The sequence below is a fragment of the Callospermophilus lateralis genome, chromosome 15, assembly GCF_048772815.1.
Source record: "Callospermophilus lateralis isolate mCalLat2 chromosome 15, mCalLat2.hap1, whole genome shotgun sequence".
Classification (NCBI taxonomy): Eukaryota; Metazoa; Chordata; class Mammalia; order Rodentia; family Sciuridae; genus Callospermophilus; species Callospermophilus lateralis.
The window spans coordinates 37,472,314-37,544,402 of NC_135319.1; the positions used below are offsets into that span (position 1 = coordinate 37,472,314).

General features: G+C 35.0%; 1 non-coding gene and 1 pseudogene across 1 annotated transcript; both read right to left on the reverse strand.

Annotated features, from left to right (window-relative positions):
* Nucleotides 1-17,528: 17,528 nt before the first annotated feature.
* On the reverse strand, nt 17,529-17,635 carry LOC143381678 (U6 spliceosomal RNA). The gene has a single exon (XR_013088851.1). It is a non-coding gene; the product is annotated as a U6 spliceosomal RNA (small nuclear RNA).
* A 14,110-nt stretch (nt 17,636-31,745) lies between these two features.
* On the reverse strand, nt 31,746-32,219 carry LOC143381427 (AP-1 complex subunit sigma-2 pseudogene; annotated as a pseudogene).
* Nucleotides 32,220-72,089: the final 39,870 nt, after the last annotated feature.

Genomic DNA, 72,089 nt, shown 5'->3' on the forward strand with positions numbered 1-72,089 from the left:
TTTCAGGCCCACTGTGAGGGCTAGGATAGGTTGTACACTGTGGAACCCTTTGAGCACCATGTATGTATAAATGATGAGCATATCACGGCCCACACCCAAATGTTCAGTCCATAGCTTACATGGCTGTAAGTAGTAACCCTGACCAGAGACTTAATAAAAGAAAAATATTTAAGCTATGAAGATAGAAAACTAGTCACTGAAATCACCTAAAGACCATGGGACATTTTAAATTCATGAAATTCTGCTTAGTTTTGATTTTTTTCTTTCCAATTTTAATTATCTTTGCTTTGTGCTCATGAGGTCAAATGGCTTTGATAGAAACAGACTGACAGAAATTCATATACCTTGGTTCCCTGGGAAACCAGGCCAAGAATAGTTTTCTTTGCACATCCTGGTTTCCTCTAATGAGGACCAGTTATAAGAATGTGAATGTCACTATGTAACCCATAAACCCCAAGAAATCATTATTTTATAAAACTTTTAATATACTTTACAGATACTCAGTAGAAAGCAGTATAGATATTTGTTTGAATTTAAAGATTTCTAAGTCCTTCCATATATATGTGTGTCTGCACGAGTCTGTGTATGGGTATTTTCACTTATTGGATTACAAAAAGAGCATTATGAAGAATGATGTATAGGCTTTGGCAGCTGCCAGTAGGGAAAAAGTTTCCCAAGACATGCACATTCCAGATTTTCCAGTTAAACATTCTTTAGAAATGCTTTCAAATACCAAGTTACTTGTTCCTATCCATCAGTGCTTATAATCAGCAATATAATGCTTACTCCTCCATTCATGCTAATGCAGTATTCACTTTCCTTCATTGCAAGTCTTTTGCTGCATAAAGCTATTTAATTTTTACAAAGGTAATTGGACAAGCACTACTTGGATGTTGAATATCTGTCTATTATTTAGTAAGAAAAGTTCTGGAAACAAAGTTTTCAAATGTAACACATAGTGAATTCATAAAATTTGGAGAATACATATTTACTAATACTTTGCTACATCCAAATCACCTGATATAACTTAAAAGATGAAAGATTTATTTCGGGCTTATGGTTTCAGAGGTTCAGTCCATGCTGGCTGGCTCCATTGTTTTGGGTCTGAGTAAGGCTGAACATCATGGTAGAAGTACATGGTGAAAGAAAGCTGCTTAACTCCTTGTAACAAGGAAAGAGAGAAAGAAGGTGGGTAGAGGAGGAAACCAGAGAAGACAAGATATAGTCTCCCCAAAGCATTCCCTCAGTGACCTACTTCCTTCAACCATGCCCCAACTGCCTACAGTTTCTACCTCCTTCCAGTAGTCTATTCAATCATTACTCCATTAAATGGATTAATCCAGTGGTCATTGTAGAGTCCTCATGATCCTATAACTTCCTAAAAGCTCCATCTCTTGACATTGCTGCATTGGGGACTAAGTCTTCAATACAAATTTTAGGGGGACATCCTGGATCTAAACCATAAAAATATGATTAAAATTGTATTTTAGTATCTGTTTTTATAAACTGTCTTAATTTAAGGGGACATATATTTTCAACACGTGTATTAGTCACTATGTTTGTTGACAGTTGAACAAAGGTTGCATAGGCAGTAGAAGGAAGTGACTTGATGACCAGGGATGGCATTTTCAGGATCTTAGCTACTGTATAATCTAAATTATTTCTCAGATATAATTCGCATTTGTGTTTGGAAACTCAAAGTTCTCTTTCAACACAAAAGACTTACAAGAAATGTAGCTCATATTATAGATATCTACAATTGAAACAATTTTAAGCATAATATCATGTATCATTTATGACTGGCTAGAAATGGACACTGAGCAATTCAGCATTATCTACTTAACTGTTCATTGAGATATTAAGATACAAATGGGCACTGTGTGTATAAATATGCATACATAAGGGTATATAGACATAATATATGTTTTTTAATATATGTATTATTGGTATATGTATATATGTGTGGATGATGCATGCATTTACATTTCTCTATATGTTCAATGAGTGTACTGCTCACATTTTGTCTTTGTTTTGTTTTTGTCCAAGACTGTTAATTAACACTATCTTGAGATAGATTAAAATGAAATAAACATGCATATTTGGAAAGTCAAGTGATGTACAAATGTGTTCATTGTGAATCCCAATTACTCTAGTAAAATTATATCTATCAACATATCCTATTGTTTCTGTCTCTGGAGAAGCCTAAAACAACATATACATATACATTTGTTTCCTGCATGTTTCAGTCAGCTTTCTTTTACTTTAACAAATACCTGAAGTAAATCAGCTTAAAAAGGAGGAAAGGTTTATCTTGGTGTGTGGTTTCAGCCCATTTTAATTCAGCTCCATTGCCTCTTGGTCTGTGGTAGCCTAGTACATCATGGCAGGAGGGCGTAGCAGAGGGAACTCATTCACTTCATGGCATTCAGGAAGCAAAGAGAGAGGGGGAAGTAGAGGGAGCTGGGTCTCAATATCACCTTCAAGGGCATGAACCCAATGACTTAACTTCCTACAGCTAGGCTCCTCCTTCTAAAGATTCTATTTATTGCCTCTTGATTGCATCAGGTCTGGGGATGAAGCTTTTCACATATGGGTCTTTCAGCTGCTTTTATTAAGTTACAAATGAGCACTGTATGTATAAATATGCATGTATAAGAATATATATATTTGAAAATATGTGTTATTGGTATATGTATACATGTGTGGATGATACATGCATTTACCTTTCTCTATCTATATACATATGCTAGCTCTATCAACTGAATGGATTGGAAAATAATAGCAACCCTGTACCAGTGAAATTGTTTGGCTCAAGACTGTGGAAGTGAAAATACAAAAATGAGTTTGGAGTATTTTATTCAACTGGAACTAATGCACTAAAAAATGATGGTTATTTGTTGAAAGGGCACAGAAGTCTATACAAAAGTCTCCCAAAAGCCAAATCTGGGACACTTTAAGAAAAATTAAATAATTATTGTAATATATTACAGAATGAAGTAAATATCCATGTGTTCATCAGAGTATAAATACAATATCAAATAAATGAATAAATGGGGGAGAAGGAATAAATTTACATGAGAATTTCAATTAAAGTACAAGGAATGATGGACAGAAAATCACCCTTTTACAATAATTGTGACAGGTAAGAAGAAGGATAGAGGGATTCTAAAATTAATAAAAAAATTATGAAGGAAAACAACATTTTCATGGTTTCAAAGTAACTTTTTCCCAAATATTTACTAATTACACAGGAAGATAGTAGCATCTTTATCAAGGAGAAATCTGTCAGACACAACCTTAATGAAGTAACAAATTTGACATTACCAGCAATAAATCATAACTACATCCTGTACTTACTGATATGATTCATTGTGATATTCTTGCCAAAAAATTTAATGTAATAAAAAATTAAAACTCAAAAGTGAGAGACATACAAAATAAAAGTATTCTTCAAATGTGAAATTCATGAAAAACAAGACACAAGCTGTCCTATATTGGTATTAACAAGATATGGCAATCTACTGTGTGGTGAAATTCTGAATCAGATTGTGGAACTCCACTTGAATTAGTGAGATAATTGATAAATATTTGAATGATGTCTCTAACTGGTAGTACTGTTTGATATTAATTTCTTACTTTTGATAATTATACTATGGCTAAATAAAGTTTTGATATTAGGGGAAAATGAGTCATAGATACAGTGAAATTATGAAGTATTTATGTAACTCTGAATTTATTTCAAAATAGAAAATTTTCAAAATGAAATATTAGAATAGCTCAATTCGTTTACAGAACTATTCCTTTGGTGGGGGGGACACAATTCTAAGTTAATGTTCTTTACTTCATCAAACAGAAAAACAAAAACCAAAAAAACACATAACTGTACTGACAATCACAGTTGGGTCTCTTAATCTATGTTTAATTAATTCTCCCTAATATTATGAGAAGAGACTTTTGTTTATTCTCAATTCCCTAAGGAGAAGAAATAATTACTTGAAAATTTCTGAAATAACATTTTGAAATGAATGAAGCATGATTAATAATTACATCTCTCTCTTTTATGTCCAAAGTAGAGGCAGCACATCCAACTGGAGAATTCATTTATGGAAAGGTATTTAGATGTCATCCTTAAGTTGTGTATAAAACAATGGCTTCCCATGGTCAGGAGGCTGTCTCTGCGTGACAAAGACCCTCACAGCACCGCTTGTGCTACAGAATTTGTCACTGGAACTGAGGCGGGCATTTTTCCTACTTGAACCAAGGAGTCATTGAGGTCTTTAGCAACAAAGGTCTCCCACAGACCCCATGGGGGAAAATCACTGTGAGTTTAAGTAGAATAAATAACTTGAAGGGAGGTGGTGGGACGTGTTTTACCCAATGATGGCTGAGACCAGAGGTTCTTCCAGATCCCAGGAAACACCTAAGTATGTGATTATGAACTCAAAGAAGTACCACTGTAGAGGACTGGAGTGGAATGTTAGAAGGATAAAGAAGAAAAAGTAATATTTCTTCAGTTGTCCCAGAATCTCATTTGCAAACTGTGGAGAAAAAGAGGTATCTCCCTCCATGTTGAGTGCCAGAATTTGTTGGGAAGAACAAATAATTTATTTTCCTTACCTATCCAAAGTTCATGGCTGAGACCACCACCCCCCAATTAAAAGATACAAAATAATAAGAGAAAAGCATACAACTTTATTTAACATAAGTTTTATGTGATGTGCAAGCCTTCAGAATGATAAAAAGAACATTGTCTTCCAGATCAGAAAGAACTGGATTTAAATCTCATCTTTAGTACTTAATGACTGTGTGACTAAGGGAAAGTTAATTAGTCTTTCTGAGCCTTAGTTTTCTGATCTGTGAAAGAAGGATAATTATGTTTCTCTTATAGGGTTAGTGTGAACATTAAATAATGGAATGTGTGTGTGGTGGGCGGAATAAATGCATTCCCCAAATGTGCATATTCTAATCCCTGGAAACTCTAAATATCTTAGATTACATAATGGAAGGAGATTAATATTGCAGACAGAATTCTTATTGCTGATCAGTTGACCTAAAAATAGAATATCCTAGATTATCTGAGTGGGCCCAAGTATAATCACAAAGGTCCTTACCTGTGGGAAAAAAAACAGACAGCTTGAGAAAGACTTGGCAGACCACTGTTGCTTTTGAAGATGGAAACCAAGCAAGCAATGTGTGCAGCCTCCAGCACTTGAAAAAACATGGAAACATATTTTTCATTTGAGTCTCCAAAAGAGAGGCAGGTGTCCAACACCTTCACTCAGACCCTTTCTGAGCTCCTGAACTTCAGAACTGTAAGAGAATACATTTTGGATGCATTAAACCACCAAGTTTGTTGTTCTTTATCACAGCAGCTAGAAGAAACCAATATAATGTGTAAAGAGCCTAGCATAGGCAAATTGTAGGGACACAGTATATTTTACTTCTATTTCCAACCTTCCTCTCCTAAGATCCTTAGTGATCTTCTACCCCCACCTCCAGAAAATATCTTTTTTTGCAATATCTGCTCTAATATTGATCTTAACCTGACTACCTGAGTTGGTATTTGGCCACTTCTATTTGCATAAAGGGAAAAAGGCATAACTTGAAAATTCTTTGACCAGGATGCACCAGATTTTTTTTCTGTAAGGGCTATTTAGTATATTTTGGGCTTGGCACTTGTCTTAACTATTCAATTCTATAGATGTAGCGGGAAACTAGCTGTAAGTGATATGCAAAGAAATAAAGTAGGGAGCTCTACATCTGCAGGACTAAAGAGCCTGGTGCACAGCTGCAGAAGATAAAGAAGCTATTTTCTATTGTCCTGTAGATTCTGATAATTACATGATGACATGACTATTGTCCACTAAAATGTTATTTACAGAAACAGGTCAAGACCCAAATTTAATATGTAGTCTGTGATTTGTTAACCCATAATTTCCCTATTTCTCTCACATCAATCACCTCACACAAGTTAATGCTTTGGAGGTTAAAGGGAGAAATGGAGGTGAATCAAATTCTTCTATCTCCACACAATGATTCAGAAAATTTTGCTTTGTTGGCTATGAATTGGAAGTCACAGTAAGACCAATGACGAGTATCGCCACAGTCATCGAGAGGTCATTGTAATCTATATGGCAACAAAGATTAGCTTCTTTGCCTTCTGAAACCATGCACAGGTAGGTCACCGGACCACAAGGATTATTTATATCTGCTAATGTAGACTCTTCCACTTTAAAATAAATTGCCATGTATATGAAATTTGATAATTCAAAATCCTGAGGGTGTAATCGTCTAAATTTTAAAACAGTGAAAGGTTCTGAATGCCCATCTGGAAGTCAAAGTGAGCATAGTTAGAAACTCCTTTACAAGGTCTTAATTCCTCTTTCTTGGATGAAGTACTCCCAGTACTTCTGCACCCCTTTGCTTTTTTGTCTACAGGCCATTTCCACATGCTGTGTCATTTGCTTTGAAATGTCACAAAATGATGTGAGCTCAGGATCCTGTTGCAGAGGGAGAGAGGGAGGCACTATTGATTTCTTGGAGAGTAGCAAAGAGACTTGCAATACTGCTGTTAAACTTGGCTGGCAGATCACAGCAGCTTGTGACATCTAATTTACTATAATGAAATCATGGGGTTCTCTGGCCCTTGGGCCTGGAGGGGAGGTGAAAGGTCATGGAATTGAGGGTGCTGAGCAGCCAGGCATGAAGGGACAGTTCATTTGTACTGTCTCTTCTCATTCTATAAAGACACTTGCTGAATTCACCTGCTCTGAGTTAACCAGATGGCTTCTCAGAAAATGAAAAAAGAAAAAAAATATATATATATGATCATCACTGTTCTGGTTATAATTTAATTGCTCGATCAGGAAACCTTGATTTTGGTTTTATTTTGAAAGCCCTGCAGATTGTTGTGATTTCACAGCTAAGAATATATTGAAGATTCTTATATATTATATATATTCTTATAAAGAGAAGATTTTCTTTGTGCTGGAGACCATTTTTAGCCATCTTTTCAATTAGCTGTTAAGTCTCTTCTTTCACTAATCTTTGTTAAGCTGTATAGCACTTTGAGAGATTTTGAAGTCTATTAAACTCAGCTCCTGCTTAACAGATATGCTTCAGTAACTGCTTTATTTTCATATTGTGCATGACTTTTACGAGGAAGAAACAAAAAAAAAAAAAAAAAAAAGGAAACAAGCTGACATTGAGATTTTCTTTTAAGTTAAGTGACTTTCAGGATTCTCTACTGTTTCTAGTACACACTGAGCTCCAAATCTGATGTCCACAGAGTTGCCGAGTGGCCTGTGACTTTTCTTTCCTCACGTAGGTAACGAGTGGGATAGATTGTGATAAAAAACGAAAATTCCTTTGCATAATGTTAAGATTCCATATCATATTCCTATACATCAGAAATTGGTGCTCTAATGGATTTTTTTCGAGGCAGAAAATGATTGCCAAACCATTTAGGACAATTTGAACAGATTCTCTATTTTTTTTTTTCGTACTAAAAGCTGTTGTTCATAAATGGAAAAAAAATAGTATGGTCCTTCAGAAGAGTACTGGAATAGATGTTAATAAAAACTGCATTTTATTTTCAGCACAGTTCTTTCCATGCCATAGCTAAGGTACATTAAAATCTCTGAATCTCTGTCTTTGAAATGGGACCATTATTGAGGGATTTTGATAGGAAGGCACTTTTACATATGCTGTCTAATTACTCTAAACAAACTGGTGAAGTAGGTATTAGCCTTAGTATACAAATAAAAACACTGAGGCCAAGATGAGTATGGTGATCCACAACTATAATCCCAGACTCTCAGGAGATAAGGCAGGAGGATTGCAAATTCCAGGTCAATCTTGGCATTTTAACGAGACCCTGTCTCAAAATAAAATAAAAAGGGTCGGGTATGTAGCTCTGCCTATTGCCTAGCATGCCTGAAGCCCTGGGTTCTATCTCTAGTACTGAAAAACAAAAAACTAAAACAAAAAATACTGAGGCAAAGAGTAGACAATTTTGTCAAAGTTTAATGGCTAAAAATGCCACAGCTGATATTTGAATCCAAGTCTTCTTTGGAACAAAGTACCAAGAATTATGGAAAGTGCTCCAATGAGTTTCCACATTTGATCCTCCTTACACGCTTACCTGATAGGTATGAGTAGCCCTCATTTTACATGTGAAGCTGAACCACGTGGCTTTGAATTCCAAATTTGAATTTACTTCTTACTAAACTTTTCATCTTTGGAAATTATTAGGTTTGTCTGAAAACTGAAAATAAAAACAAAGTCTCAGCGACTCCTTAATTGAAATTTTATTGTTTTTCCAATGTTCCACAAGTATTTGCCTCAGAATGAGAAAGAGATTGGAAAATGAGAGGGCAGAGCTGGCTCCTGCTTTACTTTTTGTTGCTAAAGAAAGAGACCTTTTATTGCAAATTGCATGGCTCCCAGTGGCTCAGTAGACATTCAGGTAAATTAGGAGACAGGACAGACTCTTCATGGCATTTGAAGATAGATAGTAGCTATGGGGCTGTTCTCTGTTGGGTGTTGTGCTTGAAGATTTTGTCTCAGTTTGGAATGGTAACGGTGGACCCTCTGCACAGAGGAGTAGACCTGCTCTTCTTCTAGTCTACACATCACATGCCTAACCCATGCTGTTACTTGCTATTCTTTTAGGTGGTTCATATATATATATATATATCTCCATATGTAGGTATGTGTGTTTATATATGTGTGCATATGTATTTCTATCAGAACATGTATGGATTTTTTGTTTAACCTAAATATGAATAACTTGTTTTAAAATCTATAATCATAAACAATAATCCACATTAGCCCTGAGCTGGAGATGGAGTCATTAGGAAGTGCATTGTGATGAAATAAAAGGGGCTCTTTCTATGGAGCACTCTCCTTTCCACAGTGAGGCTTAGGAAAGGTAAATGATCTGCCTAAACATCACAGTAAATAATGGTTCTCAAACTTCTCCCACTATGACAAACTAAGAAATTTATACCATTCTCCACTGAGCACAGCTACTATATCTGGAAATAATGTGAAAAATCTGCTAAAAGATATTGAATTGCTAATAATAGTGCAGAATAATTAGGCCAGGATCTGCAGTGGGGAGAATCCCAGGCAGATTAGCCTGAGATTCAAGACCACTCTTCTATGGAGAAGGGTGTTTGTAGATTTCTGAGTGAGCAGTGGAGAGGCTGAGATGTTAAAAGACACCTTGGATATCCTTCCCATGTTAAGGAACATGATCTGGGTCCCAGATGCTGCAATTTAGTGATGTGCCCCATGGAAGAGACTGTGCCTCAACCTAACATCATTCTAATACCTAAAAATGAATTAATGCTCTCTCTCGGTGGTAATGCCTTAAAGTACCTGGCAGAAGAAAAATTAAATCTCCTAGCTATAATAATATCATTTTTGCCTCTTTTTTTTTTTTTTGGTTAGTTATGGTAGGTAGCGCCTGACACTGAGCCACCACTCCCCGCCTTACTTTTCCTTTTTTGTAGTATCCGATAAATGTGACAATAATATTCTCAGTATAAAATATAAACAAGGAGTACAATATGAAGAAAGAAGAGCTGGACAATGACAAAGCCAATAGAAGGGACCCTGTGTATTGGAGTTAACTTACCAAAAATAATATCATATTTTTTCAAGGAAATTAAATAAGATTGGGAAAATTGATGTAGATTTCAAACTATGAAAAAACATACAAACAACTTAAAAAATTGAAAAATAAAATAAGCTTAATGTAGGGTTTGATAGCAAATAGGATATAGCTGATAAGAGAATTAGTGAAGCTGAACCTATATTAGAAAAAAATACATGAATTTAAGGACAGAGAGAAAGAAAGATTGAAAAGATTTTGTAAAAAATCTTAGAGGCTACACTAAGAATGTAATTATACATTAATTGGAGTCCCAGAATTAAAAAAAAAGGAATGGGGCAGAAGTAATATTTGAAGGGACAATAATTTAATGTTTTTCACAGCTTCAAGAAGTTCTAAGAATCATCAGGTGATGAATAAAAATAATTTTTCACTCAATCACAACAAACTTTTGCTGGTAAATGTCAGAAAAGTCATCAAACATCAGAGAACTCATTAAAAGCATGTAAAGTAAAACAAAATTTTTTTGCTATAAAAAGGAGAAACAATTATATTGGCATCTAAATTGTTAATAGAAATGAGAGAAGAAAATGATAGATCATTTTCACCCATTAACACACATGTAAAAATACTAAATGAAATATCGCCAAACTAGTCAAATAGTATTACAAAAGTATGCTATATTACAACCATATTGGATTAGTTAGAGAATGGAAGATTGTCTAGGAGTTACAAATCAATGAATTTATTACAGAGTAAAGAAAAAAGTAATTTGATTATTTAAATATCACTATAAAATATTTGAAAAATTTTAATACATTTAAGTGTGTTTGTATATGAATGCTTACTTATATATTAAATCTAGCTAAGTAGAAAAAGAAGAGGTGTTTCTTAATCTCTCCTGCCCCTCACATATAACCCCTAACCCCTCACATCTAACCTCTAACCCCTCAAATCTCTAAGTCTTCAAATTTATTCTTCAAGACACCTCTTAAATATTGGCGAAATGCTGAAACTTAAAATTCAATGATGAAAGCTATAAGATTTACATTTAACATTGCTTTGGAGAATCCCAACAGGACTGTAAACAAGGCATAAATATATATATATATATATATGTGTGTGTGTGTGTGTGTGTATATATATATATATATACATACATACATACATATACATATATATACACACATGTATTTATACATATACACACATATGTATGTATATATGTGTATATATGCAACCTCCCTCTCCTAAGATCCTTAGTGATCTTCTACCCCCACCTCCAGAAAATATCTTATGTATAAATGTGTATATATGCATATATATACACATATATACATACATGTGTATATATGTACATATATACATATATTTATGTACATATATGTGTGCATATATGTATATATATACACACACACATATGAGCAAAAATAGGCTGTCATTTTTTAGATTATATGTTTTGTATCTGGAATATCCTGAAGAATCCACAAATTAATTATTTGACTTAATGTGTAGCTTCAACAAATTTTGTAGAAACAAGATCAATATGATCACTCTGTAAAACTTTAATGTATTTCTATATGTCAAAAATAACATTCTGGCAATATGATACCACCTAAAATAGTATGAAAATGTATAAAGTTCCAAAGTATAAATAAAATAATTGTATTGGATCCTCATGCAGTAAATATAAAATATTATTGGGAGGAATTTTTAAAAAAATAATATATGAATGGAATAGTGAATAATGTTCATGCATTAAAAGATGAGATATTGTCAACCTGATAGGTTTCAGTGTAATTCCTGTCAAATCACCAAGCATTTTTAAATCTTGTTTGTGTATGTAACTTGACATGTTAATTTCATATAAAATGTTAAGTTACATAAAAATGGGAAAAAATCCAAAACTAGTTAGGATACAGTGAATAAAGAATAAATAGGAATAATTCTCCACCAGATTACAGGAATACAAAAAAAAAACCCTATAGTAATGAAGAAAGTATGGCATTTCAACAAGGATACGCTACTAGGTCAATGTACTAGAAATGATAGCTCAGGAAAAGCCCCAGGCATATATTGAAATTTTTAAATGAAAAAGTTGGTAGCACAGAGTTCTGGTATAAAATAGGCTTGTCAATAAAAGGTGTTTAAACAATAGGTAACACATAAGAAAAAATGTAATTTGATCCCTATTGCACGGCATATACAAAAATCAATCCCAGGAGGATTGTAGATGTAAATATGAAAATAAATCAATAAATCCTGAAGAAGATAATACAGTCATGACTTGGGATAGAAAAAACAAAAACTTTCAATAAAAAAGATTGATAATCTTAACTTTATAATATTAATTCTATATAGGGCAGAGAAGATGTTAACATAAGAACATAAAACCATTAAGGGGCTCCTATTCATATTATAAAGATCACTTACAAGTCAACATGAAAAAATAAAGGGAAAAATTTTTGCAAATAGTTTGAGCCAGAATTTCATAGACAATATCCAAATGGCCAGTGAACCTAGAAAAAAATTCACTATGGTAATTCATGGGTATTGCTGTAATTTGAATGTTGGACATTAAATGTCCCCTTAAGGCCCATGTGTTGAAGGTTTGATCAGTAAGCTGGCACTATTGGAAGGACTCCAGCTACTTCTTCTTTCTCTCTAGGCTCCCTGAATCAAGATCTAATCAAGTTTGCTCTGCTATATGCTCATGTCCTGATTGGTTTCTTGCCACCAGCCCAGAACTGTGAAGCCAATAGATAAGAAACTGGAAACTACAAAACTGTGAGGCAAAATAAACATTTTTTCTTTATAAGTTGACTTCTTCAGGAATTTTTTTATAATTATAACAAATTGCCTAACATAGTTATTGTAATTAAAACAATTAGATAACTTTATATACCCATAAAAATAGCTAAAAAAAGACAAGCATATCTAGCAGCCTGAGTAAGATGACGAAGATGGGGCTGAAGGAGGATTCTTGGCCCCTCTCTTGTTCAGTGTAGCCATCAGTTGGAAAAAAGAACAGAGTACAATTCAAATGAGAGAAAGAAAAAACAAACCCACTGAGTACATGCATCTAAGGGATAATGAAGATACTCAGAGAGTAATTGCTACTTTGCTTCCATCATTTCTCTCCTCCTCTAAATAGCATGCAAGTTCCCCTTTGGCTAACTCTAACCCAACATTAGACAGAAAAAAAGCGTTCTCAGAAGCATACATCCCAGCATAACAAAATTGACAATAAAAAAATGTTTAATGCTTAACCTTTTATAAGCAAGCAAAAGGATGAGAGATAAGTTCATAGAGTTTAAAACACAGGCTTTGGGTCAGGTGCTGTGGCACATGCCTGTAATCCCAGCAGTTTGGGAGGCTGAGGCAGGAGGTTTGCAATTCAAAGCCAGCCTTGACAATTTAGCAAGACTCTGTCTCAAAATTAAAAAGGGGGTGTAGGATTGCTGGGGGTGTTGCTCAGTGGTTAGGTACTCCTGGGTTTAATCCCTGGTACCAAAACAAACCAAAGAAACAATAACAACAACAAAACACAGCTTTGGAATCAAGTATTCTAGATTTGAACTTTAGTAAGGTGTTTTGTTGTTTGTTTGTTTTTTTAAATATTTATGGGCTTAGTTTTGTTGATCATAACATACTGAAAGTGATATGTGCCTACTAGACATCTTTAAAAAAGATTGAAATTCATATTATAACATATACATGTTTCTGGAAACAGTCACCAGTTCATGGAGAGTTCTAATAAATATTTCCCATTAACAATGCTACTACTGAACACTTACAAAGGACTAGGAATTAGAATTTCCCAAGAAGCTGTTATAATGTACTGAACAGACCTTGCTCAGAGAGGTTATGATTTATTTGGTTTATTTCCCTGTCAATAAGGAACCATGGAGTCAGAATTCCTTCTATTTTATGAACTGTCTCAGCCATAAACCAATTCAAACCTTGCATTAGCTTTCTCTAGACAAAGCCCTTTGGTTTTGTTCTAGTTATGTTTTCAGAGAGTATACCCTATAACAATTCACCCTGATGACCTTCAGTAAAAAATATGAGAAAGCCTTAAAAGGGACAAGGGAAACACCCGCCCCCCTCCATTTTCATGTTTAGAATTTTGGGAAACTGGTATTGCAGAATGCTACTCATTTATTTTCTGTAGACTTAGTCAGTTAGAGCTCAGTGGATGACCTTTCCATGACCTTTGGACCAAACTGGGGATGGGATAAATAAGAGAAATTCTTACTATAACCCCCAAATCACTGACTACAGAAGGAAGAAATGTCATTCCAGCCATAAATTTAAATGTGAGATATTGTGGTGAATTAATTCACGGGTACACTGAATGTGATATGAGTGAAGAGAAGTGAAAATTTGCTTCTTAGAATTCAGTGGGATGGCAGCTACTCATCTTCAAGTTGTAGATAAGTTCCTTTTCATTGGCAGGCAGTCTTTAATGCTTTAAAAGTTTAATACTGTCTGGAGAGGAGTTAAATGCATTTTTAAGTGCCGTTTGTTGTGTGTTCCAGGAAAATGAAGTAGAAATGGGAACATTAAGGTCACAGTGTGTTGTTATTGAAAATGAGTCCCATTTTACCTCTACTTCACTATATTCATATATTTTTCATAAAATGAGTTCATCCATATTTTAAGATTTAAGATCTTACCTTTCAGATCTGCCCTTCTCTAGTGTGCAGCTGATTTTAGTTTTACCTGTGGAGATTCTGTGGAAGGGTTGGCAATTCAATTGTTAAAGCTGTATTTTCTAAGGTTGCCTTGCCTCATTCAAGCCGACAGCTTCTTTAAACAAAACTGGTAGTATGAATTAGTAGAAATAAGATAAAAGTGAAAACATAGATTTTTAAAATGTTATAGTTGGGGGTAAGTGGCACAAAGTTTTGAAATAAAGCTGAAGAATGAATAGTTTGGGGGAGGGTAGTCTTAATTTTGTTCTATATTGTGGGAAAAATTCAGCTCTATCTCCAGATTTAGATAAAGTAGTTTTCATGTGGCTCTTCATTTGCAGGTATGGAGTTTGAAATGGCTTTTCTTCCCTCCACCTTATCCTTAAATTTTGGCAACAGTCAATGAATTTCATAAGTATTCATTGAGTGTCTATAATGTTCTCTAAGCAGTAGTAAAAACATAAAGTCTATGTTCTCCTGGAGATTACTCTTGGCTCATTTCTATAGTGAGGAATGTCTTCTGTTGGCCAACTTGCTATCTGCCAGGCTGTAGAAACTGCTGTCTTCCTGTCAGACACATGCCTTTTGTCCCCCAGGCCCAAATAGAGGAAAAAGGGGAATATCTTGTGTCAATTCCTCCTTCACTACACTCACAAACACTCCCCCAGCTGTTATCTGTAAACATAATAATGGAAAATTTAAGGTATTAATTATCCAAAACAACCTAGAGCAGGCAGTCTCCCGGGGATCTTCATGTGTTATCTTAATCCTGGGTTCTTGGGCTTTGGGTGGGCCCAGTTAATCTGCTTCCTCAAGGGTGACTTCTCCCCTTGGGTCCCGTTGGCATCAAAGATGTGTCTTAGATATTGTCTGATGTCAAGCAGCTTATTCTGACAGTGCTCTCATGAGATAGAGAGTGGGAACAAGCCTGTGACCTGGGTCAGACACAGTCAGGTGGTCACATGACTATCTGAGCGGGAGGGTCTCTGTCCAGAGATCATTCTGAGGTTGGAGGATTCTTCCCCCTTTCACATCCTGCATTCAGACCAGGTCGGTTGCCAGATGTTCCATACACTAAGGGAGTTTAAGATATTCTTGTCAGACAGCTTCAAGGTATGTGAGAGGTACAGCTGTGCTGAAGTGGAGGTTTCTTCTGGAAGTACCTGGGCCTGGGCTAGAAATCAGCAGGACACTGTGCATCATTCTGCTAACTGACATAGTATCTACCCTGAGAGATGTTTATGTGGGCTTTATTGCAATCATTAATCTTATAACCAAAATATGTCTTTTTCTTTTTATTAATGCATATTGTTACACATAATATTTTGGTTCATTTTAATGTAATCATACAAGTGTGGAATATAATTTGCTCCAATTCAGTTCCCACTACTTTTCTTTTCTCTCCCCTCCTTCCTCCTCTTACTTTGCTGATATTCCTTCTATTTCTTTAGAGTTATTTTAAATTTGTTTTTCATAGATAGATGTAAAGGTGAAATTCATGGTGGTGTATTTATACATGAGTTACCGCCCATGTCCTGTATGGGCCATGGAATGGGGTTCCCTTCTGGTGGAATGGGCTGGCTGAGAAATAAAAGCTAAGAAAAATAGAATGGTGAAATAACCACAGAAACAGGAAGTAGTTTCAAAGTAGGGGCAGGACGGGCAAGCTGACCAGGCATATCCAGCTTGAAACAAAGAAAGGACCCTGCATTTGCTTTATTTATATCAGACAACATCAAAGGCTTTCCATGGAAATTTCTTCACCAAAGTAGGATAAAGGTGGGGGCAGATAGGCTGCTCAGTTCCTAAGGGGTGACGCCTTTTTCTGGTGCTGTTGTGCAAGACCTTTCTAGCAGAGTGGTGGGGAAGGTCACATGCATTGGTGATCTGTTAGTGAGAGTGCCACAGGAAGTTCCCAAAGCCAGACCTATCACTTCTCTGGCTGCAATGCCGAGAAAAAGGACCTCACACATTTCATGAATGGCTTCCTGAATACATGCATATGTGACAGTTTGGTTAATTTCATCTCTTTTCTATTTTTGTGGGATAACAACCCCCACACTTTTGTTCCCTCTTATTTTGGCCTAGCTTCTACATATCCAAGAAAATTTTCCACCCTTGAAAGTCTGAATTTGACTTCTTTCATTTAGTATGAAGTTCTCCAGTTCATGTATTTACCAGAAAGTGTTATAATTTGATTCTTCTTTATGGCTAAAACCCCAGGAGCATATTCACCACATTTTATTTATCTATTTGTCTGTTGAAGGGCATCTGGGCTGGTTTCATAATTGAACTATTGAACTGCCACAAAGATTGATGTGATTATATCACTATAGTATGCTAGTGATAGTTTTTTGGGTTAAATACCAAGGAATGGGATAGCTGGGTCATTCCTAGCTATTGGAATGATGGTTCCATTCCTAGTTTTTGAGGAATCCTGATACTGTTTTCCAAAGTGGCTGTACTGATTTGTAGTCCTGCCAAAAATGTCTTTGCCAGCCTGTATCATTAATTGTGTTCTTGATAATTGCAATTCTGAGTAGAATGAGATGAAATCTTAGTGTAGTTTTGGTTAGCCTTTCTCAAAAAGTTGAATTTTTTTTCTTCTATTTGTTGATCATTTTTATTTCTTTTTTTATTGATTTTTTATAACATGACAGTGGAATGCATTAGAATTCATATTACACATATAGAGCACATTTTTTTCATATCTCTGGTTATATATAAAGTATATTAACACCAATTCGTGTCTTCATACATGTACTTTGGATAATAATGTCCATCATATTCCACCATCATTTCTAACCCCCTGCCCCCTCTCTTCCCCTCCCACTCCTCTGCCCTATCTAGAGTTCATCTAATCCTCCCATGCTCCCCATTTCTACTCCACTATGAATCAGCCTCCTTAAATCAGAGAAAACATTCAGCATTTGTTTTTTGGGGATTGGCTAACTTCATTTAGCATTGTCTTCTCCTCTAACTCCATCTATTTACCTTCAAATGCCATGATTTTATGCTCATTTATTGCTGAGTAATATTTCATTGTGTTTTTTTTTTTTTTGTGTGTGTGTGTGTATATATGCCACCTTTTTTTTACCCATTCATCTACTGAAGGGCATCTAGGTTGGTTCCACAGTTTAGCTATTGTGAATTGTGCTGCTATAAACATTGATGTGGCTGTGTCCCTGTAGTATACTGTTTTTAAGTCCTTTAAAAATATGGAACACTTCATGAATTTGTGTGTCATCCTTGCGCAGGGACCATGCTAATCTTCTCTGTATCGTTCCAATTTTAGTGTATGTGCTGCCGAAGCAAGCACAGGCCATTTGTATTTTTTATTTTGAGAAGTGTCTGGTTCCTTTGCCTTTTTATGAATCAAGTTTTTTTTTCCTGGTGTGGGGATAGATATTTTAGAGCTTTATATATACTTGATATTAATCCTGTGGCTGGGGGTCAGGTGGGAAAGAACTTCCATTCTGTAGATTCTCTCTTTATGCTCTTAACTTTTTTCTTTGCTGTGGAGAAGTGCTGTAATTTTATGCTATCCCACTTATTAATTATTGGTTTTATTTTTTATGCTTTAGGAGTCTTATTAAGGAAGTTGGTGCTTGTGCCAGGATATTGGAGTCTTGACCCTGTGTTTTTTGTTTGTTTGTTTTTCCAGCAGTTGCAAAGTTCCTAGTCTAATTCCTAAGTCTTTTATCAATCATGAGAGATGAGAAATAGGGATCTAGTTTCATTCTTCTACATATTGATATCCTGATTTTTCAGCACCATTTGTTAAAAAAGGTTATTTTTTCTCTAACATATGTTTTTGGCACCTCTATTGAGTGTCAGATGGCTCTATTTATATGGGTTTGTCTGTGTGTCTTCTGTTCTGTTCCATTGGTCTTCATGTCTCTTTTGCTGTCAATACTATACTGTTTTTGTCAGTATAGCTCAGAAGTATGATTTGAAGTCTGGTATTGTGGTGCCTCATGCATTGCTCTTCTTTTTCAAGTTTGCTTTCTTCTGTGTTCTGTAGTTCTCATTGTAATAGTCTTTCATTTCCTTGGTTAGATTTATTCCCAAGTATTTATTTTTTTAGTTTGTTGTAAATGGGGGAATAGATTTCCTGATTTCTTTCTCAGCAGATTTATTATTGGAGTATAGGAAAACAACTGATTTATGTATGCTGCTTTTGTGTCCTGCTACTATTCTAAATATTTTTTATAAGCTCTAGAAGTATTCTGGTGTTTTTTTTTTTTATTTGAGGAGGGGGGGTCTTCTAAAGATAGGGTCATGTCATCAGCAAACAGACAATTTGACTTCTTTTCCTATTTGAACCTCTTTAATTTTCTTCACTTACCTAGCTCTGGCTAGAGTTTAAAGGACTATGTTAAGTAGCAGTGGTGAGAGTGGTCATCCTTGTTTATTTAGTGTTTAGAGAAAATGCTTTCAGTCTTCTCCATTCAATATTATGTTGGCCTTAGGTGTGTTATATATAGCCTTTACAGTTTTGAGATTAGTTCCTTCTATCCCCAATTTCTCCGGCATTTTAAACATAAATGGGTGCTGGCCTATGTCAAATGCTTTTTTTTTTTTTTTTTTTTTTTTTGCATCTATTGAGATAATCACATGATTTTTATTTTCAACTCTATGTGTGTGGTGAATTACATTTATTGATTTGTGTATGTTGAATCAAACTTGCATTCCTGAATAAAACCACTTAATCATGGTGTATCTTCTTAATATGTTTTACAATGCAATTATCCAATATTTGGGAAGGATTTTTGCATCTATGTTCATCAGGAATATTGGTCTGTGGATTTCTTTCCTTAATGTGCCTTTGTCTGGTTTTGGTATCAGGGTGATACTGGCTTCATAGATTGAATTTGGGAGTGTTCCCTCCATTTCTATGTCATAGAATAATTTGAGGAAGAATGGAGTTACTTCTGCTATAAAGGTCTGGTATATTTCAACAGAGAATCCGTATGGTGCTGATCTTTTCTTTTTTGTAAGGCTTTAAAATGCTTCTTCAATCTCATTGCTTGATATTGGCCCTATGATTTTAATGTCTGGTTTGAGAAATTAGATGAAATATAGATTGGCTTACCTCTAAGTGTGACCTGCCATTTTTCTCATGCAGCTTTTAAATTTCTATATTTATTCTGTATGCTAGGCATTTTCATTACAACATGCCTTGGTAAGGATCTTTTATGATATTTCTTGTGTGAAATTCTAATGGTCTCTATTTGAATTTCTATCTCATTCTTAAGGTTTTGAAAATTTGTTGACATTATTTCATTGAGTAGGTTGTGCATTCCTTTAGTTTGCATTTTGGAGCCTTTTGTTTATACCAATAATTCTTAGGTTTGGTCTCCTAACATCATCTATATTTCTTGAATATTCTGGTCATTGTTTCTTTTTTTAGTCAAGACTATACTTTCTCTTCAAGTTCTGAGAATCTGTCTTCATTGGTGATGCTTTCCAAATGTTTTTAATTTGAGCTATGGAATCTTTCATTTTAAGGATTTCTCTTTTGTTCTTTTTCAGAATCTCTCTCTTTTTATTGAAATTATGTTCACTTCCTATATTATTTAAATGAATTACTTACATCTTGTTTTAGCTCACTGAACATTTTTAACTATGAACTTTCTAAATTGTTCCCATAACATTTTTTCCACTGTGGTTTTGATGGGACCAGTTGTTGAAGTGGTTGTAAGCTGTTTGGGGTGGTTTATTCCCTTGCTTTTTCATACTGCTTGTTTGTGCACCAATCTTCTGCAACAATTATCATTTCTATTTTCATGCAGGGGACCATTTAGTGAACTTATTTCTCTTAAGAGCCCCAGGCAGTGTGAATATCCACCTATTGATATTTTCACTCAGTGTGTGTCCTTTGCTATTTCCAGGATCAGCACCATTTTGAGAGAAGACATAAATCTTATTTAGTAAAATCACTGCAGAGCAAATCCATGTGCTAATTAACCTTAGGAAAAACAAAAAACATGTTTAAAATATAGTTCCTTTAAAATAGTCCCTTTAATCCAGGTAATGTTCTGCAATATGTTGAAAAATTAGTTATTTAAGATAGCAAAATTATGGCTACATTATCTGGGGACAGAAAATGGAAGGAAATAAAAATTGGGTGAAAGAAAATATAGAAAATAATAATACAATTCAAGATAAAAAGAAGAAAAAGATGGATGGAGGAATTTGAGACAGCAGCAGGAAATGTAAAAGGAAGAAGAGGGGGTTAGAAGAGCAAGAGTAAATCTCAGCAGGGGGAAAAATGAATTATTCCAGTTAATACTTTAAAACTTGGAAGAAATTCAATTGAATGTGTTCAAGTCACATGAATTGTGAGTATCTGCTCCACTCCACCATGATCTTTTTGGGGCAGCACTTCCAAGTTCCTTGTGCTTATCTGCAGCTATGGGTCCTGCAGATGCAGGCTCTCTGTGGATCATCTGTGGCACAGAAGCTAATTTCCTGGCTGGAGTATTTCACAGGGTTTTATCTATCACCATGATAGGGATAGATTGTCAGTTTTCCTGTCTTTGCCTGGGTTCCTGCAGAGGCTATGTTGAGTGCTGGGTCAGGCCCAGGGTTCTCCAGAAGTTATTAGCTCTTGGGTTTTTTCTACCCCACTTCTTTTTCCTAAAGTGAGGGGGAGGGTGTTTCAGTAACTTTCAATCAGCCAGTATCCCTCTACAAGTTTCTTCTAGATGGACAACCCATTTCAGAGTTATTGTCTTTGGTTTTATCTGTTGCAATTTGAAGGTGGGAAAACTGTGTTGATATAATTTCTTCTAGGGCAATTGGCTAGCCGTGAATTTACAAATGGTTGTCACACTCTGCATGGCTTTCAATCCACAATTTGGGTTAAGCTGTTTGAGCTCCTTCATGGTCTTTGCTGTTCCTGTTGCATTTTGACTTAGTCTGCTATTCTTTCCAATTGTTGTTAAGGAAGAAAGTTTTTGTGGTTTTCCTCTCCCTCTTTCTCCCTCTGCTAACTCTTTTCCTGATCCCACCCAGCTTAGTGTTAAGGGTCAAGGAATTCTGTCCTTATTTTCTGCTCTGGCAACCAAATTCCATGTCCCTCTAAGTCTCAAATTGTCCAATATTGAGTTTTAAGTGTTTCTTTTGTCACCCACATCTCTGGTTAGCTGCTTCCTTTTTGGTCTATGGAAGGATTGGGAGTTGCTACCTAGATCTGCTTTACTATCTTCTTTTTGAGAATACGTCTCTTATAGTATATTTTAGACAAAGAAGTAGAGACTATTCCATTGCCTATTTTTCTGTATTGAATAAACATAGTTTTGAAGAGCAATTTGAAGTCTTTCTCCAAGGTCACTTGGTAAATAGATAGCCCAACTGGGATCTAATCCAGGACCCAATTTAAAAAATAAATAAATCTAGGCTCTTAAGCCTCTCCACAAATAAATCATATTTCTCACAATTTTTTTACTCTCATTTTTGAAATGCATAAATTTTATGATTAATTAAATGTCAGTGCAGTTAAAGAGATTAATAACTTGAAAGTAACTTTACTTTCACTATATTTTTTCTTACAAAAGTAAAAATACCCTTCTGTGTAAGATGGCACCCCAAATTATTTTATATTTAAAAGTGATCCTTTGTCTTAGTTTATTTTCTGCTTCTATAACTGACTGCCACAGACTGGGTAATTTATAAATAAAAGAGTTCAGCTCATGGTTTTGGAAGTCTTAAGAGTATGGTGTTGGCATCTGCTTCTCATCTGGTGAAAATTTTCTGACTGGGTCATTACCTAGTGAGCATCCGTAGTGAAAGAACAAAAAAAGCAGAGACAGCTTACTTTTATTTAAAAAAGCCACTCCTGTGATAGTCTATTAATCCACAAATGCATTAATCCATGAACATATTCATCCACTCAAAGGCATAAACCTCATCATTCAATCATCTTTTAATGGTCTCATCTGATCTTATCTCTTTATACCTTTCAATAAGGATTTTGGTGGGGACATTCAACCCATAGTACCTTTATACTAAAAAACTAAAAGTGCCTTTATACTAAAAAATATATGCTGTGAACTACTCTACTATCCTCTGAGCTTCTTGAGGGCAAGGGAAATGATTTTATTCAACCTTGAATTCCCACTTCCAGGGCTTATCTGTGTCTGTCAGTTAAAAGGAAGGCAGTAAATGTTAAGTGCTTAAGTGAATAGATCAATGAATTCCATTGCTAATAAAGTAGAACAGTGGCCCAGTTAGCTACAATAAAATGGGAGTTAGCTATAATTTCAGGTATTTTTAGAATAATTACCAGAATAGAGATCAAGAGATGCCTATGCAGTTGCTAGCCCTCTAGTGAATCCAAAGGGATAAACTGGTGTGTATGCTGAATATGATGCCAAGGACAGTAGAAGAGGAAGTCCCTTAACATCTGGCTCCTGTAGTGGAAGGACTGATTCAGTACCACTGAGTCCTTTTGTGGAAACTTCTGTATTCATTTCTGTAATGTAAATATGTGCAGACAGTCTAATGGTTATGTGTTTGGAAATGCAATGTGCGAAAGCGTTGAGCTGAAATGAATAATTGAATAACAAAGTATTCGTAATCCCCCCAAATATGGGAGACAGATACCAGAACCAAATAAAAAGACCAGAACAGTTAAAAAGGGAAAATGATTTTTCACATATTCTTCCCATTTTGTTCACTTAAAATTGATGCCAAGAGGACTCAGCTTGAGAGAACAAAATGATTCAATCCATTTTTTAAAATTTAACTGTCTGTTTGACACTGGTGTGTATTTTGTTTCCCTGAATCCCATTAAGTAGATAGTTATTTAAATTTCACACATGCAACCTGAAAAAGAAAAAAAAAAACAGTAACTTCTATATTATATCTGGAGAAAGCACATTGAGTGTTGAGATTCCCAAAGAATTAATTAATTGTTTTCTACCTTGTAATTATATGAAGACTAATGAGGGGTACTGAATATTTTAAAGATATGGCATTCTTATGTTTCTTTGTTTTTATTTTTCTCTTTGTAATTTTTCTAATGATTTTAATGAAACAGTCCTCTGTTTATGAGAAACTAGAGGAAACTTAATATCCCCAAATTAGGGAAAACAAACAAAATAGAGAAAAACATTTAGCATTTAGCAAAATTTGTTCCTTGAATTGTACTTTGCAATATGATTTGAGATTTCTTTTTTATTAAGGCTGATTTGGAATAGAAAAAGTGAACCCCAGGAGAGTGCTCTAAGCTTCTATAGCTCTTGTCTGAAGTGAATGGTGTTTCATTAATTTCATGTGAATTCTTCTAATGTGACAGTATAATTATAATATTATACAGTTTAGCAAGATGGCTTTAAATGATCTGCCAGTACAACCCCAGAAATGAAGGGTCATGCAGGGTACAAGAAGTCTTCAAGATTCCATTTCGAAAACTAAGTACTCTTGGCAAGGGAAAAAGTGCTAATGTGTTTCTATATTTGAGGTGACTCCCATTACTCACAAGGTACCTTACAACTTAGTGTGATGACTCTAATTCTTTGAATCACCTCAGTTTACAATTCTTTTTACTTTGGAAAAATGTACTGATCAAGAATGTAGTCAGATCAGAAAGATAAAGCACTTCTTGCTTTGGTATGATGTGGGAGAAATATAATTCTGGATATTACAAATTCACTCAGAATAAAGTAGGGGACTTTTGGGGGATTGATGGGCAAAACTTTTGTTCTTTATAAAACAGCTTCCTATAGTTCATCACTGAGAGCACATTGACATTCAGAACATTCCATGAGAGTTTAATTGGCTATTTCAGTATTGCCCATTCAAATTTGTCCACATCTATCAATTTTCTAGCATACTGGACCTCCTATTGCTTTTAATGGAGGTTGGAGGTAAAAGAGAACTATAGTATCAGATGTAATCTCAGCTTCATGAGAAATTACATTTCTTTACTCTCTGGTGTGTTTAGGTCTCTACTCTGTAACACAGAGTTCAATTTTCACCACCTCAGTACAGCATGGGGAAAGGAGAATTCAATCAAGAAACTAGGAAAGGGAAATAAGAGCTGGACTTCACTATTTTCATCTTGGTACTTTAATCCCCTCTAGGGTGCTAAAACAACCAGAAAGTTGAGTAGAGGAAAAAAATTTCAAATCAATTATATAGCATAGTGGAGAACTAATACATATAATGCTTTGTTTTATTTTTTCAGTTAATGATATTAGGGAAATAGTCACAGGGTCCCAATGGTACATTGTAGTGAAAATAACTAGGGATTTATGTGTTGTGGGGCTGTGAATAATTGCTTTGGAGTCTTTGGACATACATTTATTCATTTATAAAATGGTTATATAAAGTAACTCTTAAGTCCTGAAATGTGTTCACTCCCAATTTTACATATCTACCACCTTGTAACTAGTGTCCTGTGCTAGGATCAATATATTGGGGTTCCATTTATAAATGTAAAAAACTAGCAATTACATTTTGTATTCATTTCCAAAGAAAGTGTAAAGTTTAAGAGCTATCAAAAAGCTTAATCTTTTGCATTGACATATTAAAAATTAATGAACTGTTTAATCATCACATGTTACTATGAATTATAAATATTTGATAGAAAAAATATCCTTACACAGTTTTTAATCCTGGAGGATCTAAATGTTTTAGAAATGCAATTTTGAAATAGTATTTATGCATTGAAACACAATCAGACACATTCTGGTACATTTTTTACAGATAATCAATCTTAAAATATGAAGTTCTTTCACAAACAATTTTCCTTGTATCCTCTGGATTGGTAAGGGGCAAATTCTAGCACAGTGCCAACATTAGTGCTTTTCAAAGCTAATACATTTTATATGCACAAAACTCAAGCCTAAAAATCAGTACTGTTAAGTAATACAAATTTCACATTATTTCTTAACCTTTAGGAGAAAGTAGTATATCTTTTGCATCATTTTTTTTCTAATTCATCATAGCTAAATAGGAGTAGCATTTAAAGAATTGTAGGAGCATAGATAGAGAATACATTTGAATTTAAAGGAAACACACATTCACTGCACTCTAAAAACATTCTTAACCAAAAACTGCAATAAATAATTAAATAAGCAAGAAGGCAGACAAGCAGGCAAGAAAACTAGTGAATGATGAACAATAAATATTGTCTTCCTTTTTTTCCTCTTTTGTCATAAAAAAGGAATGAATTTTCTGTTCACAGTCATAATAGAAAGTGATTGGATATATGCTTGTGAAAAAAGTATTAGTATTAGAGAAAAATTTATTCAATTCTAAGAGTAGTATTCTGATGAATAAAAACATGACCTATTTGATGAATTATTCAGTTATTGAAATGATAATTCTGTACCTAAAATATGTATCTACCATATAGGTTGTATATGACTGACTGAAATTCTTAAATATTTTGAATGCCATCCATAGTGTAATATAGAAACAATACTTAGGATATAAGGTAATTTGAATAAAGGTTAGTACAAATTTTGACATAAAGTTTGATTCACTTGTTTTGAAAGTCTCATTCATATTTAAAAAGGAGGTACTTAAAAATAGAGTAAAACCTTCTGACATTATTAATACAGGTATATGATCAGTTAATGGAAAATTGGTTAAAGTAGCAAATTTCAAAATGGATGCATAAAGAGATTTTTTTTTACATTTAAAGCACACAAATGTATCTTCATTTACTAATCTTTGATGATAAGGCAAGAACTTTCTATAAATTTTCATCTTAAAATTGAAGATTCAAATTTTATATATATAAATAACTAATGCATTATCTATTATTTTCCTTTAGCCATTTACCTATTAGTATGCTAGAAATAATTTGGTTAATTTTTTAGCCTTTTTTTTATGGTATTGGGGATCACACTCAGGGTTTTGTACTTGCTAGTCAAGCCCTTTACATCTGAGCATTACCTCCAGGCCCTGTTTTCCTTTTAAGAGGAGTAAGAACACTAGCCAAGATAGCTGACTGAAGAATCCTTCTGTTTTTATAATTTTTTACCCTAAATCATTTGAAGACATCTCACCATATTTAATCTAATGGCAGTTTTCAGTGACTTATTTATTCTTTCTCAATGACTCAGCTTGATTTTCTTAGAAATAATCTTTTCTATTCATATTTTATGTTTCGATAACAGCTTATTACATTACTATGTAATTAAATTCCTTCCTTTATTGACTTGCCCTATTATGTTTTATAAAGACAATCACAAGTATCATCAATGAGGAATGATTAAATAAGTTTTGAGTGTACCCTCAAACATCACTAAATAAATAAAACAGTCAATTTATCCAAATTCTATTAATTGCTGTATTAACAGTCTAAAATTCTGAAAGTCAAGAAATTGTGCACTAGCTGGAAACCATTGAAAAATTACTTTAATCTTTTTTTTTTTTTTTTTTTTTGTATGCATCCAGGGAATCCCATTGCAATAGTTACAAAACAATTGAATGGTGTTTTACAAAGCGTTAAGCAACTGTATCAGATTTGGCTTCTTGGAAGTCAGCACTTCTGAGCCATCAGGAACAGGAAGTTCTCTAAGATCTGATAACAAGGAGGCAGAGATTAAAGGGGCAATTAATGCTCTATGGTAGAATAAGCATTTTCTCACCCTCAGGATTTAAAATAATAATAAAAGCATTCTAGAAGCAGTGTTAACCAATGTAGATAATAAGCAGACATTCATGGTTTCTAGGATACTTAAGGCAGATCCCATTGCCAAACGTCTTAATGACTTTCTCTTCACATGGGAGTCAGAAAATGTTTTCTGCCATAAAGGAAAGTTTTTAATATGCTTGCATCAATTCCAACTCAACAATGTATGCATGTTCACCATCAGGACACAGGGATGGAATTGGAGAGGAAGAGATTATTGTCTCTGAAAAATAAAGCAGAAATGTCCCCAAACAAAACAAAGCAGAGCAACCCAAAACAAAACAACCAACAAACAAATTAACTAACAAACATTACCACAATGAATTGAGCGACAAATCAAACCTCTTGACTTCACATTCTACTCCAAGCCTGACCTCATTTTTTTAATGCTCTTTTTCAGTAAAGTATCTAGAAACTAGAGTTGTCAATACTTGCCACCCAATGCCTTTTCTCCTATTTCCTGTTGTCTAAACCAATGTTCTCTTCTGCTAAACTGTTCTTGTCAATTTCCTGTTGTCTAAACCAACATTCTCTTCTGCTAAACTGTTCTTGTCAATGTCAATATTGACCTCTATGTTGATAAATCCAATGATGAATTCAGTCTGCACCTTATATGACCTATTGCAGCATTTGACCCAGTTACCATAACCTGCTTTTATACATATGTTTTTACATGGTTCCTGAAGTCCTTACAACTCCTCCTAGTTTAACTTCTATTTCATTAGCCACCCTAAGTCTACTTTCTTTTTTGAAAAAAAAATATTTATTTATTTATTCTAATTAAGTGTATATGACAGCAGAATGCATTTTGATTCATTGTACACAATTACAACACAACTTTACATTGCTATGGTTGTACACATGTAGCATCGTACCATGTGTTTAGTCATACATGTACCTAGGTTAATGATCTCCATCTCATTCCACCATCTTTCCTGCCCCCATGCCTCCTTCCCTTCCCTCCCTCCCCTTTGTCCAATCAAAGTTCCTCCATTTTTCCCATGCCCCCACGCCCCATTATGGATCAGTGTCCACTTATCAGAGAGAACATTCGGCTTTTATGTTTTGGAATTGGCTTGTTTTGCTTAGCATGATATTTTCCAACTCTATCCATTTACCTGCAACTGCCAAAATTTTGTTCTTTTAGTGTTGATTAATATTCAGTTGTGCGTACATACCACAGTTTCTTTATCAATTCATCTATTGAAGGGCATCTATGTTCCTTCCACAGTTTAGCTATTGTGAATTGAGCTGCTATAAACATTGATGTGTATTCTGATTTTAAATCCTTTGGGCATAGACTAAGGAGTGGGATAGCTGGGTTAAATGGTGGTTCCATTCCAAATTTCCTAAGAAATCTCCACACTGCTTTCTAGATTGATTGCACAAATTTGCAGTCCTGTCAACAATGTATGAGTGTGCCTTTCCCCCCACATCCTCGCCAACACTTATTGTTGTTTGTATTCTTGATAACTGTCATTCTGTCTGGAGTGAGATAAAATTTTAGAGTAGTTTTGATTTGCATTTCTCCAATTACTAGAGATGTTTAACATTTTTTCACATGTTTGTTGATCGGTTGTCTATCTTCTTCTGAGAAGTATTTGTTCAGCTTCTTAGCCCATTTATTGATTGTTTTTTTTTTTTTAGGTGTTAAGTGTTTTGAGTTCTTTATATATTCTGGTGATTAGTGCATATCTGAAATGCATATGGCAGAACTTCGCTCCCAAAATGTATGCTCTCTTTTCTTCTCATAGACTGTTTCTTTTGCTGAAAAGAAGCTTTTTAGTTTGAATCCATTCGATTTATTGATTCTTTTTAGTTTGAATCCATTCGATTTTTATTTCTTGTGTTTTAGGAGTCTTCGTAAGGAAGTTGAGGCCTAATCCAACATGATGAGGATTTGTACCTACTTTTTTCTCTATTAGGCACAGGGTCTCTGGTTTAATTGCAAGGTTCTTGATCCACTTTGAGTTAAGTTTGGTGCATGGTGAGAGATAGGGGTTTAGTTTCATTTTGTTGCATTTGGCTTTCCATTTTTCCAAGCACTATTTGTTGAAAAGGCTATCTTTTCTCCAATGTATGTTTTTGGCACCTTCGTTATTATAGCTTTGTAGTATAGTTTAAGGTCTGATATTGTAATGCTTTTTGCTTCACTCTTCTTGCTAAGGATTGCTTTGACTATTCTGGGTCTCTTGGTTTTCCAAATGAATTTCATGATTGCTTTTTCTATTTCTATAAGGAATGATGTTGGTATTTTCATTGTAATCACATCGAATCTGTAGAACACTTTGGGTAGTATGGTCATTTTGGCAATATTAATTTTGCCTATTCAAGAGTATGGTAGATCTTGCCATCTTCTAAGGCCTTCTTCAATTTCTTTCTTTAGTGTTCTGTAGTTTTCATTGTAGAAGTCTTTCACCTCTTTTGTTGATTCCCAAGTTTTTATTTTTTATTTTTTGAGCCTATTGTGAATGGGGTAGTTTTCCTAGTTTATCTTTCAGAGGATTCATCAGTGATGTATAGAAATGCATTTGATTTATGGGTATTGATTTTATATCCTGGTAGTTTTCTGAATTCATTAATTAATTCTAGAAGTGTTCTGGTGGAGTTTTTTGGATCCTGTAAGTATAGAATCATGTCATCAGCAAATAATGATACTTTGAGTTCTTCTTTTCCTATTTTATCCCTTTAATTTCTTTTGTCTATCTAATTGCTCTGGCTAGAGTTTCAAGGACTATGTTGAATAGAAATGGTGAAAGAGGGCATCCCTGTCTTTTTCAGTTTTTAGAGGAAAAGCTTCCAATTTTTCTCCATTTACAATTATGTTGGCCTTGGGTTTAGTATAGATAGCTTTTATAATGTTGAGGTATATTCCTACTATCCCTAATTTTTTTAGTGTGTTGAACATGAAAAGGTGCTATATTTTGTCAAATGCTTTCTCTGCATCAATTGATATAATCATATGATCCTCATCTTTAAGTCTATTGAGATTGTGAATTATATTTATTGATTTCCATATGTTGAAAAAAACTTGCATTCCTGGAATGAATCCCACTTGATCATGGAACATTCTTTTCTTTTTTTAATTTAATTAATTAATTTTTTTTTAGAGAGAGAGAGAGGGAATTTTTTAATATTTATTTTTTAGTTTTCGGTGGACACAACATCTTTTATTTTTATGTGGTGTTGAGGATTGAACCCAGTGCCCTGTGCATGCCAGGCGAGCACTTTACCGCTTGAGCCACATCCCTAGCCCTGGAACATTCTTTTCTTAATATGTTTTTGTAGGCAATTTACCAAAATTTTTTTGAGAAATTTTGCATCTATGTTCATCAGGGATATTGGTCTGAAATTTTCTTTCCTTGATGTGTCTCTGCCTGGTTTAGTATTAGGATATTACTATCTTCATAGAATGAGTTTGGAAGGGTTCCCCTGTTTTATATTTCATGAAGTAATTTGAGGAGTAATTCTCCTTTATAGGTTTTGTAGAGCTTAGCTGTGAATCTGTCTGGTCCTAGGCTTTCCTTGGTTTGTAGACTTTTGCTGGCATCTTCTATTTCACTGCCTGAAATTGACCTGTTTAAATTGTGTATATCCTCTTGACTCAGTTTGGATTGATCATATGCCCCTAGAAATTTGTTAGTGTCTTTGAGGTTTTCTATTTTACTGGAGTATAAATTTTCAAAATAGTTTCTAATTTTCTTCTGTATTTCAATAGTGTCTGTCATGATACTTCCTTTTTCATCATGAATATTAGTAATTTAAGATTTCTCTCTAATTCTTTTTGGTAGGGTGGCTAAGGGTTTGTCACTTTTATTTATCTTTTCAAAGAACTAGCTTTTTGTTTTGTCAATATTTTGAATTATTTCTTTTGTTTCAATTTTGTTGATTTCTATCCTGATTTAATTATTTCCTGTCTTCTACTACTTTTGGTACTGGTTTGTTCTTCTTTTTCTAGGGCTTTGAGATGTAGTATCAGGTCATTTATTTGTTGACATTTTATTCTTTTAATGAACAAGTTTGATGCAATGAGCTTTCTTCTTAGCACTGCCTTTGTTGTGTCCCAGGGATTTTGATATGTTGTATCAGAGTTCTCGTTTACCTCTAAGAATTTTTTTTTAATCTCCTCACTGATGTCTTCTTCTGTTATCCATGAGTCATTCAATAGCATATTGTTTAGTCTCCAGGTATTGAAGTAGCTTATTTTTATTTTATTTCCTCCTCATGAAATATTTTGCTGAGGATTCGGAGTAGTGCAGAGTTTCTCACTGTCAATTCTTTTAACTTTTGTTTATCATGAAAGATTTTTATTTTGTCATGAAATCTGAAGCTTAATTTTGCTGGTTATAAGATTTTTTTTGTCATCCATTTTCTTTTAGAGCTTGGTATATGTTGTTTGAGGATCTCCTGGCTTTGTGGGACTAGCTTATAAAATGTGCTGAGATTTAAATTGGTCTCCCCCCTATATGTGATCTGATTCCTCTCTCTTTTGGACTTTAAGATCATAACTTTAATCTGCATGCTAGGCATTTTCATTATAATGTGCCTTGGTATAGATCTGTGGTGATTTTGTACATTTGGTGTCATATGTAGAATGAAATAATATAGGAAAGTGGAATACAAACAGGAAAAAAATACCATTGTAATGGTCCTGGTTCTGAAATGTCCTATTATTATTTTACAAGATAGTCACCAAGCTGAGGATATTTTCTTTCATGAGTATATAAGCTCTCTATTTCTTCTGTGAAATTCTGCATACTTGATGAATAGTCATTTAGTACACAGGTACATTAAAATATTCATGACGTGGCTTCTGCAGTAAAGCAGCCTGCTCAATCACTTTAAGGATGTTTTTTTCTTGGATGTTCCCTGAACTTTACCTCCCCAAAGAAACTCATCCAAAATAAAATAACCCTTCTCAAAATTAAAGACAATATCAAGTTCACACACACTGCCAAAATACTTGTCAAGTAATTCCACATAATAATGAATTATTTCCGGGTCAATTAGTTCTTTGTCCTGGTCCTCTATAGCACAGCAAATATACAGACTAGCATATCCTTTGTGAACAATTTTCAGATCTAGCCACTCAAGGAAGCTGCACGTTTTAGGTTTCCGTGCTAAAATGGTTTGCACAAGTTCTCTTATGATCTTTTTCTTCTCTTTGTCTGACAGTGGGATGTACCATTTCTTCAGTCAAAACTTTCTTCAGTGGAAACTGATGACTAAAAAGCAACATAAACTTCATGGTGACCACTGGCTGTGAACATGGTAAAGCTCAACCAGAGTGGGTGATGGTGGCTGAAGGGAGGTCCCTGCTGCTTTGCTGAGGAAAAGAAGCCCTAAGTTTACTTTCTTGATTCCCCTTCTCTTAGAACTTTGGAGTATCCAAGTGAACAATCCTTCTTGTATCAACAACTGCTTAGTAGGTCTTACCTCTTTTCAAGGTTTTTAATATCATATATTTGCTATTGGTAGCTGTGCTGAAAAAAAAAATACCTGAGGAAATCATATTAAAAGGGAAAAAGTTTTACTTTGGCTCACAGATTCAGAAGTTTTAGTCCATGATTATTTGTTTCCACTCTTTTTGGGTCTGTGGTGAGGCTGAACATCATGGTGGAGAGCATGTTGTGGAATAAAGCTGTTTGTATCATAGAAGCTAGAAAGCATAGAGAGAGAAAGAGGCCAGAGTCCCCAAATCCTAACTTTCTTCAAACATCTCCACCAAAGGTTCTACCATCTTCCTATAGTGTCACAAGCTGTCGACCAAGCCTTTGGCATTTGGGGGGCATTCAAGTTCTAAATCACAACAGTAGCGTATGCTTTCCCTTAAAAGGCAGACCAAAATACTATTTTCATATTAGATACTTTTATGTCTAGCAGAAATCTCAAAATAAAAATACCACCAACTGAACTCTTTATCTTCCCTTCAAACTTCTCATTATCCCTCATTTCCTGAGTTAATAACATCTCCTTTCCCGGTGCTCAAATAAAATTTTGACTTACCATGACTGTGGTGTATTGCACACCCTATCTGCTCACAAGTCCCATCTTCTCTATCTTCAGAATATTTCCAGAATACAAATACTTGCTTTCAAGACTTTCCTTGTAGAACCGTCTGACTTTGCCTCAATTTTTGCCAATGATCCCCTAACATGGTCTCTCTGTTCCTCTCTTTCCCTTGAACTGTATATTTCGACAGAAAGCAATAGTGGTACTTTTAAACATCATATTCAATCAAGTGGCTCTTCCTATGAAACCTCTGGTGGCTCCCCAACTCCTGTGAAGGAGATCCAGCTTGGAGACAGGGCTCAGACTGCCAGTTGGCTCCAACCATGCTGTTCTTCTCACTCTCCTCTGACCAGAGTAAACACATTTGGTTCTGAGTCTTCAGTGCTGCCTGTTCAACCTGGAACACTTTCCTTCATTTTAAGCTTTTTCACTTTTGTTCAGGTCTTGCTCAAATGAATGTTGACACCGAGGTTTTCACTGACGACTTATTTAACTAGCAGTCTCTCTATTCCCAACACTATCTATTGCCTTCCCTGATTTATGTTCCTCCATAGCACTCTTTATCATCCAGAATGTGAGCAAATCCAACGGAGTACATGTACATTCCACTATATGAGGACAGCATATATAAAATATAGTATAAAAGGCAGTCACCCTTTTGCTCTATCTATACTCAAAGGAAGCATGGTTTCTTCATTTTAAATGTTCAGTAAGCTGAGCATGGTGGCACATGCCTGTAATCCCAGCAACTTGAGAGTCGGAGGCAGGAGGATCACAAATGTGAGGCCAGCCTCAGCAATTAGCAAGGCCCTAAGCAACTTAAAAGAGACTCTGTCTCAAAATTAAAATAAACTTAAAAAGGAAAATAAATTAAATTAAAATGAAATAAAATAAAATGTTCAGTTTTTTCAGGGAGAGTAGAATGGAAGACGTTTTTCCCCAGCAACCTACAGTATTCCTGCTAAATTTGAATGATCCAAAGATTCTCATCATTGCAATTTCATCTAGTCAACTAGTGACATACATACTTTTTTCAATAGCCATTAGAATTCAGGAAAGGTAGTTCCAGGATCAATAACACATGTTAAAAAGTTTAAAACCAAGTTTCAGATACTTATTTGATGATATCTATTTTAAAAAATATTTTAAGAGACAATATTCAGTGATACTAACAGCCACCATTATTGAGAACCCTATATGAACTGGAGAATTTTGTACATGTGTTTTAAATGTATTATCCCATTTAATCTTCTCACCAACTCTTAGTGTAGCTATTACTTTGATTTCCAAGGTGAGAAGACTGGAGCTCAGTGGGTTAAGGAACTTGCTCTACAATAAGCTGTAGGTGGCAGGTCCTCCTGACAGCCAGTCACATGTTCTTCCCACTCACCAGAATTTGTGATATGAAGGATCAGTAGAGATCAATGGATTTTAAACAGAGAAAAGAAGTTCATGTTTCCAGTCTCAGAGTGACGCATATTATTGTGATACTATTCTTCTTTCCATGAGTATTTTTGCTGCCAGAAAGACATAATGTTAACTTCTCTTTCTCGGGTTCTTCTGCCATGATGTCATCTGCCATGTTTTGATGTGGTCAGGGGGGACCCTTACCAGGACACTGGTGTGATGCTCCTGAACCTCCAGAACCATGAACTAAATATATATATATATATATATATATATATATATATATATTTAATAATAAAATACCAAGCCTTGGGCATTTTATGATAGAACCAAAACCAGACTAATTGAGGGAAGAAAACTAAACATCTATGGATGTCATTTTATAGATGTCTGTACAAAGATACTGAGATAGGAAGAGCAAATTTAATCCTGGAAGAGCGCGCTGAATGTATATTTGTACTGTGCATCTTCATCAATATATGTAAAAATATGAAAAATTGGATAAAGCAGGTTTACTTGCTTGAAAATAATATGAAACTACATCCATTCCATTCTATTAAATAAGCCCAGCACAGAGAGAATCTGTAACAGGACAATTGAGTTTGCTAGCCAAGGATATAGACAATGAAAACAGCTACTCTTTAATCTGACATTCACCAATGTTGAGAGGATTAAAAGATAAACAATATGAAAAACTGCTTAATACAGTGACTCATATTTATATAATAGAACTTAAGTAAATTTAGAAATCATGTTCAATTGTTATATTTATGTTGGCTTCCCTTTCATTTCCCTTTTTTATCTTCCCCTCTTTCAGTTATGAATGATTAATTATCTTTAGTTCCAGAGACTGAGACCTGGAAGAACACAACTTGAAATATATATTTGGTCCTGTTAATGTGTGCTGGGGAGATGGTACAACTGGAGATTTCTTCAGGTAGCAGAGGCTGTGGCTCCTCATGGCCTTTGCAGTATGGAGAACTGAGATTACTGAGGAATGGTTGAAGAAATTCAGTAGAACTAGGGGACCCCCTGAGAAGAAAGGATTCTGAGCTTTTTATTTAAAATAAGACATAATATGAATATGATAAAATCCACAATTTTAAATGTTTTCTGACCCATTCGCGTTTACTGTTTAGGGCGTCTCAGGCATACTGGTACCGATTTGAATGAGACCTTCAAGAAGGAAAAGACACCACGACTACTAGAAGGGAAATTTCCCAGAAGGAGAGGTAGATGCTCATTTCCTCTTGAGGTCAATATCCATGGTAAGTATCCAGGTTTGGGATGTGTTAGGGGGAAGAATTACCCCTAGTTCTGTGTAAATGGTGAGGTTGAAAACTTTTGTTTTCAATGTTGAAGAAAAATATAAAAATATATGAATGCACATGAATCTGAGAGTCTTTCAACAATAAAAGATATAACTCTGTAAAACCCTTTTCTGTATGGAAAGAGTAATTGAATGGAACCACAGGAAATGACTTCCTTTTCTTTACATTTATAGCGATGATAGCTGCAATTGCAATGGAGAATTGAGAATCCCAAGATATTGGAAAGATTCTTATTTTAGTTCCTCCTCCAAGAGATATTTTTATCCATGACCAGTCTCTTGCATTGAGTGACTATGTGGGGAGTCATTACAGGCCTGCCTAGGTTAGGGAGGAATAAGAAACAGAAAAGGAGAAGTTTTTGTAGTATTCTGGACAATTATATTTTTATTGGATTAAATATTATGAGATGGGTTCTTCTTTTGAATCCTAAGATGGTAGAATGGAATACACGTGTGCGCACACACACACACACACACACACACACACACACTCACACACACATACATATAACATGCATATTCACATATAAAGCATTAATTTATCATTATCACTTTTAATATTGTAATTTTAGGCACAAATCTGGATGATATTGAGTATGCAAAAAATGAACTAGATGTCTCCTAACTACAAAAAGTTTGTTGCCTAATAGTGAGACAGACATGTCTGTAGTTAATGCTTCATTATGTAGGTTAAAGTTATTCATTTGGATTGGATTGTGGAAAATAACCCCAGTCATACAAACAGAAACAGTTGAAGAGGCATTCTTACTGAACAGTGAGATTATCAAAGCATTATGGTTGGAGGTCGAATGTCCCTCAAAGACCTGTATATTAAAGGTTTGGCATTACTGGAAGGTTGTGGAAACTTTAAGAAGCTGGGCCTATTGGGAGTGTCTGTGATCTTTGAGGTAATGCCCCCAAAGGGATTGTAGGACCCTGGTTTCTTTCTTCTTTTTTTCTTTCTGGTCATGAGGTGAGGTACACTGTTCTGCCCTGTGTTCTCACTATGATGTGTTGCCTGGCCACAGACCCCAAGCAACTTGAACAGTTTATCATGACCCAAACCTCCAAATTTATGAGCCAAAATAAAACATTTCTTTTTATAATTTGATTATATTAGGTATTTGGTTAAGAGGACTGAAAAATGACTAACACATAGGTAGAAGGCAAAAATCAAAAATCAATTAGGAGAAGAGTAAAGAGTTGGGGGCATCTGTTGAGTGAGCAGGTTAATGAAGATTTAAGGATAGAAAGGGAATCAATAGCCAGATTTTGGAGGTCTTTAGAAACTTGGGTTTTTAAAATTTTGTCATCTGGGAATGTATAATGTAAGCTGTGCCTTGGAATATTTATTCTGTCAGTCAATATATGAAAGCCCTGGGAAAGAGGACAAGGGGAAAAGTGAGCAACAGGAGTTTCTGTGGCCTCTAGTCTGCAATTTGCTCAGTTCTTCTGTAGCCATAGCGTTTCCAAACACCAGAACTGAAAATGCATCTCTATCAGATACAAAAGTAGCACTACAGGCTGAATTGTATTTGTGCTAGAGTTTTAAGGGTTCTGATGACCTTGTTTAAATGTTAATAGAGATGGAGAGGATGCTTCTATGGGGTGTGTGTGGCTTCCTATTTCTCAGATATATTTCAAGATTATAGATAAGACTATGGATAATTAGGTTTACTGGTCTCCCAACAAAGCAAATTACTATCCAGAAATTTAATGAATATCTAAAAGCAGCCACATAATTATCACATTTGGCAGCATAGATATGGAGTATGCCTTTTTTAATTTAAAATATTAAATTCCTTTAACATGCAGTCCATTGTGGATGGAGATATAAAATCAGAAGTCCTAGTAGAAGATTATGATTGCAAATACTATGCTAAGATCAGACATTTAACAACTCTGGTGTTTTCAGATGAAAATGGGGATTTTAAGACCATAATTAGTTTCTTGTCTTTAAATATTGTCATGGATATGGGTCACTTTTATATCCCTTTGAGTTTCCAGATCTATCACAGAGGCTAGAACTACACAGATGAGAAAGGTTAGTTTTCAGTCCTTTAGAGTAGAATCTAAATCACCTTCTCCAAATTTTCTGGAAAGATCTGAGGGAATGATTTGTCTGTATCATTCTTCAATGGCACTGATTACTCAGGGCTTCCAGGACCTCTTCCTGGTCTTCACATATTATAACAGGACAAATGAGGCAGCCACAAGGGATCCTGCTTGTGGTGGCTAAAGCCATAACCACCTATGATATTGGATCTTTTTTTTTAAATGGTATAGAATATAGTCAGAAGCCCCATTCACTGGGCCCTGTGATATGTGGTTTATGTGCGTGTGTGTGTGCATGTGCGCACATGAGACTATGCATGTGTGGCTGTATAATGTAAATCCTTCAAATACTTGGCCAACAGCTTAAACACATAAGCTTTCAAATGATCAATAATATATTAGTCAGGTACTGATAAGTAATAAATCACCCCGATATGTAGAGTTTAAAATAATAATTTATTACTGATCACAGTAATATGGTCAGCTGGTGGTTCTGCAGATCTCAGCTTAGCTTGTCAGGGCTCTGTCACATGCCTGTGACCAACTGTCAGTTTTCAAATCTGTGGCCAACTGTCAGTTTGCAAGGTGGCTTTACCAATCTTAGCTGGGCTCTCTCTCCCACGTATGGGGCTTCAAGTGAGACATCTGTGCCATTTTGGCTGTCCTGCACATGTATTTTATTCTAAGAGGCTCCACCAGTCATGTTCTTGATGACCAAGCAGGAGGAAGAAGAACAAACGTGGAAGTCCACAAGCTCTCTTGAGGTTTAGGCTTAGAACAAGCATATCATCAATTCTGTCACACTCTATTGGTCAAAGCAACTTAAAGAGCTAATTTACATTCAAGGAGTGAGAAAACAGCCTTCTTAAGGGAAGCAGTGAAAAAAAAATCACATCAAAAAGGATATAAATAGAGGGCAGTGTGGAGACTTGGGCCATTTCTGCAATTTACTGCACCATAGTGAATCTCCATATCATGTAAAACCACAAGACTGGGATCCCAAATAGAATAAGATGTATTCCATGTTTGCATAAAATATGTCAAAATATATTCTACTGTCATGTATAACTAAAAAAGAGATAAAAAAGAAAAAAAAATTACAAAATCAAAATCAACAAGTGATTATTAAATATCTACAAATCTATCCTATGTCCATGTTATTTCCAGGATAACTATCTATAATACTTTCTTTGCATTTGAAAATATCTCATGAATTAAGACATTTTCACAGAGCAAGAATTCCTAAGAATAGATGAGGCTTGTGAATCATAATGTGGGGTCCATGAGAACACATTTTGTTGACTTTCAACAACAGGAACTGTAACTGACCAGAGCCTCAAACTCCTCTGCTCTGATGGTGTTTCTGCAGTTACACTGAAGCTAGGCTTCCTATAGACTGCTCCCAACCAAAGACTACACAAGTCACACATAGCTAGGGCAGACCTGTACTTGACTGATGTGGGTCTCCTCTCATGTCTGACTTTGTCTCAAGAACTCAACAGCTTTTGTAAAGCTTCCTTAGACTGCACAGTAGTCCCAGAGGTCTCTACCAATTCTCCCTCCCTGTCTCCTTCAAAGAGTCACCTCCCAATCTAGTGATAGCTCCTGCCTCTCCTGGTGCCTGCCTCACCTCATCATTTTCTCTCACACAACCATTTTCTTCAATAAATTTCTTTTTCATTTAATCCAGTTTTTGCAATTTCCAAAATGGACTTCTCAGACAACCTACACTAAAACACGTTGATAACCACAAATTAGGAAAATTATAAGAAAGACTTTCAAGTTGCCTTCACAGATTTGCAGAGATAGATAGATAGGTAGGTAGATAGATAGAAGGAGGAAGAGAGGGAGAGACAGAGAGGGAGAGATGTAAACATATATCTGTGTGTCTATATCTCTTTATTTGTATTGGGATAGTAGGGTATGGGGTGTGTGTGTGTGTGTGTGTGTGTGTGTGTGTGTGTGTGTGTGTAATGTGATTATGTGTGTTTATATTCTTCTTGGTGTAATCTATATAAAGAAAAGGTTCTGAGCATCTTAAAGAGATCCTACTGGGTTCTTCAGGAGGAAGGAGGTGTGGTTAATCACTTCCTGAGTTTCTACTGTGTTTTTGACACACTTCTGTATACAAAATATCCAGAAATCAATGTATGCTTCTCTTTCCCCTACAATGGTTTTCCTAACTGCTTTAGAAGAGTTAGGCTCTTATTTTTCCTGTGATTTGTATATTGGGTGTTTTTGTCACTGCTATTGTCTTTCTGCCGACTATCACTCATGAACTGATGTGACAGCTGTGTAATTCACCAAACTGTTGGCAGGCCTAAACAATCCAATAAAGCGATACTGACTAATTGGTCTTGCTCATAAAACCCTTAGGGAGACTGTTGGAAAACTGGATGTGATTGACTAGAATAAAAAAGAATGTTCAACCTGTTGAATAGAGGCTCAGGCTATTTGCCATAGTAATGTGTGTGTGTATTACATAGGTGTTTGTTGAATTCAGTATATTTCAGCAACTTTTTATAAACACAGAGTCCTTTCATATATAACCATGGTCCTCTTTAGACATTACTAATGTCATTGCATGAACAAAGTGGAGATACTTTCTAGTTAAATTGTAGAAAAGGTAATTCTGAGGATCCTTTAAATTAAAAACTTTTTTTGTTAAAAATTTTATTGAGATATAATTCACATATGGTAAAATTAATCCACCTAAAAGTGTAGAGTTTTAATATATTCACATGACTTTTAATATATTCACAGAATTGTACAACCATCACCACAATCAATTATAGAATATTTTTCACTAGCTAGCCCAAAGAAAAATTTCATACTCATAAATTATTTGTCATCCCTCTCCCCCCCCCTCTATTCCCAGATTCCTAGGCAACAGCTAATCTACTATGGATGTGCCTATTCTGAACATTTCACAAAGTGAAATCCAATATTTCTTCCTATATATAGCTTCTTTCACTTAGCATTATTTTCAAAGTTCATCTTGTTATAGCTCAGTGATATTTCATAGTATGGATATATCACATTTAGCCAAATTTTAGTTGATAAACCTTTGGGTTATTTCCATTTTTAGCTATTATAAATAATGCTTCCCTGAACACTTATGTACAACTTATTTGCACTATAACTTTTCATTTTTCTTAGGTACATGCTATGAGTGGAATTGCTAGATGGTGTGTTAATTCTATGTTTAATCTTGAAAGGAACTGTCAGGCTATTTTCCAAACTGGCTGCATCATTTTATATTTCCATTTTAAGGGTAAGAATTCCAGTTTCTTTGCATTTTTACAAATGCTTTTATTTTACATTCCAGCCAGTTCTGATTTGCATTCAAATAAAATAGATAATGTGTTCATCTGTTTGTGCTACTGTAACAAAATGCCATATATGAGTAATTTATAAATAATAGAAATGTATTTTTATAGTTCTGCAGGTGGGGAATTCTAAGATCAATGCACAGGCAGATTTGATCTCTGGTGAGAGCTCATTCTCTCTTCCCAAGATGATGTCTTATTCCTGTATTTTCACATCACAGATGGCAGGAAAGGGCCAAAAAAGGCTCCCTCCAGACCTTTTTATAAGGATATGAATCCCATTCATGGGGGAACAGTATTCAGAACCTAATCACCTGTTCCAGGCCCTACCTCTTTTGGCATAGGGGATTAAAATTTAACATAAATTTTGCAGGAAAAAAGCATACCAGAGAATGTTGAAAATCTTTTCATGGGCTTTTTAGCTTTTTAGATCCTTTGCTCACTTAAAAAAATGGATCATTGGACTTGTTAAGTAATAACAGTTCTTTTTACATTATAGATATAAGTCCTTTTTAGATGTAAGATTTGCAAACATTATCTCTCAGTCTCTCTGTGTGTTTACTTTCTTGATAGCATACTTTGAATCACAAAGCTTTTAATTTTAATTTAGTCCAATTTATCTATTCTGTTGCTTGTATGTTTGTTGTAAAATGAGAACATTTTAGAAGGCCAATTCATATATTTTCCTACTGGGAATGATTTGTGTTACTCACACTTCGCAGTGCAATTACAATTGGTAGCTCTCTGGTATGCTCTATTAAGGATTCTGGAGCCAATTCTACACTTACTGGGGAATAATGTTTGTTAAGGAAACAGGAGATATGAGTACGATGTATCCTTTAATTCATGCTCTCATGACTGATAATTTGTAAAAATAATATCAGTAATTATAATAATTATAAATATATTGCAAATAATTTTGATATTTTCCTTAGTCTTTAAGAGGAAAAGTTATAGCACAGATCCATTTACTTATTTATTTATTAGTTCTAATCAGTTGTGGATGACACTAGAAAGCTCTTCGATTTTTTATACACAAATGGAGCAGAATTTTTCACTTCTCTGCTTTGAAGCAGAGTCACACCATTTGTTCAATCATACATGTACCTAGGGTAATGATGTCCATCTCATTCCACCATCTTTCCTAACCCTTTACCCCCTCTCCCCTCCCCTTTGCCCCATCCAAAGTCCATCCACTTATCCCATGAACCACCCCTCCAATATGGATTAGCATCCACTTATCAGAGAAAACATTTGTTTTATTTTTTCAATTTATTTATTTGTTCTAATCAGTTATACATGACAGTGGAAAGTTCTTCAATGGCACAGAGTTTTTACAAGGAGTAAAACAATCAGGGTGGTCTTAGTTCCTCTTTTCTTTTTTCTTTGTTAGTTCTGCCTTTGACCTAATAGCTGTCATTTCTGTACTTGAGAAATACTGGGAATGTCCTACAACTGGGGGTGTAGTAAATTATACATGAGACCTACGCACAAAGAGCATGCATGAATTGGTAATTGATTTCACTTACATTTTCAGCCCCTTGACTCCTCCTAACAGCAGTTTCCATATGAAGATCTTCAAGTCCCATGGTCAGATTCCATCCTTCTATCCAGGTTGGCAAAGTATACCATCCTGGTCAGTGTCTGACAAAGGTGAGGTGAAAGATGCATGCTAAGAGTTGGTTACACACAATGGTTTCAACACACCACAAGTTCTATTTGTCAACTATAATTTCATCAGTTCTCAAAATTACCCCAACCTTGAAACAGAGCCAACTTGACTAATTGTGAGCAAATTTTGAAATGAGTGCTCTCTAAAGCCCTTTCCAAAGGGCTTTAAATGAGTGCTCTCAAAGCCCTTTCCCTTTACCTTTTTAATGTCTGGTAACTTTTAAACTAGAATTTAAAATGGCCAAATTTTATAACAAATCCTGTTTTTCAAGATATTTCATTTTCCTAGCTCATGATCAATAACTACTAGTATTTTCAAGAATTAAAATTACTTACCCTATTGATTAATGCCATTGTGTTATAATTAAACACATCCATTTAGACCAAATCCATTTCTGAAAATGTCTTATAAGACTGAGAAGAAGGCTTAGTCTTACATGAATACTAAAATTATAATTATACATAATATATAGTATATTTATTATTATATATTATATTTAAACATTCTGTACTTAGAATATTCTATACTTTAATTCATTACTCATCAATAATCCATTTTGTTTTAACAACAGATTTTTTAGGGGTATCTATATTTGACCAAAACATTCCATGGAGTGAAAATTTGCTCAAATTCCTGGACTTTTACTTTTTTCTTATTTCAACAACCATTTCGACATGACGACAGGCAAAGATTGACCATAGATTTTTCTTTGAACGAAAACAGTTTGAGATTGTGATAATACTACTTTAGTGGCGCTCATAAAACTACACCCACATTTTTTTTTATTGTTTTTCCCTGTTTTCAATTGGAGGTAATAAAATGAAACATAGTTGAACATTACATTTTAAATTGGCTGAGTAGCCACAAACTAATAGACAGATACGTGGATACTCAATTGTGTCTCTTAAATTTACACCTTTACCCACAGTCAGGAAGCGGTACTAGAAAACCAAAGAAGGAAAAGAGGCATTTATTTATCTACTTTTATCATCAGACTAATAGAGCAATTTTTCCCTTGTAAAGTACTTTTCAGTTATCTTATCTTTCCAGAATTCCATTTGGCATGTGGAATTGGAAATAAAGTAATGACAAGTCTAGTTCCTGTGAAGATTGTTTCCTTTTTTTTTTCTATTTCATGAGCCATTGTGAATGTTTCTGATTAAGATTCAGAATTATATTTCATATGTTCATATGGGAATCTGAGCCTAACATTTCCTGAATACCCCAATTGGCAAATTTATATGCTTGTAGAGTTGTATGAGGCTCTGAGGAAATGAACTTGCTATATCAATTTTTTAAAAAGGTGATAAAACACTATTAGCATTTGTCATCCTGGCTTGGACTTTCCTTGTTATAGTTAAGGTGAAGTTCAGTCTTCATCACAGTTAAGTATAGGATGCTAAGTTTTTCTAACTTCTAATTGAAAATAAAATTATTTTTTCTTGTCATATATAGAAAATAAGTGGCACAAGAAGTTAGTCTAGGATTTCAGCATCAAAGGGAGTTTTCAAGGGTTTAGTCTCTTAATTCTAGGTAAACCATAACAATTAATTTGGTTTATTGAAAAATTCAGATTGATTTAGCTTGGCTAGATGACTGGTATATAAACTCGCAATCAACTTTTATTTAATAAGTGTTATTTGATATAATGAAAACCAGACTGTTTTACAATTCAGACACCAGGATCTTAGCCATTAATTAGTAAGCCAGGAGCATTCTATGGGCCTGTGACATCAAATCTATAAATGGCAGGGTGAGTGACAGATAGTTAAGATTAAATGATTTACCAATTCCCTCTACACAGAAATACCTACATAGTACAGAATTTTGTAATGTTGCCTTGATCATTTTATCTCTTTTGTCTGTCATTAATTAGGAAATTTCTAAGCTTACTGAGATTATTTTGAATTTCTACTTTAATATGTATTTATAACATTCATATGAAAGGAAGATTTTAAAAAGATTTAAAAATAACTACTATGGCTATTATGGTTCTAAATATGTTATTATAGTTCCAAATTGGCCTTTATGGTTCTACCTCTTTAAATTTCCTACCCTTAATATGTTTTGGGACTCCTGTATCTTCCAGGGACAGTTGACTAAGGATTAAACATTTAAAATTGACAAATGCTGATGAGAGAATGGACAAGTGACCAGAGCTACTCAGGTGGATCAAACTGCTGCAAAAAAGGATCTGCTTGGCTCTTGTCTTGTGAATTGATGCCCCTTGGGCTTTTGTAAAACTGCATTCAGAGTCAGGTGTGATGCCACTGATATACTGCCAGTGCTATCCCCACCCCCGTGCAGCAGTGGGGACAAGGCCACTGAGCAAAAGTGTATGTTGGAAATGAAGAGAGAGGCTTGGATTATTTACTAAAATGACATTTTCAGCATCTAAAACCTTGACAGCTGGGTGATTTAACTTCCCCTTTGGAATCGTTACCTTTCCTCTCAATGGCTCCCTATCACACTCCCCCAGCTATCTCTCCCTAGCACAGATGGTAGTTCTGAAGATGTGCACGTAAGGAAAAGAACCCCTGGCTCTGTAAAAATAAGCAAGACTGTTTCCCCTCTGGATTTCTCTCACTAATACAGCCATTGTTGCTGTCATGTCCTGTTTTTAAAAGGTGAAGAACAGTCAAGGGAATAGTGATCATAGAAGGAGTCAATGAATAAATAATATTGTGAATATAAAAGTTTTTATGTGCCAGAGATGAGGACTTTTCTTCTTACTTTTAAATGCAAGTTTAACTTTGCAATTTTTAGTGGTGATATTCTTCTTGGTTTAAACATACACACCCACACACCCACATAGATACTCTCTCACATATTATTCAAGACATCCTTAGGATTGAAAATCTTTTCAAGTCCACTGATACATTATTTTTCTCAAAAAAAGTTAATGATACAATGCATTTTTTTTCTCATTTTGCTTATTTGTTTTTGACTACTTATCCCCATATCACATAATCAATTATCAGCTGATCATTAAAGAATATGAATCTATAGCCCAACTATTTTGCAAAAGGTGAAAATTATTGGTAGACTTTTATGTTCCCTCACAGTGATTATAGATTTCAAAGATACTTTATAGAATACTTCAAAGATAGTGAGGTGAGTATTTAAAACAAGACAAAACAAAACAAATGCGTGTGGGATTGATGGGGTTAGTTCTGTTTTTGCTACACTTTTATTTAGGAGAAGTATGGGCAGATTTGGCATTTATGAAACAGTGAGATGGTTCTAACAGTGAAGTTATGTTCATAGGCTCATTGCTGTGTCCAAAGTTTCATGGATCCTAAATAATAAGGAGGATTTGACAGTGAGTATAGAGCAGAGGCTAAAAGTAGTTAATTTGACAAAATTTTCTAATTTGGGATTTACTACTGTCAGAAAGAACTTTATTTATTTATTTAAAATCACCACTCTACTCTTTTATGTTTGAACAGGTTTTTAAAAATCCTTTTACATATATATATTTTTTTATTTTTACCTCTTACATTGCTGTGAAATAGTGTTTAGTAGAAATAGCATGATTTTCTTGTATAATAAAAATGATTTTCTAGTTCTATCTCTATTTACAAGCTATCAGTGGGCATGCCATTTCACCTCTCTGTATCTTATTTTTTTTTTAATCTATAAAACTGGGTAATAATGATTATGCTACTTATTTCATAGAGATGATGTGCCAAAATGTATGTAAAATCTCTGGGTAGCTATAAAATTCAATGAACATGTATGATGTTATTAGTGCTGAATGGTTAGAACATCTTCATGTCTTCAGGTTATAATATTTTAAGTCTCTCAAAGGACATAAAGCAAGATTGCATTTAATCACAGCATCAATACAATTTATAATAACAAATTTTCCATAATGCATGTGTTGAGCATTGTATATGAAGCCATCAGTAACTTCACAGGGCCCTAGGGGATCTTGCATTAGTAAGAGATCATTTGATTCAAGATTCTCTGCCTCATTAGACTTACATTAAATCAGAGGATTGTTAAAAAAAAAATCTACCCTTTGATCAGGAAAATCAAATTCCAGCAACTTGCCACCTCAAAAATACTCCCAAGATTTTGGAAATGTTTACCTAATCCTCTCAGGTTTTTATTTGCCACTCAAAAACATCCTATTAAGGCAAGTAGCAAATTTTCTAAGTGAATATACTAATTTTAAAAATGTGTGCCTCCAAAAAAGAGAAATATTTTGAGATGCCATATTTCCCATTACACTATCTAAGTTATATTAACATCCAAGTCCTATTAAAGGCATTTTTGTACTTGGAGATTTTCTTTTTGAATTGAATGATTCACCACATTGGGTTTTTTTTTTTTGTTATTGTTATTGTTGTTTTGTTTTATTTGTTTTATTTTTCTTTTTATCTACTGAAAATTGAACCCAGGGGCACTCAACCACTAAGCCACAACCCCAGAACTTTTTTATATTTTGTTCTGAGACAGGGTCTCACTAAGTTGAGTAGGGCCTTGCTAAGTTGCTGAGGCTATCTTTGAACTTGTGATGTTCCTGCCTCAATCCTTCCAAGTTGCTAGGATTTCAGGCACATGCCACTATGCCCAGCTCACCACATCTTTTTGAAAGCACACCCTTATTTGATAGTTAAGATTTTCAGGGAGCAAGCCTTGCTTCCTAATTTCAGGAAGAAGGAGAAAAGGAAGCAAATAAGGGAGTAATAGACAAACCAATTTTTATTGAAATATTTCTTTGTGCCAGGGGTTTATATATGATGAGCAATTTAATCCTCTTGAAAACCATCTTAAGTAGTTTTCTGTTCACATTTTACAGATAAATAACGCTTAGAAAAATTAAACTGACAGATCCTATAGCTAGTAATCGTAGAGACAGTAATCAATTAAAAATGAAAAAAATATTAAAGTATAATATTTTTGATGTGCCTATGGGATCAGTACCAATAATAGGTGATATTTGGAGATTACCTAATATATTTAACTTGTACATAGTCCTTTCTATGAGCAAGGCACCATTTTATGTGCCCTATGTATATTAACTCATTTGATTCTCTTAACAACCCCGTGTTTAAGGTACTATTATAAATCAAGTTTACAGATTAGGAAATTAAGCAGATGCACTAGAATACTCAGAACACATTGATGCTGGAATTCAAATTCCAGTAGTCTGTCTCTAGGGTCTACATTCTAGTTACCATGCTTGTTCATTTATATATATACATATATATATAAATGAATACATACATATATATATATATAATTTTTCGCACCAGGGATTGAACTCAGGGGCACTCGATCACTGAGCCCCATCCCCAGGCCTATTTTGTATTTTATTTAGAAACAGGGTCTCACTGAGTTGCTTAGCATCTAGTGACTGCTAAAGTTGGCTTTGAACTCGTGATCCTCCTGCCTTATCCTTCTGAGCCACTGGGATTATAGGTGTGTGCCGCCATGCTCATCTACATGTATAATTTTCAATCCCCAGACCAACTTTATAAAGTGAGTCTTATTATCTTAAAAAAAAAAAGACACTGAAGGTCCAGTAGCTTTCAGAGCTAGGAGAGGATTCAGTTTTACTGTCTCCCACTTGGACATGTCCCAACAAACCTCTCAGCTTCATTGAATGGGAAGTAAGGGATAGATTACGTGCAGTCTTTGTGAGTATTTTTCTAGCCCAATTTCAAAAGAAAAGAACAGGTGAACTTTTTCATGCCTTATACCTACAAGACTTTTTATCAAATGATAGAAAATTTAGGACAATGAAGAGATGTTACTGTGCTTATTATGAATGTAAAATCCTGAAGTATATGGAACTGCTTTCCATCTGTTGGTTTTGTATCATTGAAGAGACTTAACTTTCTAAGTCTTCATTTGTTCATCAATAAAGTAGAAAATCATGATAGTACTTATGTCATAGGGATTTGATTTGGTTTAAAGAAATCAATACATATAATGCACAGTAAATTCAAACATTGAAATCATTCAACAGTTTTAATTAAATACATAAAAATCTAAACAACCCCAAAGTAGTCAAATCTGTAGGATAGTATCAGTTTAGCCATTGACACAATCATTCACACACTAATTCAGTTGTTCAAAATTTATTATGCATCACAACATTACAAAACTTATTTCTTTGAAGATGAAGAGAATACAGACTGAGCTTCAGTAATTACTTATTTCCCTCTGACCGCATTCTACAAGTATTTATTTCAGAATCCAAATCCTAGCAGATGTTCTGCAAGAAGAACACCTCCTGGTCAAATAATATTGGGGATTTTTCTATAGAGTATCTGCTTGTTGAATATTCATAGCATGCACTGATCATTAAACAGTGAGGAGATTGGCATTAGCCTATTATCTGTGTTTAAGTCAATATTGCTCCAGCTTAATTATCCAGGGAAACCTTTTTTTTCTTGATATACCAAACAATATCTCATAAAATTAAGAGCAGACCAAACATAATTTGGTAAATACAATTTCTTTCCAAGTACTCTTTTCTATTTGGTTCTGTTCTTTTTCATAATATGGACACGTGCTGTGTTCCTGGCGACTTAAACACCCAGGGGTCACTCCAGGGAAAGTGAAATAACTGGGCTGCATGAAATAACCACACAAGAGACAGAAATACCTTTTTATTTGGGGGTGCTGTGACAGCTCCTCTGACCTTAAGGGTCCGCAGAAAGAGAGAGAGCCCGCACTTTCTGACCCTTTTTATTGAGGAGAAGCCATTCAAATGAGGCAAGGGGTCAGGTTACAAGGGGCTGAGTCTAGCCTCATGATGTCTGCTCTCAGCAGGTTGACTGACATCTAGGAAGGCCACACCCAAGGGACAGTAAGAGAAGGGGACACACAAAAGGTATTTCCATGAAACATTCTATCCCAAACAGGCCAAGGGATAATATTACAAAGGAACAGGTGAGCATAGCTCCACCCATGGAGATGTAGGAAGGCATGCCCATGCATGAAGACATAGTTGCTCAACCCTAAAAATCTGCTACTGTCTGTGTTACTTAGGCAACCAGATCGCAGAGTGAGACACAATGGTACACCAATCAGAGGAGGAGACAAACTCGGTCACATGCTATGTTGACCTCCCACAGACACAAATGATTTCTTCTGTTGATTGGAGAGGAGATATATATATATCCTGGGCATTTAGTGTAAATGCTAGGTGTTTGCTAAATAAAAATCAAACTACTTCCAACAATTGGCAGAAAATTTGACTCTTTTGCACTCCAAATATCTACCAAACTATAACTGTATTTCAAATAAATAATAGCTTTTTATTCATTAATAAGATGTGAGGAAAGAAAAATGGCAGGGAATATAAGACCCTTGGGAGGGAAAAAATGGAATATCTTTCATGATATGGAACCACTACATTCTGCCAACTCTTAAATGAAGATGATTATTTATTAAATCACTTGGTTGTAAATAAGAAAACTCAATTATACTTAAAAATGGGAAATTTATTATAAGGATTTTGAATCATCACACAAAATTTAAGTAAGAATTTAACATTCAAAAACTCAGAACAGCAACAATCATAGCCTTCCATGGAACTTAGTATCAAGAGGTTACTGACATTTCTGGGTTGTTGCTGTTAACAGGACTAATCTTCTGTCAGTTTCTGTTTCTTCTCTAGTCTAAAACACAATATTCCCTTAGAAGAATCTGGCTATTCCAACTAGGTCAGAAATTTTCCCTTGGATCAATCATTTCTTGCCAGGGGACAGGGTGCACAGCTATTGAGTACTGACCAAAGGCATTGTCCTTGGAAGAGATCAACACATTGGATACTGATATGGTGAATGCATTTTTATCAATGTTTAACTGCAAAGATAATAAAATAGTTCAGTTTCAGTGCAAAGGACAGCAATGCACATTCACTACCTTGTCCAAGGACTATGTTAATTAATTCTTCTATCTTTGGTCCAAAGAGACCTTTATCACCTTTGGGCCAAGCCATCTGATATTGCTGAAGTGATATCTGTGGGTAAGAGAAATCCAGAATATTAGTCAATGATGAAGGGAGAGAGAAATATCAATTTAACTTCAAAATGGTTGTTAATTGCAGACATTTTATTGAGACTTCTTACAGATTTCAGATGACTACTTAAAGTCTCTGTGGTAGACTGGGATTGAGCACACCTGATTGAAATAATAGTGAACTTTATCAAACATATTGTATGTCCATTTTAATCCAGGAAGTACAATAACCTGTTGCATGAAGATGCAATTATGACACCTCACTTTATCTGTACCATAAATCTGCTCCTAGCTGCCCTAAGACTTTTCTGCTACAATGGGGAGTAGTGAAAGTATCCCACTCAGCCAATCTAGACCATGAATACAGGAGATTTAATACTCTTGGAATAACTGTTAGTCAGGGAATGAGAATTAGTGGATAAATATTTCTCTTTTAGGTCATGGGTACACAATTCAGAGGCATGGTTCCGAACTTTCCTTTAGAAGGACAGAACCTTCTGAATAATAATATTGTTTAGAGTGATAAACAAGAAGCAGTGCACCCTTGTATTGACTTTCCTTTTTTTTACCTGTTCCACTCTTATACTCTTAGTAACTTGGAATAATGTAATAGACTATTGGCACACATGTCCTTGGTTTAGGTGCCTTATGGGGTAACCTAAGATAAAATATAGGTTCACTTGATATAGGATAAACATGTAAATATAATACAATGAGGAAATAAATGGGGAGGGAGTAATAAAAAATGAAAGTCCATATATTGAAAATAAAAATCATTGATCCCTCAAACCATTTTACCTAGATTATATTGCTAAATATAGGTTATTCAATAATAACTATTTTAGAAAATGGGGATGTAGCTCAGTGGAAAATCACCCCTGGATTTGATACCTAAAATATATATATTTTAATTAGAATAATTGTGAAGAAGTATAGAGGGAGTTCTATAGAGTCCTCTGATGTTGACCTCCCACAGACACAAATGATTTCTTCTGTTGATTGGAGAGGATATATATATATATATATATATATATATATATATATATATATATATATATATCCCATTGGGGAGGACAATAAGAAAGCATGGGCACCTGTGTATGGTCAAATTAGGAAAATATGGAAAGTCAAAAACATAATTTCTGCTTCAAAATTTGCTAATAAGTAAACATTTACATATGTTCTTAAAGAGGGGAAAATCTTTAATTATGCTTGCTTTAGAGAGTTGGTTGAAGATGAACAGTCAGAGAGGATTTTTTAAATAGAGTATGAGTCCATTGTATATTGCTAGAATCTTTATGATTTTTCTAGATTATTTAGTCTAATTACTTTATTTCATAATTATTTAATGAGTGCATAATATAACCAGGCATTTTTCTAGGTGCTAGGGATAAAACATTAAGTAGACACATGTAGTTGTATACTTATGAAGTTTGAAGGTAGATGGGACCATCAGATAAGTAAAGACAATTGCAATATAATTTGTTGAATCCTGTTATGGGAGAAATGTAGAAGGTTCTGGGTCTTTGGACTCCTAATTGGATCTTCATCCTTTGTCGCACCTTTGGTATAAATTATTGTAGTCTTCATATTGTCTGTGTGGTTGTTGCTCCCAACTCTCCTCACCTGAGAGGCTATCTGCTTTACTTCGCTAGACATAAGACTGGCTCTAATAAAGCAAATAAAACTAGTATATAAAATTACATTGTTAAGAATGTACTTCTAGTGGCTTATGATTTGTCACATTCTGGGCCATATATCCAATCAAGAAGAAAGAGTAACTGTTTTTCTCTTTTTTTTTATGAGAGAGAAGCTGGCAGACTATTTTGTATAACTTATGAGAAAGAAGTAGAAAATTAGAAATTATGACTTAAAAAAAAAGTTTCAGAGAAGAAACCAGTATATTTTTATTATAAACATATGCTAATATGTATGCTCAGTTAAGATCAACATAGTTGTATCCTCTTAGAAAAGAACAAATCAAGGATATGAATCAGTGATCAGAATAAAAAATGAAATAGGCTCTTCATATAGCATATAATTCATTCTGGTTAAATTCAGGAAAAAATATGTTCCCACAAGTGAGATCACTGGATCATGAAGTACCTTTCAGAGAGAGAGATTGGTCTTGACACACCTTTAAAGATTTAATAGTTGGATGCATTTTAAATAGGTCGATTCATTCATGATGCCTGTGTCCTTTCCCATAGCTGTGGAGAAGATGATCTCAGGGAAATGAAGGCAATGGTGTCAACTGCAGCCCTGTGCTAGAAAACAAAGCAGAGAAAACACAGTCCTGCCTCCCAAATCTTCCTATCCCCACTCACAGCCCAGAACGTTAAAAATGATAAAGTGTTATGGCCAGGTCAAGAACCATCAAAGACACTGCCAAATATTCCACAGTTGAACTTTAGGCAAGTAGGAAATGTTTGTAACCAAAGTCTTTGGTGCATAGATCAAAGACCCTATGAAGGAAATTTTATGAAGTTAGGGAGTATGGTCAGGAAGGTTTAAGTAAAACCCTCTCCTCAAACTGAACCCCATCTTAATGAAGAAGTCTGCTGGAAAAGAAATTGCACAAACAATGGAGATCTAGTTCTCCTTTATTCCATCTTTAAATGATTAGACTTTAGGTTTTGCAACAGGTTCAGATTTGAGTGGAATATACAGATAGTTCCATATACAAATTCCCCACCCCTGCCTACTATTGACATCTAAAAGTGTGGTACAAGTGCTATATTAATGAACCAGTATCGTTATAAAATTATAAACTGAAGATTCACTTTTTGTGCTCTACAGTTCTGAATTTTGCAAAACATATATTACTGTGTATCCATCATTACATCATGCAGTAATATTGGGCAACCCCGGAAGTTTCCCCTGTACTTCACCTGTTCTGCTCTCCTGCCTCTTTCCCTATTCTCCAACCTTTTAACTCCTAGCAACCACTGACTGACTTTTTGCTATCTCCATGTTTTTTTTTCCTTTAATAGACTGCAGTATAGTTGGAATATGATAGTATATAGCTCTTGAAGGCTGGCTTCTTTCTCTTAGCAATATATTTTTAAACATTTTCTGTGTCTTTTTGTAGCTAATTTATTTTTATCTCTGAAGACTATCCCACTGTGTGGGTATATTCTGATTGTTTATGCATTTACCTAAAGAACATTTTGATTGCTGCCAGTGTTGGACTGTTGCTAGCTGGCCAGGCTGGTGAGATGAGCTGGGTTCAAAGGAGCTGGATGCAGCAATAACTGAGAAAATGGCAAAGAAACCACACAAAACATGAACATGAGTTTCTAAGGTCAAGGATGGGACTACTCAGTGACCCCAAGGGTCAGCTCCATGCTGGGCAGTGCTGGAAAAAGAGCATGCACCCAGATTATTTTTATTTTGTCAGGGGGGACACACACAAGGGATGTTCCATGGAATGTTCTTCACCAAATAATAGTTTCAAAGGTGTAGTCTTACTTTGTGATGTCTTGTGGTCAGCAGATTGATTGACATCTTGGCAAGTCACCCCCTGCTGGGTTTCTGTTAGCGATTAAATGGTTCAGGGGTCACTCCAGGTAAACTGGGCTAACTGGCCTGCACAAAATAACCACATAAGAGACACAAATTCCTTTTTCTTTGGGGTTGCTGTGAGGGCTCCTCTGATCTTAAAGGTCCACAGGAAGAGAGAGAGGGAGCACGCGCTGACCCCTTTTATTGAGGAGAAGTTATTCAAATGAGGCAAGGGGTCAGGTTTCAAGGGGCTGAGTCTATCTTCATGATGTCCACTGTCAGCAGGTTGATTGACATCTAGGTATGCCACACCCAAGGGCACAGTAAGAGAGGGGAACACACACAAGGCACTTCCATGGAACGTTTTATCCTAAACAGGGCAAGGGGTTATATTACAAAGGAACAGGTGAGCATAGCTCCACCCATGGGACTGTAGGAAGACACACCCAGGCACAAAGACATAATCAATTGAACCCTATATGAGCGGGGCAGTCTAGCAGCATGGGTGCCTGATGCTACAACATCCAGTAGGGAAGTTAACTCAGTCACATGTGAGGTTGGTCTCCCACAACCCCCATCTCAGGTGCTATGTGGGATCACAGGCAGAATGAGAGGAAAGTCATATTTATGTCTCACAGCCATTCAGCGTTCAATGCCAGACCAGTCCCCTTTGATGCTCAAATGCTCATAGCTTACACACACAGCCCATGGATGGCTCGCTACATTGGACTATCATGAATAAAATTTATAAATATCCATGCACAGTTTTTTCTGTGTACATAAGTTTTCAATTTCTTAGGTACATACCTATAAGTGTGGTTGACAGATAATATAATAAGACTATACTTAGTATTTTTAAAATTAATTCATTTATTTTAATTAGTTATATATGGCAGCAGAATGCATTTTGATTCATTGTACACAATTGCAGCACAACTTTTAATTTCTGAAATTGTATATAATATAGTGTTGCACCATGTGTGCAGTCATACACATATCTAGAGTAATAAGGTCCATCTCATTCCACTATCTTTCCTGCCCCTATACCCTCTCCTGTCGGCTCCCCAACTTTGCCCAAAATTTCTCCTTTTTTCCCATGCCCCCCCACATTATGGATCAGCATCCACTTAGCAGAGAGAGTATTTAGCTTTTTTGTTTGTTTGTTTGTTTTGGGGGGATTGGCTTACTTTGCTTAGCATGATATTCTCCAACTCCATCCATTTACCTGCAAATGCCATGATTTTATTCTCTTTTAATGATGAGTAATATTTCATTGTGTATATATCATAGTTTCTTTATCCATTTATCTATCGAAGGGCACCTAGGTTGCTTTCACAGTTTAGCTATTGTGAATTGAGCTGCTATAAACATTGATATGGCTGCATTACTAAAGTATGCTTATTTTAAGTTCTTTGGGTAGGATGGCTCTGTCAAATGGTGGCTCCAATCCAAGTTTTCTAAGGAATCTCCATACTGCTTTCCAGATTGATTGCACCAATCTGCAGTCCCACCAGCAATGTATGGTGTACCTTATCCCCCACATCCTCACCAACACTTATTGTTGTTTGCATTCTTGATAACTGCCATTCTGACTGGAGTGAGAGTAGTTTTGATTTGCATTTCTCTAATTACTAAAGATTTTGAACATTTTTTCCATATATTTGTTGATTATCTATCTTCTTCTAGAATTGTCTGTTCAGCTCCTTAGTCCATTTATTGGTAGGTTTTTTGTTTTGTTTTGTTTTGTTTTTAGTGTTAAGCTTTTTGAATTCTTTAGATATCCTGGAGGTTAGTGATCTATCTGACATGGATGTGGCAAATATTTGCTCCCAAATGTTGGCTCTCTCTTCACCTCATTGATTGCTTCTTTTGCTGAGAAGAAGCTTTTTAGTTTGAATCCATCCCTTTATTTGCAGATAATATGATTCTATACTTAGAGGATTCAAAAAACTCCACCAGAAAACTTCTAGAATTAATTAATGAATTTAGAAGACTAGAAGGATATAAAATCAATACCCACAAATAAAATGCATTTCTATACATCACTGATGAATCCTATGGAAGAGAAATTAGGAAAACTACCCTATTCACAATAGGCTCAAAAAGAAGAAAATAAAATTCTTGGGAATCAACTTAATAAAAGAGGTGAAAGATCTCTACAATGAAAACTTCAGAACACTAAATAAAGAAATTGAAGAAGACCTTAAAAGATAGAAAGATCTCCTATGCTCTCGGAAAGGCAAAATTAATATTGTCAAAATGGCCATACCACCCAAAGACTGTACAGATTCAATGTGATTCCAATTAAAATACCAACATCATTCCTTATAGAAATAGAAAAAGTAATAATGAAATTCATTTGGAAAACCAAGAGACCCAGAATAGCCAAAGCAATTCTTAGCAAGAAGAGTGAAGCAGGAGGCATCATAATATCAGACATTAAACTATACTACAAAACATAGGAACAAAAACGCCATGGTATTGGCACCAAAACAGACTTGTAGACCAATGGTAAAGAATTGAAGACACAGAGACAAACCGACATAAACACAGTTATCTCATATTAGACAAAGGAGTCACAAACATATATTGGAGAAAGATAGCCTCTTCAACAAATGGTGCTGGGAAAATTGGAAATCCATATGCAGCAAAATGAAACTAAATCCCTATTTCTCACCATGCAACAAACTCAATTCAAAGTGTATCAAGGACCTAGGAATTAGACCAGTGACCTTGAGCCTAATAGAGGAAAAAGTAGGCCCAAATCTTCATCACTTCAGATTAGGCTCCGATTTCCTTACAAGACTCCTAAGGTGCAAGAAATAAAATCAAGACTATCGGTAATTTTGAAATAAACTTTCAAACTGTCTTTCGATATGATTGTACTATTTTGAATTTGTACCAGCAATGAATCAGGATCTGGTTGCTCCACATCCTCACCAGTAAATTTTGTCATTGTTTTTGAATTTTTGACATTCTAACAGATGTGTATTAACATCTCATTTTTTTAAATTTAAAATTCTTATTGACTTATGATGTCAGCCACTTTACATACACTTTTTTAAATGTGTTGATATCTATGTGTGTGTTCAAATCTCTTGCCCATTTTTATTTATTTTATTTTATTTTATTATTTTTTTTTTTTTCAAAAAACCAAAGTGACGGTCTTGTTTTGCTACGGTTTGGAAAACCCTCGCTGGAAAAAGGAGTTCTTCCCACAGTCCCAGCCTGCTTTGTGCAAGTCCCAGAGCTCATAAAGCCACCAGTTTTGTGTAAAAGGGGCCGCTCCCTTCTTCCGGAGCTCCTTTAAGAGGGTGGTAACGACCCATTACGGTGGGGGGTGGCGGAAGGCAGGGCCCACTGAGTCCTCCGCGCAGGACGGTTCTTGTGAAAGCCGGGTGTAAGCGCACCGAGAGGGTAGGGCTGAAGCGGGGGTAGCACAGGATCTTGTTGGGTGAGGAGAGGCTGAGGGAAGATCGCCTACGTCCCAGCGCCGCGTTTCCGGCAACCCTGTGGGGGTCCGCGCCTGCGCAAGGCGCGTCCCGGGACCGTTCCGGACTCCCAGCTCCCGCGCGCGCTTCCGCCGAGCCGAAGTTCGCGGTGGGCTCGGCGCTTCCCATTTTTAAATTATGTTGCTTACTATTATTGAGTTTCAAGTGTCCTTTGTATATTTTGGATATAAGTTCTATTTGGATGTGCTTTGTAAATATCTCCTTTCAGTCTGTTTTTTGTCTTTTCATTCTGTTAGTGGTCTTTCACAGATAAGAAGTTTTAATTTTAATAAAATGCATTTCATCGTATTTTCTTTTAGGGGGTCACACATCTAGAGCTACAATTAAAATCTCAACATCATACATGAGGTCATTTATGTATTTTCCTTTTCTAGAAATGTTATAGTTTTATACCTTACACGTAGTTATATTATGCATTTTTTGTTTAATTTTGTAAAAGATATAAAATCTGTCTGTATTTATTTTTGTCCAAATATTTTCAGCTCCATAGATGGAATAGAGTGTTTTTTCTCTCCATTACATTTTTCAATCCTTTGATAGAAATAAGTTGACTATATTTATGTTACTATGTTCCTGAGTTCTCATTCTATTGAATTACTCTACTTATCTCGTCCTTCACCAATACCACACTGTCTTGATTACCCCAGAGTTATAGTGAGACCTGAAGTATTGGTCTTACAAACTTTTCCCCTTCTTTATACTTTGTCCTCCCTTTTCTTCAGTTATATATCTATTCTGGATTTTTTACCTCTTCATACAAAGTTTAGAAAAGTATTGTCAACTTGCACAAACATAAAGTGTTAGGATTTTGATTTTAGCATCTATTGAGTCTATAGATCAGTTTGGAAAGAACTTGACATCTTGACAAAATTGAGTTTTCCTATTCATGAGCATTGACTATCTCATGACATCATTAACTTATGGTTTTTATTTTTTTCTCCAGTTTTGAAGTTTTCTTCATATGATGCTGTAACTATTTTGTTAGATTTATGTCTAATAATTTCATTTTGTTTGGTGCTAATGCAAATGATGTGTTATTTTATTTTTTAATTGATTTTATTATTTTTTTAAATACACAAGAACAGTGGAATGCATTACAATTCTTATTACACATATAGAGCACAATTTTTCGTATCTTTGTATATAAAGTATGTTCACGTCAATTTGTGCCATTATTCATGTACTTTTGTTTTTGCATTACAATTCTTAATACACATATATATACACAATTTTTCATATCTCTGTATATAAGGTATGTTGACACCCAATTCAAGTCTTCATACATGTACTTTATATAATGATGACCATCACATTCCACCATCCTGGCTAATCCCCTTCCCTCTCACCCCTCTTCCTTATATAGAATTAATCTAATCCTCTCATGCTCTCCTTCTCTACCCCACTATGAGTCAATCCCCTTAAATCAGAGAAAACATTTGGCATTTGTTTTTTTGGGATTGGCTGACTTTACTTAGCATTATCTTCTCCAACACCATCCATTTACCTGCTAATGCCACGATTTTGTTCTTTTTTAATGCTGAGTAATATTCCATTGTGTATAAATACCACATATTTTTATCCATTCATCCACTGAAGGACATCTAGGTTGGCTCCACAGCTTAGCTATTGTGAATTGTGCTGCTATAAACATTGATGTGGCTGTGTCCATGGAATATGCTGATTTTAAGTCCTTTGGGTATAGTCTGAGAAGAGAACTAACTAGGTGGGTCAAATGGTGGTTCCATTTCCAGATTTCCAAGGAATCTCCATACTGCTTTTTCATATTGGCTGCACCAATTTGCAGTCCCACGAGCAATGTAGGATTGTACCTTTTTTCCCACATCCTTGACAACACTTGTTGTTTGTCTCCATAATAGCTGCCATTCTGACTGGAGTGAGATGATATCTTAGAGTAGTTTTGATTTGCATTTCTCTGAATGCTAGAGATAATGAGCATTTTTTTATATATTTGTTGATTGATTGTATATCCTCTTCTGAGAAGTGTCTGTTAGGGTCCTTGGCCCATTTATTGATTGGGTTATTTGGTTTTTTTTGGTGCTTAGCTTCTTTAGTTCTTCATATACCCTAGAGATTAGTGCTCTATCTGATGTGTAAGGGATAAAAATTTGCTCCCAGGATGTAGGCGCTCTGTCCACCTCACAGATTCTTTCTTTTGCTGAGAAAAAAACTTTTTAGTTTGAATCCATCCCATTTATTGATTCTTGGTTTAATTCTTGTGCTATAGGAATCTTATTAAGGAAGTTGGGGCCTAATCCCACATGATGAAGATTAGGGCCTACTTTTTCTTCTATTAGACACAGAGTCTCTGGTTTCATTCCTAGATCCTTGATCCATTTTGAGTTAAGTTTTGTACATGGTGAGAGATAAGGTTCAATTTCATTTTGTTGCATATGGATTTTCAGTTTTCCCAGCACCATTTGTTGAAGATGCTATCTTTTCTCCAGTACAAGTTTTTGGCACCTTTGTCTAATATAAGATAATTGTAATTTTGTGGGTTAGTCTCTGTGTCCTCTATTCTGTACCATTGGTCTACTGGTCTGTTTTGGTGCCAGTACCATGCTGTTTTTGTTACTATTGCTCTGTAGTATAGGTTAAGATCTAGTATAGCGATGCCACCTGCTTCACTCTTCCTGCTTAGAATTGCTGTAACTATTCTGAGTCTCTTATTTTTCCAGATTAATGTCATGATTGCTTTTTCTATTTTTGTAAGGAATACCATTGGGATTTTGATCGGAATTGCATTAAACCTGTATACTGCTTTTGGTAGTATGGTCATTTTGATAATATTAATTCTGCTTATCCATGAGCAAGGTAGATCTTTCCATCTTCTAAGGTCTTCTTTGATTTCTCTCTTTAGGGTTCTGTAGTTTTCATTGTATAGATCTTTAACCTCTTTGGTAAGTTGATTCCCAAATATCTTTTTTCTTTCTTTCTTTCTTTTTCTTTTTTTTGAGGATATTGTGAATGGGGTAATTTTCCTTATTTTCTTCTCAGAGGATTTGTCACTGATATACAGAAATGCCATTGATTTATGGGTGCTGATTTTATATCCTGCCACTTTGCTGAATTCATTTACTAGTTCTAGAAGTTTTCTGGTGGAGTTTTTGGGATCTTCTAGGTATAGAATCATATCATCACCAAATAGCTCTAGTTTAAGTTCTTCTTTTCCTATACTTATTCCTTTAATTTCTTTCATCTGTCTAATTGCTCTGGCCAGTGTTTCAAGAACTATGTTGAATAGAAGTGGTGAGAGAGGGCATCCCTGTCTTCTTCCAGATTTTAGAGGGAATGCCTTCAATTTTTCTCTGTTTAGAATGATGTTGGCCTGAAGCTTAGCATAGATAGCCTTTACAATGTTAAGATATGTTCCTGTTATCCCTAGTTTTTCTAGTGTTTTGAACATAAAGGGGTGCTGTATTTTGTCAAATGCTTTTTCTAGGTCTATTAAGATGATCATTTGATTCTTATCTTTAAGTCTATTGATGTGATAAATTACATTTATTGATTTCTGTATGTTGAACCAACCTTGCATCACTGGGATGAATCCCACTTGATCAAGGTGCACAATCTTTTTGATATGCTTTTGTATTCAATTTGCCAGAATTTTATTGAGGATTTTTGCATCTATGTTCATTAGAGACATTGGTCTGAGGTTTTCTTTCTTTGAAGTGTCTTTGTCTAGTTTCGGAATCAGGGTGATATTGGCCTCATAGAATGAGTTTGGAAGTGCTCCCTCTTTTTCTATGTCCTGAAATAAATTGAAGAGTATTGGTATAGTTCTTCTTTAAAGGTCCTGTAGAATTCAGATGTGTATCCTTCGCTCCTGGTATTTTCCTCATTGGTAATATTTTGATGGCTTCTTCTATTTCTTCCCTTGATATTGGACTATTTAAGTCTGGGAAGATCAAATGAACTTAAGGAATTTATGGATGCCTTCACTGTCTTCTATTTTATTAGATTATAAGTTTTAAAAATAATTTCTCATTATCTTCTGTATTTCTGTAGTGTCTGTTGTGATATTGCCTTTTTCATCATGTATACTGGTAATTTGATTTCTCTCTCTTCTCCTCTTTGTTAACATGGCTAAGGGTCTGTCAATTTTATTTATTTTTTTTCAAAGAACCAGCTTTTTGTTTTGTCATTTTTTTTCAATTGTTTCTTTTTTTCGATTTCATTGATTTCAGCTCTGATTTTAATTATTTCTTGCCTTCTACTGCTTTTGCTGCTGATTTGTTTTTCTTTTTCTAGGGCTTTGAGATGTAGTGTGAGGTCACTTATTTGTTGACTTTTTCTTCTTTTAAGGAATGAACTCTATGCAATAAATTTTCCTTAGTACTACTGCTTTCATAGTGTCCCAGAGATTTCAATATGTTGTATCTGTGTTTTCATTTGCCTCTAAGAATTTTTTAATCTCCTCCTTGATGTCTTCTGTAACCCATTGTTCATTTAGTAGCATATTGTTCAGTCTCCATGTGATGCAGAATTTTTTATTCTTTATTTTGTCATTAATTTTCAATTTCATTCCATTATGATCTGATAAAATGCATGGTGGTATCTCTACTCCTTTGTATTTGCTAAGAGTTGCCCTGTGGCATAATATATGGTCTGTTTTTGAGAAGGATCCATGTGCTGCTTAGACGAAAGTGTATCCAATTTTTGCTTGTTGATATATTCTATATATGTCAGTTAAGTCTAAATTATTAATTGTGTTATTGAGCTCTATAGTTTCTTTATTCAACTTTTGTTTGGAAGATCTGTCCAGTAGTGAGAGAGGTGTGTTAAAGTCACCCAAGATTATTGTGTTGTGGTCAATTTGACTCTTGAAATTGAGAAGAGTTTGTTTGATGAACATATCTACACCATTGTTTGGGGTATATATGATTGTTACATCTTGTTGGTACATGGTTCCCTTGAGCAGTATGTAATATCCATCTTTATCCCTTTTTATTAACTTTGGCTTTAAGTCTACTTTATTTGATATGAGTATGGACACCCTTGCTTGCTTCTGCAGTCCATGTGAGTGGTATGATTTTTCCCAACCTTTCACCTTTAGTCCGTGTATATCTTTTCCTATCAAATGAGTCTCCTCAGGTAGCATGTTGTTGGAGATTTTTTTAATCCAATCTTCTAGCCTATGTCTTTTGATTGGTGAGTTTAAGCCATTAACATTTAGGGTTACTTGAGACATGATTTATATTTCCAGCCATATTTGTTTATTTTTGTTTTTTAACTTGAGTTGGTTTTCCTCTTTGATTAGTTTTTCTTTTAGTGTACTACCTCCCTCTTCTGATTTTCATTGTTATTTTTCATTTCCTCTTCGTGAAATATTTTGCCAAGCATGTTTTGTAGTGTGGTTTTCTAGCTGTAAATTCTTTTAACTTTTGTTTATCGTGGAAGATTTTTATTTCATCTTCAAATCTGAAGCTTAGTTTTGCTGGATACAAGATTCTTGGTTGGAACCCATTATCTTTCAGAGTTTGAAATATGTTGTTCCAGGATGTTCTAGCTTTCAAGGTCTGTGTTGAAAAATCTGCCAATGTCCTAATTGGTTTACCCCTACATGTAATCTGGTTTCTTTTCTTGTGGCTTTTAAAATTCTCTCTTTATTCTGTATGTTGGGCATTTATTATAATGTGTCTTGGTAAAGCTGCTTGTTGTGATTTTGCACATTCAGCATTCTGTAGTCTTCTTGGAATTGGATTTCCATTTCATTCTTCATGTCTGGAAAATTTTCTGATGTTATTTCCTTGAACATATTGTTCATTCATTTGGTTTGGACCTCTATGCCTTCCTCTATCCCAATAACTCTTAAATTTGTTTTTTTTTATGTTATCCCATATTTCTTGGATATTCTGCTCATGGTTTCTTATCATTTTCCCTGTGCTGTCTACATTCTTTTCAAGATGATATACTTTGGCTTTGTTGTCTGATATCCTATCTTCTGAAGTGGTCTACTCTGCTGGTGATGCTCTCATTTGAGTTTTTAATTTGGTTTATTATTTCTTTCATTTCAAGGATTTTTTTTTAATAACCTCTATCTTCCTGTAGAGGTGATCTTTTGCCTCTTGGATTTGTTTATATAGCTCATTGTCAAAGTGATCTTTCACTGTCTGTATTTGTTGTCTAATGTCTTCTTTGAGATTCCAAAACATCTATTCATGTATATCTTGAAATCTTTGTCTGTCATTTTTTCTGTTGTTTCTGTTAATTCTTCTAATGATGTGTTGTCTTGAATTGTTTGTGGTACTTTCGTCCCTTGACTTTTCATGTTGCTCACGTTTCTTACAGCTCTGTGGGACTGGTGTGTTATTGATTTTACCCTCTAGACTTGTAGTGCTCTTGTATAGTTCCAAGATCCCTCCTTTGTGGGGAAGGACAATGTTGACAGTTCCCAATATCAACAATACGTCACCTCTGAGCAATTTATTGTTATTAAGACATTTATAGTTAGTCTTTATGTTTAGAAATGTTGGATTCAATTATTATTTAAAATATAATCAGCAGTTTCATAGAAGGTGTACAGTTTCTGGTGGTGGTCAGAGAACTGGGGGTCAGGAGTATGATGTTATATTAAGGAGGATAGATGTGAGAGTATGGGGTTAATATAAATAGGAAACTTGGAGGAGAACTCTAATGAAGAGGGTTAGTAGCAGGGGAATAGACAGGAGGTAATTTAGGGTAGACAGGTACATTGGAAGACAATAGAAATATGTCTAATACATGTATGTATTTCTAAATACATATATGTATTTAGAAAATTAGAAGAAGTAAAAATAGTAAAAATTAGGCCTGTGAATATGGCTTAGTGGTAAAGCTGCTTGCCTAGTGCATGCACAAGGCACTGGGTTTAATCCCTAGCACCATGTTAAAAAATAAAAAATAAACTAAATAAACAAAATAAAGGTATTGCATCCATTAAAAAAAATAGTAAAAATTAGGAGGTTGAAAGAGGAATAAAAGGAGGAAGAAAAATAAAAAGGAAATAAAGAAAGAGAAAAAAGAGAGAAAAAAAGAAAAAAGGCGGCGGGGGGGGGCTCATACAATTTCTCTCTATTATTCTGGTGACTCATTTCTTAAAGTTCTATTTCATGCAAAGTTCTTGGTTACGCATATGTTGGGGTGGTGAGGACCAGAGGAGGAAGGGTAGAGGAGAAAGAAAGGATAAAATGGAAGAGAAGAAAGAAAGAGAGAGAGAGAGAGAAAGAACAACAAAAAATACTCTAGAATTCTGTTTTCTTCTCTTCTCTTCCAGTAGGTGGAGTTGTCTATTCCAAGCTTGAGTCTCTGCCCTCAGGGTGGTGTAGGTAACAAGTTTGAGAAAACTTGAGCTCTCCTTCTCTTGCCTGGAGCTTTCCTAATCTTGGTCTCTCTGAGTTGCTCCGAGCTTTTAGCCCCCTCTCCTCTCTTGCTTATCAGATCTCAACTGTGGGACCTCTTGCTCTCCTCCCTAGGTTTGCGCCAGGTGGACAGTGCCCTGGTCACACTAAGCTCCTGTTCAACTGAGAGCTGTTTTTGTGTTGAATAGTCACTGTGCCGAATTATCACAGATGGGGGAGCTGGAGTTGGAACCCAGGTACCTGTTCAGTTGCAGATCCGCACTGGTAGCCATGCCCACCAAAAGATGGCGAGAAAGGATTTCCAAGATGGAGTCCATCTGTTTCCCATGTCAGGATATCTGGTGAGGTGGGGGGAGCTGGGATGTCCTCATGCTGTGGCTAGAAAGCAGTCCAGTGACCTGTGTGGGAGCAGTGTTGTCTGGAGTCCTGCTGCTCTGCAGAGGTGCTGACTTGGTGCTTCTGCTCCGCCACTTGACAGCCATGTGTTTGCTCAAACTGTGGGCTTTGGGCCAAGAGTCTGGAGTCTTACCAGAACACAGAGGCTCTGAGTTCTGCTCGTGTTCACAGCTCTGGTGGATTCTGCGAAAATCCACTGTTTGGGGTCCTGTCACACTCTCTAAGATGTTATATTTTGTCAAGGTGAGATCCCATGGAGAAGCCACCTGATAGCTTTCTCAGATTCATGCACAGAGCAGCCAGAAAAAGTCTCTCCTCTACTCCACCATCTTGGATCCTCTCTGGTGTTTTAAATTCTCATTTTTTTTTTTTTTTTACTTTTTCTTTTCTCTTTTAATCAGGGGTGCTTAACCATTGAGCCTTATCCCCAAGACCTTTTTTCCCCCATATTTTATTTAGAGGCATGGTCTCATTGATTTGCTTAGGGTCTCACTAATTTGTTGAGGCTGGCTTTGAATTTGAGATCCTCCTGCCTCAGGCTCCCAAGCCACTGTGATTACTGGCATGCTCTACCATGTCTGGCTCAAATTCTAAGTTTTCATCGCTGGTATAATAAATTAACTGACTTTTGTATATTAATTGATTTTTGAATGTAGAACCAGTCTTGCATACTTGCAAATGCAAATGTCATTTGTTTGTGGTTCATAATTCCTTTTATACAATGTTGAATTTAAGTTGCTAATGATTTTCTGAGGATTTTTTTGTAATGTTTTTGAACAATTTAAAAACAATTTAAAAACTACACAGGTCTATTCAGATTATTTATTCTCCTTGAATGAGTATTGGTAATTTGCTTTTTCAAGGACTTAATCCATTTCATGTGAGTTCTGAAATCTCTGTGCATAAGGTTGTTCAAAATATTGTTTTATTATCATTTTAACATCCACGGGATTAATAGTGATGGCCTCCATTCAATTTCTGGTATTATTAGTTTTTGTTTTCTCTATGTTTATCCCCTGGATAACCTGTCTAGTCATTTGTCAATTTCTCTTCTTGTCATAGAACCAATTTTTGATCAACGAATTTTCTCCATTTATTTTTTGTTTTCAATTTTCTTGATGTCATTGCATTTTTATGATTTATTTACCTTCATTTTTACTTAAAATTCTTTTGTTTCTGTAGTTTCCTAAAATAGAGTCTTAGATTATTGATTGTAATTTTTTTTTTCCATTCTAATGTATGCATTCAATGCTAAATGTTTCTTCTTAGCATTGATTTTACAGAATCCCACACATTTTTTATATTTTCATTTTGAAAGTTTAGAAACTTCTGTTTTTACGTTATTGATTTCTAGCTTAATTCCATTGTGGTCTATGATCATACTTTTTGTTTTATATATTTTAAATTTTGCTAAACTGTGTTTTATATCATCAACCCTCACCTATCTTGGTAAATGTTCCATGTAAGCTTGAGAATTTTTGTTCTATTGCTATTGGACTGGAGTATTATAGAGTATTATATAAATTTCAATTAGACCAAGGTGATATCATTCAGATCAATTTTATCTGCATAGATTTTTCTCCTTGTTAGTTCTATCAATTACCAAAAGAGGTGTGTTAAAGTTTCCATGTATAATAATGTATATATTTTTTCTTCTTGTGTCTCACATATATTGGTGCCTTCTTTTTAGATGTATACATTTTAAAGATAGTTTTCTAGAATTGAACCCCTTATAAATATGTTACCACTTTTTATCCCTGATAATCTTTTTTTCTCAAGTTTTCTTTGCCTGAAATTAATATAGCTACTTGTATTTCTTTTGATTAATATTAGCATGGAATATTTTACTCTCTTTACTTTTAATTGTCTCATAGTTCTGCATTTCTGTTCTGTTTTTCTAAAGTACTTTTTTGTTAGTGAATTTCATTTGTAAAGTTTTCTATTTATCTGTCTTCAAGGTCACTGATTCTTTCCTTGGCTTTATGCAGTCTACTGATGTTTCTGTTACAATGTTTTATTTTAATAGTTTCTTTTGATTTTTTTTTCTGAATGCTTTCATCTTCCTTCTTGCTTGACTGATCTATTCTAACACGTTGCCTAGTTTTTAATTAATCTTTGGCATATTATAGCTAATGTTCCATCTGATAATTCTAAATGTCTTTTCAGACACTATTTTCTTTTATCATCATTTTCAGCAAGGCTTGTAATTGTTTTCATTGAAAGATAAACATAATATATTGAATAAGAAGAACTAGGTAATTAGGCTTTGTGTGAGCTTTTGTGTTAATTTAGTATTATGGACTGAATATTGTCCCTATGAAAATTCATATGTTGAAGACCTAATTCCCAATATCATGGTATTTGGATATAAGCCTTTGCAAGATAATTAGGTTTAGATGAGGTCATAAGGGAGAGGACTTCTTCATGAGATTCCTGTTTTTATAAAAAGAAGAGATATAAGATCTTTCACTCTCAGTCTGCATTCACCAAAGACAGACCATGTAAGGACATAATGACAAGATGGTCATATGCAAACCAGGAAGAAGGCCCTCCCCAAATGCTAAATCCACTGGCACCTTGGTCTTGGATTTTCTAGTCTCCAGAATTGTGAGAAATATATGTTTTTTAATCCACTAGGTTTTTGTTATTTTTCCCAAACTGAAGAAGACATCTGGTAAAGACACCATCTTTGAATGTTTATTTTGCTGTGGTGCCAGAGATTTCAGTTTCCTCAAATATTACTTCCCCCACCCTTCTCTGTTGCTTTTTAGTTTCCCTAAGAATTCCTTCTTAAATGGAATGTTCTGAAGTTCTCTGGGTTGTAATACACTGTTATTATTTTGGTGCCTTACTGAAAGTGATGGTAAGGTGTTGGGAAAGGTAGTATATGATTAAATCTAGTGTTTTTAGTTGACTGGCATTCTTAGGTTATGACCACAGAAATTTTTATTGGCTCCCTTTCTCCCTTTATATGAGACAAGAAAGGGCCTGAGTTGATTAATTACCCTTCTCCTAGGCTAGATACTGCTTTGGTAATGTAGTTCTCCTTAGATTGCAGGCCATAGATTTGGAGAAAACTAGAGTTATATTTTAAAATGGTTACCTTTCTTCTCTTTCTCTATTTTAAAGAGATTTTTTTCCCCAGATATAACTTATGAAAATTTGGTGGGGTTTAGGGCCACCAAGAGTTCTTTACTGTCAAACTAAACCACCCACAGAATCTATTAATTAATCAAAACTGCAGTTTAAATGCTCCTTACCAATTACTTGCTTCACCAGCTTGGCTTTACTTGATTTTCTGTATTCTTAGTATTCCTTTGTCTCTAAGGATTTCATAGTGATCATTTGCCCTGTGGTATCAATTCTTTAATGAATTTTCATAAAGGTTTGATTTTAAACTTGTTTTATTTCTTTTTGTTATGAGAATGGGGATGTTGACTTCGGAGCTCTTTGCAATGTTCATCTGAAATGGTATGTCCTCTCTGTTTTATATAGAAGTTGTCCTTGTCCTAGGGTTTGAATGTGTACCCATCTTGATTCACCAATTTTGATTACAATAATTTGTATAAACTTTCTGTTTTGGTGTTTGTTGTAATACTCTATTTGGATTTAGATTAAAGTTGGAACCATAGTGATCTCTTAAGTAATTAATATTATAATAAGCAATTGTATTGTCATATCTATAATTTAAATATTTGGATTTTTTATATTATATTATTATATACTTGACAGTATTTTCATATGCTGGTCATGCTTTCAACTTGTGATTTTAAGTATGTTCAACATTATGTAATTTTAAAATTATGAATTCACCATAGTATACACACTGAGTATGTTGTAATAAATAAGTATTAGACCTGTAAAGTTTCTGTAGTGGCCAAAAGCCAGAACCACAGGAAGAAGAGGATTGAATTCCAAGGAATATTAAAGGACATTACAATGATTGTAGGTGTTTGCAAAAGCTAGATTTTATGGGAATACTGACTGAGTTGATTTACACAGACTTGTTTACCACATAAATGTTTCCAACCTTGTTAATTATATGTACACCCTAAATCTCTCAGAGAGAAGGAGACTAGTTCCCTAAAATTACTATTAAGAATGTTTTAATGAAAACTGATTGGCAAATTCTGCACCAGATTCTTCTTTTCGATAAAAAATGATAAGATTCACTAATTGCTTTTATTTGGCAGAAAGTCTTAGTTGGTGACTCACTCCCTGCACTGATTGACAGCCACATCACTATAGCAACATAGAAAATAAAGTGCTTCCAACCAGGGAAGCTAGTTTTCATGCAGAAGACTTTGTCATCAGGTCTTTAAAACTGAGTTTTTCAGAAGTACAAAATGCACTTCGAAAATGTAGTTGAAAACCATCTTAATTTTATTGAACGACAGAACATTACTTTGAAAGCTGTGCATTAGGGGCAAAACAGATTACAAAAAAAAAAATGTGCCTGTTATTAGTTACCATGATTTTATATTACAAGACAGGGTTTAGGTATTGTGATGGTTAGTCTTGATTGTCAACTTGACTGGAAGGAGACATGACTAAGAAATTAGTAAAGCACATTTCTGGGTGTGTCTTTGAGAGTATTTCTGCAGATAATGGCATGTGGGACAACAAACTGAGGAGGGAGATCTGCCTTAAATGTGGGCAGCACTGTCTGTTAGGCTGGGGTTCAGATAGAAACAAAGCAGAAGCAGGAGGAAGCATGCCGTCCAGTGAAAGTTTGATTGTTCTTGAGTGGGTGTATCAAGGGCTGCTGCCATCACCTGTGGACATTAGACTCCAGCTTCTTCCGTCTTTCATCGTGGACTCATACCAGTGACTCTACAGGGAGCTTCTAGGCCATCAGCCCCCGACTAGGACTACTTGACACTTTCTCCTGTTCTTAGGCTTCCAGCTTCTTGGACAGAGCAACTACCGATTCTCTGGCTCTCTGGCCTGCAGACAGCCATCGTGGGATTATCCTGTCTCAGATAAGCCAATCTAATAAATCCCTATTATAATTATACAGACACATACATATGCTATAAATATACATATAATTTTCCTTATTGTTTTTATTCCTCTAGAGAATCCTAAGTCAGGTTTTTGTACCAGAAATGGTTTCAGGGAAACAGAAGTATAAGGATGAATTTCCTTAATTCATTTTATTGGTTTTGTGGTTTCTGATGTTGGCTCTCTAAATTGATCAGACCTAAAGTTGCTAAAGACTCTTCTGATAGCATAGAAAGCACTGATAATCCACGTTAAGGACTGTTTTAAGGAGATATACAAAGTAAATGTATTTTACAATTCCTAATTTACCACTGATGAGTGGAAATAAATTTAGTGACTCTATACATGACACTTTTATACATTTTTGGAAAACTAAGAATAATGATGTTGCCTGGTTGTTCCTGGCATTGCTACACGAAGTAACAAAGGGAAAGAAAGAGCTCAAACATTCAATTTCCTAGATAAATTGCACATGAACAACTTAAAGTCTTCTAAGCATGAGATTTTCTTCTGGATGCTCACCTCAGAGTTGTCAGGAAGTAAAGAGAGATAGATAGAGACAGAGGCAGAGATAGAAGGAGTCGGAAGATGGGGCCAGGGACAAGATATATCCTTCCAGGAAAAATCCTCAGTGAACTACTTCCTCCAACTGGGCCCTTTTTCTTACAGTTTCCACAACCTCCCAATAGTCCATTCAATTATGAACCCATCAAGGAGTTATCCATTGATAATATTAGAGACCTCAAGATCCAATCACTTCCCCAAAGCCCAATCTCTGAACATTATTGCTTTGTGCCCAAGACCTCACCATATGAGATGTTGAAGGATATTCTAGATCCAAACTATAGCAGGTGTACTATTTGCAAATAATTTAGAAAAGTATTTTTGTGGCATTACTATAAAGTATATTTAATGTGTGAAAAATGACATGAATTTCTTAATAATAATTTAAGAAAAAAAAGTCAAGTGATCAGTGGTATACAGATATTTAGTGTCTCCAAACATCACTAACTAGGAAGGCATACATTAGTAAAGAACTATGATGATAATAAAGTAAGGAATAAAGATAAATGTTAATTATCTATGTCTTGCTCTGGACCAAGCTTTGAATAAAAAAACAAAACATATGAGCACAAAGAAGTTGAAAAGTGATGCTTAATGTTCCCCCTTACTTGTTGAGTTAAAATTATCTGAAATAGTTTTGCATGTAGACAAATAGCTCCCTGTACTTTGGCATGACCTTGCCTCTCCACCCTCCAAACACAAATATAATAGATTGAGTTATTTTTGTGTGGTATACAAAATATCTCTTAATGATTTAAGAGCAACATATACCTCATCATTATGTCAACCTCTATTGTGTAATTAATTACTATTTCCAATGCTATATTTATGTACAGAAGGAAGAGAGAAATACAAAGATGATGAAAGTAGATTTTTGTTTCAAGAGTCTGAAATCTAGAAGAAAAATATTAAAAGAAGAGGAAATGATGAGGACATTTCTAATATTTTTTGTGCATCAAGGAATATCTCATAATAAAATACAGACTGTGAGT